Source organism: Populus euphratica, unplaced genomic scaffold (assembly GCF_000495115.2).
Source record: "Populus euphratica unplaced genomic scaffold, PopEup_1.0 scaffold12.1, whole genome shotgun sequence".
Lineage (NCBI taxonomy): Eukaryota > Viridiplantae > Streptophyta > Magnoliopsida > Malpighiales > Salicaceae > Populus > Populus euphratica.
In genome coordinates, this window is record NW_011499858.1 from 901,253 (window position 1) to 972,682 (window position 71,430).

General features: G+C 31.2%; 7 protein-coding genes across 14 annotated transcripts; 2 read left to right on the plus strand and 5 right to left on the minus strand.

Moving 5' to 3' along the window:
• Positions 1–9,206: 9,206 nt before the first annotated feature.
• Positions 9,207–12,212, minus strand: LOC105123929 (E2F-associated phosphoprotein). Its single transcript, XM_011023717.1, has 3 exons — positions 11,922–12,212; positions 11,640–11,805; positions 9,207–9,757 (listed from the first exon to the last, which is right to left on the minus strand). The coding sequence occupies exons 1-3, from the start codon at positions 11,980–11,982 to the stop codon at positions 9,505–9,507; spliced, it is 480 nt and encodes a 159-aa protein (XP_011022019.1). The 5' UTR covers positions 11,983–12,212; the 3' UTR covers positions 9,207–9,504.
• Positions 12,213–17,265: 5,053 nt separating this feature from the next.
• On the minus strand, positions 17,266–23,267 carry LOC105123930 (E3 ubiquitin-protein ligase RING1-like). Of its 4 annotated transcripts, none has more exons than XR_841973.1 (3): positions 22,282–23,267; positions 22,119–22,182; positions 17,266–17,494 (listed from the first exon to the last, which is right to left on the minus strand). XR_841973.1 is itself a non-coding variant. In XM_011023718.1 (2 exons), exon 1 carries the CDS (start codon positions 23,183–23,185, stop codon positions 22,310–22,312), a length of 876 nt encoding a protein of 291 aa, XP_011022020.1. In that variant the 5' UTR covers positions 23,186–23,267; the 3' UTR covers positions 17,266–17,494; positions 22,282–22,309. The 4 variants fall into 4 exon arrangements, 2 of the variants coding, with proteins under 2 accessions (XP_011022020.1, XP_011022021.1); XR_841972.1 differs by having other exon boundaries at positions 22,119–22,191; XM_011023718.1 differs by lacking the exon at positions 22,119–22,182.
• Positions 23,268–26,246: 2,979 nt separating this feature from the next.
• LOC105123931 (Tetratricopeptide repeat (TPR)-like superfamily protein) lies at positions 26,247–29,308 on the minus strand. Its single transcript, XM_011023721.1, has one exon. It carries the CDS (start codon positions 29,124–29,126, stop codon positions 26,622–26,624), a length of 2,505 nt encoding a protein of 834 aa, XP_011022023.1. The 5' UTR covers positions 29,127–29,308; the 3' UTR covers positions 26,247–26,621.
• A 6,150-nt stretch (positions 29,309–35,458) lies between these two features.
• On the plus strand, positions 35,459–37,408 carry LOC105123932 (sugar transport protein 10-like). Its single transcript, XM_011023722.1, has 4 exons — positions 35,459–35,649; positions 35,759–36,084; positions 36,193–36,822; positions 36,934–37,408. The coding sequence occupies exons 1-4, from the start codon at positions 35,517–35,519 to the stop codon at positions 37,381–37,383; spliced, it is 1,539 nt and encodes a 512-aa protein (XP_011022024.1). The 5' UTR covers positions 35,459–35,516; the 3' UTR covers positions 37,384–37,408.
• A 5,949-nt stretch (positions 37,409–43,357) lies between these two features.
• LOC105123933 (E3 ubiquitin ligase BIG BROTHER-related-like) lies at positions 43,358–48,089 on the plus strand. 2 transcript variants are annotated; one of them, XM_011023723.1, is made up of 7 exons: positions 43,358–43,839; positions 44,583–44,901; positions 45,086–45,138; positions 46,768–46,809; positions 46,888–47,009; positions 47,080–47,188; positions 47,682–48,089. In XM_011023723.1, the coding sequence occupies exons 1-7, from the start codon at positions 43,597–43,599 to the stop codon at positions 47,727–47,729; spliced, it is 936 nt and encodes a 311-aa protein (XP_011022025.1). In that variant the 5' UTR covers positions 43,358–43,596; the 3' UTR covers positions 47,730–48,089. The 2 variants fall into 2 exon arrangements, with proteins under 2 accessions (XP_011022025.1, XP_011022026.1); XM_011023724.1 differs by having other exon boundaries at positions 43,359–43,839; positions 45,092–45,138.
• A 3,279-nt stretch (positions 48,090–51,368) lies between these two features.
• LOC105123934 (protein TRANSPARENT TESTA 16-like) lies at positions 51,369–54,289 on the minus strand. 3 transcript variants are annotated; one of them, XM_011023726.1, is made up of 7 exons: positions 53,907–54,289; positions 52,641–52,707; positions 52,385–52,549; positions 52,214–52,255; positions 52,079–52,120; positions 51,715–51,919; positions 51,369–51,623 (listed from the first exon to the last, which is right to left on the minus strand). In XM_011023726.1, the coding sequence occupies exons 1-6, from the start codon at positions 54,092–54,094 to the stop codon at positions 51,722–51,724; spliced, it is 702 nt and encodes a 233-aa protein (XP_011022028.1). In that variant the 5' UTR covers positions 54,095–54,289; the 3' UTR covers positions 51,369–51,623; positions 51,715–51,721. The 3 variants fall into 3 exon arrangements, with proteins under 3 accessions (XP_011022028.1, XP_011022027.1, XP_011022029.1); XM_011023725.1 differs by having other exon boundaries at positions 51,369–51,626; positions 53,907–54,288; XM_011023727.1 differs by lacking the exons at positions 52,079–52,120; positions 52,214–52,255 and having other exon boundaries at positions 51,369–51,626; positions 51,715–51,928; positions 53,907–54,288.
• Positions 54,290–59,459: 5,170 nt separating this feature from the next.
• LOC105123935 (lysine-specific demethylase JMJ25-like) lies at positions 59,460–68,382 on the minus strand. Of its 2 annotated transcripts, none has more exons than XR_841974.1 (14): positions 66,962–68,382; positions 66,761–66,876; positions 66,146–66,245; positions 65,901–66,042; positions 65,296–65,359; positions 64,475–65,219; positions 63,960–64,289; positions 63,048–63,249; positions 62,757–62,956; positions 62,435–62,507; positions 62,257–62,342; positions 61,390–61,463; positions 60,497–60,558; positions 59,460–59,827 (listed from the first exon to the last, which is right to left on the minus strand). XR_841974.1 is itself a non-coding variant. In XM_011023728.1 (14 exons), exons 1-14 carry the CDS (start codon positions 68,225–68,227, stop codon positions 59,770–59,772), a joined length of 3,564 nt encoding a protein of 1,187 aa, XP_011022030.1. In that variant the 5' UTR covers positions 68,228–68,382; the 3' UTR covers positions 59,460–59,769. The 2 variants fall into 2 exon arrangements, 1 of the variants encoding a protein (XP_011022030.1); XM_011023728.1 differs by having other exon boundaries at positions 61,390–61,509.
• Positions 68,383–71,430: the final 3,048 nt, after the last annotated feature.

Below are 71,430 nucleotides of genomic sequence, written 5' to 3' on the forward strand. Positions count from 1 at the left end.
TGGACGTGCAGGGAACAAGACAATAATGTCTTCGGAGTCAATTTTTTAAATTTAGATTCTTTTTTGCCCTTTTATTTTATAAATTTGTTATTACTGTTTTTAAGAATGGCTGATGTAATATTTTTAAGCCCTTTGGCATTTAGGTCTAACGTTTTTTTAAAAAGAATTTATGAATTTTTTTAAGCTTTAAATTATTTTTTTTCAATGTTTCTTGGAATGTTTTGACATGCTATTATATAAAAATAAAAACAATTATTATTTTAATATATTTTTAAATAAAAAATAATTTGTACTATATTTCCAAACAAATATTTATTAATTAAATGAGTTTTACGTAGACCATATATTTTTTATCAAAAAAATTATATACATGGGTTTTTTTCAACGTGCTTTAGTAGAAAATAAAACAAATTATACATTTATGTAATCAAATAAATCATTAACTATTTAAGTTAATAAATAAAAAAACTGGTCATAAATGATAATTAAAAATAAAACTAGAAAAATCAAGAAAGATGCATATTAATATATTTTATCTCACAATATGAGATATTTACCCTATTATGTTTGCTAATTTATTTTTTTATTAAAATAAATTTTTTATTCAATTAAATAATAATAGAAATAGATACATATATTAAATTGATTGAGTAAAATAAAAGGACAAAAAAATATCATGCACAGTCGAACATGCTAGAAATATTATCTAAAAATAAATTAAAATTATTTGACAAAATAAAATTTATCTATACAAAAGATAAAAAAATATATAGATGAATAAGAAAAATCTCAAAAGAAATTAAATACAAAAAAGTAATAAACAAAAAAACTTTAATGTAAAAAAGGTTCTACAAACAAAATTAAAAAAGAAGTAGTATTAATTTAAATATAAATATAAAAAAAATAATTTTTTAAAAAAACATATAAAAAATACATTAATCTAAAAAAATTAAAAAATAAAATAAATAAATATTCAAGCTCTGTTGGCCTGACAAGCCAAACCAGCCCATCTAACTTGTTTTTGTTAGGGCCTACATGTTTAGGCTCTTATTTTTTTTTTGTAGCATCATGTTATTCACTCTATTTTTTTAAAAAATAAATTAAACAACATGTCGTCTAATTTTATTCAGATTATGATTATTATACTGCCTAAAAAATCAAGGCTTGAGGTTTTTGACTCAAAAACTTTTTTCTCAACCTGTTTCGACTCAAAACATCTTAAGAGACATGATAAATTTATTTATGGTTCAAAAAACCATTTTAAAAACTAAAATCAACCTGAAATAAAAAAACTTTCCAAACTTAAATCTATTTTTTCAAATCTTTAAAGGTAAAAACTATATATAATAAAACTGTTTAATACAAATATAAATCATTTTAGTGTTTGAAATCAGTGTAAGCAATGTTTTTTTTTTTTTTTATCATCAAAATCCGGTAGCCACTTTCTCTCCTCTTTAAATTTGAGACTAAAAAAAATATACATGTAATTTTATACCAAAATTTAATTGAAAAAAAATATTGAGTATCAAATACATATAATTTTTAAAATATAAGACCCAAGTTAAAATTTTTATATAAACTTTGTAATGATGATCTATTTGTGATACATTTTCTATTTTAATTCTTTTTTTTTTATTCTTGGTTAACAAATTTAATTCAACTATAATTCAATCTAATAATAATAATAATAATAATAATAATAATAATAATAATAATAATAAAAAGCAATCAAAGTAAGATCAATATTTTTTTATTTATAGCAACCCTCGAGCCTTGACAGCCCAGTACAGGCTAGTCGGGAAGGCGTACTATCTAGAACATTTGAAAGAGAGGTGCACGAATGATTGTTTAGGTTTTTGCCATTTTAGTCATTGCTTTGGACAAGGAGACAAATAGCGGAATGTTGGTCACAGAGAACCATCTTGGAATATGCTGCTCAGACAGGCACACAGGAGCGAGAAGTTGATCAAGTCTTCAGAATCATTTGACTAAAAAACTGGTAAGGCTAAAAGAGTAGCTAGCTACTCGAAACAGAAAGAAAGAAGAAGAAGCTAGCCCTGTGCTTGAGACATGTCAAGCCCATACATGCCCGGACGGACGTTGACCGACTAAAACCAATGACGCAGCCACCTCCGCTGCATGGTTAGCTGCAGGCCGTGCTTTCCTTATCTCGTAGCATGCTGGAGCTGGGATGGGAAAATGCAACCCCCGCTAGCTGCCACCAACAGGGAGGAAGAATGATCTGTATCAGCTCGCCACAGCACAATATCGGAAAAGGAAATCTCTAAACCCCAGCAATTTTTTAAACGTGCACAATGGGGGGTGGCTGTCGTCGTATATTATTTGGTTGTGACAAACAAATCATTATGGGATGTACAAAATAATCAAAAAATCTCATGGTCCTGACTCATGGGTCATGGTCTCAAGGACCTAAACCCTAAGATTAAGCCAAAGATGCTCCTTTTTAGTGGGGGTCTACCATAGGTCATACAAATAACAATGGCACATTGCAAGAAAGTGCAACATTGTCTGCAAATTAATTAGCTAATTAAGCTATATCTTCGAGTCGAAATCAATGACCCCATTGCCGCATGAGCACACCATTCTTGCAGCAGAAATCCCTTGCATTACCCTGTCTTTGTTTCGTGGACCAATTACATGGACCACCTAGCTAGCTATATCTAAGGCTGTCAAGATTAAGTCAAGATTTTACTCATTAAGTAATCTATTACCACATCTCAGTGCTTATCGCCAGTAAATTAACGTAATCGTTTTCATTAATAATTAGTGTTAGTGATTCATCAATAACCTTTTTTCTTCTTTTATATTTATATAAAATAACATTATTTTTCTATTGATATTTTTTTGACCTTGGAATGGTGGTCATTGATTATTGGGCCCACATGGGCCCATTGCATTGCGGTTTCTGTTACAAAATAATAATAAAAATTTAGGGTTTGAATAGGGTAATTTTATAGGCACACGGCGGTGCCTATATATTCCGTATCCTCAGTGCAGGTCATATGGCTCCCTTTGATTATCTTAAATTTTAAGTTGATATACTGGTACTATCATTTTCATTGTTTTAATTAAATGAAGGATTACAATACAAGGTAGTAGTATATATTAGACCTACATTATTTACAAATCTCGAACTTCAAAGAATGTGTAATACTTAACAATAAATCATTTTTGTTGCCTTGTTCATTGAGTTAATTATACAATTATTAAGAAAAGAAGAAGAAGAAAAGTGTCGGTTGTTCTTAGTGAAATTAAGGCAAGCTTAGCAAGAACTCTCGATCTTCACGAGTATTCAACACTCAATATAATCCCATTTAAACTAATACACATGAACAAATTGCTGCATAGAATTAAAATCTTAGAATCACACATCTGTACTCACCAATATTTATTTACACATGCAAGCTCATATGATCGGCATTGGAGCTAGCTTAATTTGTTCGGAAAGCTTACTAAAATGATCCTATCTAATCACATGCAAGCTCTCTTCAACTATATATATATATATATATATATATGTTTTTCCCCCTCAGAGTCGAGGGGCCATGCACACTAATTCTTTACACAAAAATGATGGAACATTCTTTCGAGAGCTCATTATAATAATCGATCATCATCTTATTATTATATATATATATACGGAAGCATGCAATTGTATTAAGATTATATATATAGTAAACAACAAGGACCCCCAAACCCCCAAACTAAGGGGTCATGGCCATTCCCGATGGTCCAGTCTGATGTTTTGCATTAGTTTGGTGTTTTTTCTCTATAATTTAATGTATTTTTTATGCACTTTCCATTGCTTGCTAAGCAAGAATCAGCAAAGTAAATGACAAGCACCGTTCAAACCATCATAGAAGCTGCAATAGATTAATTATAATAAAAAAGAAGAAGAAGGAATCCAGACGCCAACTGCCTTGAACCCTGTGATTTTGTTGTTGGAAATGTTAACTATTCCTTTTCAACTATTTATGATATCGAATCATAAAGGCATCTATATATATATATATATATATATATATACCTTGAATTAATTAATTTATCTCCACAATCTAACCTATAGGAAACGATTGTATCAACTTCAAATCCAAATTCAATTGGATATTTTAGCATTTAGATACTGAAGTATAAAGGAACACAATAAATTGCATGATCATATCAAACTCAAGGACCAATTTGAAATTGAGTTCAAGGTTTAGAACATAATTAGAATGCATTAGAATACATGAACAGTAAAGCATGTGTTCTCTTTTTTCCTTTCTCTCTCTCTTTTATTTTTTTTCTCCTTTCAATTTTATCTTCTTGTTTTTTTTAATCTTACTTTTATTTTTTCTTATCAATCATCCAGGTTATTTTTAAATTGAACAAATCAACTGAATTATATTAGGCCAACTCCCATATGATTTGATTTTAAACCTACACTAGTAAGAGATTTGGATCATAAGTTTTTTTTTTTAACTCATTTTATTATCTCAATTTTATCCTTAATTTTTTTTTACCAGTCACTCAGGTTGCTTTTTAACCGATCAAGTTGACAATGTCACCTGGAGAAAATTCCTAATTTTAAATATGGTTTAGGTAAGGAGTTGGATTGAGAGATTTTTTCCATTTAATATCACCTTTTTTTCCTTGTAGTTTTTTTTTTAGTTGGTCAAGTTTGCCTTTGAATCGATCAAGTCATCTGGGTCATATTGAGGCAACTCTTATATGATTTAACTTTAAATTTAGTCTAGATAAGGAGTTGAGCCTATAGGTTTCAAAGTTGACATGCTAAGTCAGTTTTAATGACAATGTCAAATAATTTTTATAGCCTTTATATTTTGTGTTATGTTTAAATCTTTTTAGATCAAATCCTCAGCGTAGCACGAATATGTAAACTAGTTTACTTTAATTCAAAGAATCAAATATAAAATGTACTAGATAGGTGACCTGCGCTATGTTACATGTGAATTCAATTTGTTTCTAACATAAAAAAGCTCTTAAAATGATGCAAGCATTCCTTAAAAAGCAAAAATAAAATAAAATTGAGATTGGGTCATTGACTCGAGGGTTTAACAAGATCGATAAACTTAATAACATGAATAAAAAAACATAATGAAAACAAATAAATAGAGAAAAATCAACAACTAAAAAAAGGTGAAAACAATTTCACCTGAGCTTATATAGGTTAGCACATAAAATATGCGACCTGGTCATGACATCGAGGTACCCCTATAAAAAAACAAATTGAATAAAATTATAAAACTCTATTATTAAATAAACTAATGTTGAAGGTGAAACTAAAAAAAAATAATGATAATGAATATAAAATTGAGATAACCTTATATAAAAAAAGCAAAAGAAAAGGCACAAATATCAATTCTAAGTCAATCAAATGCTGAAGGATGAATTTAAAATAAAAAATTATTTTTTTAAAATCAAATATTGAAGGTTCTTATCTAATAACAAAGATAAAATTAAACATGAACACAATAACCCTATAGAAAATAAAATGAAAAACATTTGAAGCTCAATATCTAGTAAATAAGATATTAAAAGATAAAATTGAAGAAAAAAATATAATTCAAAATAGGTTGAAAAAACCCAACTTAAACCTACCCATTTCAACATGCAAAATCTGAGACTTGATTGTGATACTGGTTAACCCCATCAAGAATAAATTAAATAAAATTACAAAGTTTAATTTTCAAATAATCTAATATTAAAAGACAAGATAACCTAGATCATTTTAAAAAACAATGCAAAAATCTAATAGAATACAAATTAAAAAATAAAAAATTTCAATATCTAATTAAATAAATATTGAATGATGAAATTGAAAAAAATAAGCTTAAAAAAACAAAGAAAATCGATATGAATTTTCTAAACCTAGATTAATCTTCAAAATTTACAACCAGTGAAATCTTAGATATGGATTTAATTAAAAAATTTAATTTTCAACTAATTTAATATAAAAAGATAAAATTAGAAAAAAATATCAATTTAAAAAAATTTTCAAAGTGAAAAATACTAAAAGAATGAAAATCAAATCTAGTAGGAATTTTTTTTAAAAAAGAATGAAATATTAAAAAAATTAATTTTAAATCATCTCAAATAAAAAAATAAAAAATAAAAAAATTAAAATCAAATTTGACAAATAAAAAAATCATTCAAGTAAGTTTAACATTTTTTGTTTTAAAGAGTAATTAAATTATTTTATTAGGTCAAAACAATATAAAAAACAAATTTATTCAAATTAATTAGATAATTACCGATAAATCATATAAAAAAAATCATATTACCTTAATAACAAATCAATCAGCTGATTTTGTTTGAGAAAATCAAAATAATCATTATATTATCTGAATCTACAGAGTAATGAGTCTAGAAGCTCAACGGTGTGTTGGCACATTTTATTTTTTTAATTGTGATTTAAATCAATAACATGAAAAACGGCTAGGAATAATATCTTATAGATGATTGTGTGTGTGGGACACCGACAAGTGGATCCAATGAGGACCCCCCAAAAAAGAAAGAAAACACCACAGCAGATAATATATAAGTTGTGATGGAATTGGAGGCTTATTTAGAGCCATAGAATTGTCAACTGGCAGAGCCCACCTCACCTGTTCCTGGAGTTATTGATGAAAGGGACTCCAATGGATATCTGTCATCCTCTGCTCTCCAATGCAAATGCCAGCAGATTTGCTTCTTTTCTATTATCATATAACAACGCGACACATCACCTGAGCCACGCCAATCTGCCTCCCTCCCTCCCTCCCTATTTTCACCGTCTCCTTAATCTATAACTGGTTGGTAACTCATGCCCCAACAATCTGGGAGTGGTAACCCATGCTTCTTCAGCAAGTGTGGATTCCTGACGATACTGCAGAGCCCCCACTGATCTTCTATGTTCTTGAGGGTCCTGAAGCATGGACCCATGCCCCCAGGACTAAGATGGATGAGATAACTTTGGTTTTGCTATTGGACCACAAGCTTACTTTTTGGTGGGAAATACAGGGCAATGAACACAGTAAATGTAAAAAAGAAATGGTGGAGTAATATCGTTTGAAAAATATTGTGTGAAATAGCATGCTATACTTTGAGCGTTTTTGAAGCGCGGTATGTGAAAACGGAGTCTTTGATAACTAAATATCCAATGGTTAGTGTGGCAACACGGTTACTACAGAAAAAAAAACAACGTCTAGATAAACTGGTTAATATAACTAGATCCAATCAGCTGCCTGATTGAGTCAGATAATTAGATTTTTACCTTGTCTCGTGGTTTAAAAATGCGACGAATGTTAAATGTCACTATTTTGAAGGCTTTAAGAAGAAAGTTTGTTATTTTACCAAATCCTTTTCAAAGAGTATTATTCAACCAATTTCTGACATTTACATAGCTAGTATGACAAAAAAAAGCCCAAATTGGTGCGAGTCAAGGCATTTCTATAATGTAAGAGTATCATACCATTAGGAGTCTTGTGAACCTGTACTAAAAAAATAATATATATGCAAACCACCAAGATCCTGATTGCAATTTCTTTCCAAACAACTTTGGTAGTTGTTCGGACAACAACTCTATTATTGCCGATCACAATAATGTAATCTACATAAATAAGAATAAAACTCTCACAGCTTGCTGATGAACAATTAAGTGTCAGTTTTGGATCCCAGAAAGCCAAATGTGCAAAGAAAATTGGAGTCTCTAAAACCAAGCTCGTGAAAGCTTGTTTAAGTCCATAAATCTTATATATAAGATTCATGGAGTTCACAGACAAAATATGTAGTAATATTATTTGTAGCAGCCGTATAGGAATGCCAAGTTGAAGGACAGATTGACATGTTTTCATTTGGCTGACTTCGAAAATCAGAATAGTGAGCAGCTGATAGATTTGGAAGTAAAGGAGCTGAATTGTTGCAGGATCTGGTTTGCCTCTTTCTGCAAGTTGCTGCTGTGTGATTGTTCCAGTTACAGATTTGACAAGGACCCCTTTTCCTATTGAACCTGCTGTTCCTGTTAGTATTCTGTCATGGTCCTTGATAGCCACCAGAGTGTTGATTACCAGAAAATACATGGCCAAAAGAGTTGACATGAGAACAGTTACCACCATAAGAGACTTGCTGATATGGACCACCGGTAATATTGGATTTCTGCACAATATCAGCAGGACTTCTGTTCTTCGAGATGTTGATCAAAATTTCGCGAGCCAACAGCTGTAAATATAAATCATAGAATGAAACTTGCTTACCTTGCATTGGGAATGCAGCATTAATATCATGGTATTCACTGCCAAGATTCAGATGGGGAGAATGCATGACCCGAAGATGCTAATCATGAATATACTTGGCCTCCTTAAAAATTGAGCAACAGTCTAGTCTTCAGCTGTGAGCTCCTGAAGTTGTCGTTGTCTATTTCCGGAAACAAAACCAAAGGCCTTTTCTAGGGACTGCCAAGCTCCAAAAGAAGTCTTTAATCCAACCACATAAGTAAATACTTCCTCAGAAATAGAAGAAAGAATCCAAGAGAGCAAATATTGATCACTTGATCCTTCCTGAACCAGTCATCATAGGGCCGATTTGACTCAAGTGTTGAGGTGCTGGAGTTTGAAATAAGAGGAGGAGCCGCACGGCTAGTTCCATCAATGAATCCTTTCAATTTATCACAGCTCAGCAATGGCTCAAACTGAGTCTTCCAGATTTTTTTGGTTTAATTTGACAGTGAAGGACAAGCTTGGTTGAGAACAATTATCGAAGAAATATGAGAAAAAAAGATGATTGTCGGAGATAATTTCTGTATTGCTTGTGTATAATTCTGTTATAGTACACTTGTATATGGATAACATACGCATTGCCTATCCACTATTGTATTTGAATTTAAATCATACTTGGCCTAAACTACCTGTAGAAACCAAGTATACTAGAAAATAGGAGTTGTTGGTTACTGCTAGAATAACTCTTAACAAGATGTGCTCAGGGAGCTCAAAAAACCTAGTAAAGGAGAAAGCATTATTATAGAAGACAAGAAAGCAACATGATTACAGCTAAGCCAAGGCTACCAAGACAGAAGCAATAGACAATTTATGCTCAAGGAACCAAAAAAAACCTAGCAACGGCTGCAAACTTCGTTTTTGATCTAGTGCTTAAATGCAAAAGATGAATGAATGCTTACCAAAGTGTTTTCTAGCAAAGGAGAGAAGGTAAGACTCAAGTTCAAATCTTGGCACATAAATACGATAATGGCTAAAATGGTTTATTTCGATCAGCCATTGAAGGCATGCTAGGCATATGGTAGACCTTGTAGGAAAAGACCAACGTAATTGAGAACACTGGGAATTTTACATGAAAAAGGCACATGTCCAAGTCATAAAGCTTTCATGTCAAAAGTTACAAAATCCCTATGTCAGTAGAGTTAACAGACTCATATCCGTCAAGATAAAACCGAACTGCAAAATTCATGTGTGTGTGAGAGAGTACACGATAGACCCAGTGTGTCAAGAATCAAGATTCACTAGGAAGAGCATTAAAGAAATGATAAACATCATCTTCATCAATGACACCAACTTCTGTTGAGCAAACCGAACAGCATACTGCCTTGAATGTTTCACCATCAGCAAGATCGGCCTCATTCTCACCAGCTTCTCTACTCCTTTTGTTTCGCTTTGGTTTTTGACGGCTATGCTGTACTTTGTTACTGTCAACTTTACAGTTCACAACAAAGATTGCTCTGTACTGGGTCACATATCTTTCATGCCTGCAACACCACAATCAAACGTATTAAGCTAAATGCAAAAACTCAACTGAAAAAAAAAACTTCTGAGTGATGCAATCAGTGCAAAACCAAGGATAAAAAACATCCATCGGCTTCATAATTAGTATTATGGGAACCAGTTTAAAAGAGTACAAAAAAGACCACCATTCCTCTGGAAAGATTAAATATCTGTGTCCTACTATTGATACAAGTATAGCTTTGTCAAAAACAATTAAACTGAAGTGTTCTCTACTATGCAGACAAGGAAGGGGCACAGAACACTCACCCAAACTTTTAACAAGACTCAGAATATCAGAAAAAGCCAATTGACATGTGGTGGTGATTAATGCAGTATCACATGCTACTCTGTACTCGTAATCAAATGCAAGAAAGAATTCACAAAACACTTTAGAACTTGGCAATCATCTTACTTGAGCAAAATTCCTGTCCTTACATCCCAAATCCCAATCCTCTTCCAAATACTTAACATTAAGTGCTGGACCAGCTTTATGTCCCAATCATACATTCATGAACCACAAACATGGTATAGACATAATATGCATCAAATTGAATCAGAATGAACACAGAACCAAATACTAGATGCATGCTTATTTTATTTTATTTTCATTTTAAGAAGCAAATATGTTAGTGCTCAAATACTACTTGTCAATGACATGGTTCATCCACATAGTTTACAGGATACATGCTCTTACTGCTATTCTCAACAGTCGAGAAAAACAGGTTTCTAATATGTTTAAGTACTTTCGCTTGCCAGCATGTTCTAGCACAAGTTTAGATCAGACTCCAAGATGGAAATTCAGAATTCAACCAGTAATTCTATCTATCTTTATTCTATGACAGATGATATTATTTCATGGGAAAACTCAGTCCAGATGGGTTTACCTCCTATGGTGCTTGGAACTTTGTCAGGTAAAAGAAAAGCAAAATGGTGTACTGGTTCAAGTTACTATGGAGACCCCTTCATATATCCAAGTTATTTCATATTCTCTTTACTTGGAAGGCTATGCTGAACATGCAAAAGTTTGTAGGAAATCGAAGCTGACGTAACAGTATTGTCTTTTGTAGTTTATTCTTGATTGCTGTTCAACTTTTTTTGTAGCATATATTCTTGGTTTGTAAGAGGCTTATTTCTGTTTTAATTGATCATCGATAAATTCATATATATAAAAAAAGAAAGATAAAAGTTACATAGTGATGTTCCTACTTTAGGCTGAACTTGCTTCTATAACTTCCACAAAAGTCCACTCTAACGCCACTTGTCTATTTCAAAAGAAAACAAACCCCTTGTTCCTTGCAATATAAAGGAACCCCATTTCAATGCAGAGAAGTTAGGCGCATCTTCATATTCAGAATCTTTTAAGATTAGAAAGATACGACACCTATAAGCTACCATATCCATGGAGTAAATTCTTAGCTGCCTTATAAAAACCAAAGGCATTGAAAGGGCACAGAAACAGCACTGAAGCAGATGTTTCAAACATCCAGACTTGCAGCAGGGTGTTATGAAACATCTGCTTTAACACTATTTGCACTTCTCAATGCCTTTGAAGGCACCCCAAAATATTGTCTCCAATGGCCGACCACTTCATCTCATGTATAGGATTCACATAGCCAACTTCAACCAAGCACCACATTCCAAGCGTCATCTATCCTGAATGGTACAATCCACCCACAAAAAAACATAGATAATTACATTGGGTATAATTAATTCATATCAACTGAAGCACATGCAAGCTAGTGAACAAGTCTTAGTCCTCATTTAGTGACAACATCAATCAAAACATCTCTCTTTACCCTCTAAATCAAGTAAACCATTCAATAAACAAAATCCCAATTCAAGTAAAGACTTAAAATACATGCATACCTTTGACAATCAAGGCAAAGAGTGGTAAAACAAGCAGGACAACTAAGAACAGCATCAGAATTACTTCCTTTCCTTTTCTTTTGAACCCATAATTCATCTTTATCATCAAGTTCTGGATCATAAAATTCTGGCTTTACAGAATAATCTATTTCATCATCATCAGAAACTGAAAGACACAAACACATACACCAAAAACAAAGCTTTTCAACATTAGAAAGACTAAGCCTTCAATTTCACATAATTTAGAAAGAAGAGAGAGAGAGAGAGAGAGAGATGCTATACTTGTCTGCTGTGAATTTGACGGGGAACCCATGTTGGTGTCTCCTTTGCCATCTACTTCCATGGTGTTAAAACTTCAAACTAAGTTGTGTTCAGCTCGGGCCGAGTCGGCGAAGCGCTTTGAGTTGAGTCGGTGCACGCGTGTTCGAAAGAAGTAGGATCCTAAACTCAAGCTGTGAAATGTGAAGCTGACACTATTTATGTCGAAAGCTAAAAAGGAAAAGAGCTAACGGAGAAAATTTTAACAAGCACTAGCAGACAGTTATTGAACTAATCATTCAATACTAGTAGTCTTTGAATTGTTTCTAGGGTTTTAAGTACATCTTTGGCTAAATAAATCTAAGTTTCAATTAATTGTTGTTAATTTTTTTCGAAGATTTATTTATTGAAAATATTAATTATATTTGCTTTAACAAAAAAAACGCCTTTTTTTTCCGATGAATAAACAATTATTCCAATCAACATTCAATAAAAACTTTGAAGGTTGATACACCAACAAAAGGATGGCATTAAGTTTTTGATTCTGTTTAGTGACTACAAATTCCCATGCTTTGCTGCTGCAGGAATGGATATTGAACCCGGATTAGGAGTTGACTCGAATAAAATATCAGGTCACGAATTATCTATATTAACCAACATTAATTTGAGAAAAAAAAAATACTATAAATCACTATAGTATCCCCTCATATCTAAGTTAAAAAAATATAAATAATGCAAATCTCTTTTATTAATCCACTTTGCTGAAAAGTATAACAAAAAAAAAAGAAAAAGATAAAAAAAATAACATGCTAACAAAAGCAATTAATTGACAAACACTTTTGAACAATGTGACAAAAGCAACTAAGCAAGCTACAAGTCTAAAAAAAAAAAGCAATTAACTAGTTACAATTTCAAATTTTAAATTTTGATAGATACTATTTCATTACAAAAAAACATTTTCATTACTAAAAAAATTCAAGATTTCATACCATTATAGTTCAAATTTGATGCAAAAGCACATTGAAAACCAATACAACACATATAGATCCAACCTTATCAACACCTTCACTTTAGTACAATGAACATATTATGCTCTTTCATGTTTAAATGAGGAAAACTTGAATCTTTATAATTTTATGATTGCACTAACATTAAAATATAATTAAGATAAATATTACATATTATATAACACTTTATTTAAAACAAGTCAATAAATAAAGCATCAATCATTCATTACCATTATTGAAAGTATCTTTAATAATCATTGATAGATCATGGTAAATGATATCTACTTCTTCAATTGCTAAGGTTAATAAATTATTTTTTACAACCTAATTTTCAGTATTATAAACTACCATAAAGTTGATTAGGTCATAATTTCATCATTTTAAATAATTTCTATATAGTCAAAATAAAAACAAACATAATATAACAATGACGCAACTTAATAAGATAAGATAAAATAATATTTAATTTCAAATCATAATGAATGTAAATAAAGTCATTAAATCGCCGATACTCCAATCTATTTTGTTTTTTAGAATGGATATGTTAAAAAAAATACTTTAATTTCTCTTATAACCTGAAGTGCTACAAATTTGACTTAAAAACTATATAGCCAACTTTTGAAGACTTGGGGTATAAGTTTTATATGTCATCTACCAATCTACTATTCATTTACATGTAAAAAAATAATAATAAAAGACTATTTCAAAGATAATATTTTAAATTATTTTGAATATGAAAATAATAATATACTTAAGGCAAATGATGTGATCATTTCTTATAGATACTCTATCAAAATCATGTTATGTGTTCTTGAACAACTTCATATCACAAGTATATCTTACAAAATTAGATTTTCATATGTAAATTTCTCAATGACATCTAAAAGTACAAATATAGTATTTATATGTTTATCCATTACATTGATATCATATTAAAACTGAGCATTTGATCAAAATCCAACCGCATAAAAATATCTATTTAGCTGTGCATCTCATCGCTTGTTGATAATATCAATGAAAAGTTGCACTCTAGTCTTTTTTATTTAAGATCTCCTTATCATTTTATCTTTTACACAATGAATACCTTCATACAAATATCACATTGAAATCTATTATCACTATCAGTTATTTGTAGAACTCGAACTAAAAGTTTAGTCATTTGCTATTATATTTAACAAATGTTATATTTATTTGATATTTTTCAAATAAAAATAACATTAACAACATAATTTAAAAAAAAATTAATAACCAATAATAAAATATTTAATGTATACAAAAACTTCATAAACCATGCTTATATAAAACACAATTAGATTTGTGACTATGCCCCTAAAATATGCCAATAAACTTAATGATTGTTAAAGTCTTAATTTTAAATATAGTTTATTCAAATACCTCATTCTCTAATAGTATACTCCCATTTAACCTTTATAATAAATAATACATGGATTAACATAAAAAACAAAACTTTTAAAACTTTTCATTTGAGCTTTCACAAAAAAAAAACTTTATATAATCTAGAATATCATATTTTTATATAACTTTTACAAGGATCACCATGTCATTTTTATTAAATACACTTAAAAACAACTCAATTTTAGAATGTTATCTGAGAACGATAATAACAAAAATAAAAAGTATGAAATTATTCCAAAACAAGATATTGTTAGATGAAATTCAAGTTAAGTACATGGTTGATCTCTATGATCTGGGTTTTTAATTTCAATGACACTTCTAGTTTTGATTTGATTATAACAGTAGTTGTATTTATAATTCTATCTTCACCTAAATCTATTTTGATATTATTTGGTATTTTGAATGATATTGATCGGACTTTACAAGACTAGAATGGAGTGGATAAATAACTATCTTGTTTTATTTTTGGTATATTTTGGATTGGACTGAACAATTTATCGTATTTTGTATTTGATAAATACTTGACAAAACATAGCTGACTCAGGACCTGGATCGGTTCAAGTTTAAGAGAAAAAAAATAAAGGAATGATTGATTTAACATGATTTGGTAAAAAACCAAGGTAGACCTAAGATAAAAAAAAAACAAGTAAAAAATTCATTGATTTTTTTTTTTGGTAAAAAAAAGGTTGCTTTAATTTTGTTTTTTTAATTTGGGTCATGGTTTGACCTTCTTGATTTATAACTCAGGCCTTGCCCTGATCAATCCTTGAATCGTATTTTAAAACTATAATAATAATTACTTTTATATTTATGTTGATTTGGGTCAGTTAACTTGATCTATAACTCGAGTTAACCTTTAAATTAAATTTTAAGATTATGATAATAATTATTTTTATCTATATATTGACCTGGATTAACTCTAGTTAATCTTTGTGTAAAGAATTAAACAAGCTTATCCTACCTCTTTTAATGAAATAACTTTTTTTTACTAGAATAACTTCTGAAATGATAAAAATTAATTTTTATACCAAAGACACACCAAACCGATTCAATTTTTTTTTTTAATCTTGTACATTGAACATAGAAATGGATAGTTAGATTGAGTACTTGTAGACAACCCAGATTTATTATAAATATTTTTCTGGAAGAAAAATCAATTTCATGGAATAAAAAAAAAAATTAAATTATGAAAAATAAATAAATTGTATAATTGGTTTGTAGATCATGGTATTGGGTTGAGACTTTTAACCCAACTCGCTTTGTTTGTCAGGAACGACCACGCAAAGTCTTCCGTATCCGAACGGTAATATTAAAAGAGAAACCAAGGTTTACTTTTATTCTTCTTTTGTTTTTGACTAATTATTACTAGAGAAAATTACATTAATCTCTTATACTTTCTATAGTTTACTTATTTTTTCATCTTAATTATTTGAAAAAAAATACATTTTACATATTTAATTTATTAAAAAATTAAATTAAATTAAATTAAATAATTAAATAATCTCACATGTAATATGTCATAAATATAAAATAAATTATAATATTCTACATGAGAACTTTTTAATTATTTAAAAAATATAATAACAATTCTATAAGTAATTTGATATTTTATTGATTATTTTTTAATAAATTTATAAGAATTTAAAGTGTTATAAATACATAAATTTTATAATATAAAATATAATTTTTTAAATAATAAAAAATAAAATATCAAATTATATAAAATTCAATGTAATTTTCCCTTATTACTATCAATCCACCTTTGCCATTTTATTAAGAGTAATATTATTCCAAAAATATTTTGTGTATTTTTTTATTTTTTTAATAACAACTGTATTAAGAATTTAAAGTGTTATAAATACATAAATTTTACAATATAAAATATCATTTTTCAAATAATAAGAATAAAATAAAATAAATATCAAACTATATAAAATTCAATGTAATTTTCCCTTATTACTATCAATCCACCTTTGCCATTTTATTAGAGTAATATTATTCCAAAAATATTGCCTATTTAATGGACCGCCCATGTCTTTTTCATATATGAATATGATTATGATTTCAAATTAAAATAATTGTGAAATAAAGGATAGAAATATTATGATACCCCTAGAGGAAACATGGACGGAAACACTAAATACTTCATCCAAAATAATTAATTAGAGCAGCTATCAAATGCATTTGTTATAGAATACCTACAAATAAAAAAATAAAAAATAATTTTTATTTGAAATTATATTAAAATAATATATTTTATTTTTTTAAAAATTATTTTTAATATTAATATATTATAATAATCTAAAAACACAAAAAAAAAAAAATTAAAGCAAAAAAAATAATAAAAAAAATATATATATTTTTTAAACTCTTCAAAAACACAAATACAAAAAAGCTCTTCTCCGATTCTCCAGTATGCTTTCTGTGCATGCAATAAAAATTTATTTGAAAGTATTATTACACTTCCTTTTCAAATAGCATTTTGTGCATGTTAATAATATATTTTTATTTTTTTAAAAATTATTTTTAATATTAGTACATCAAAATGATTTAAAAACACTAAAAATATATTAATTTAAAATTAATAAAACAATAAAATAAATTTAATTTTTTTTAAAAACACTTTTAAAACACCCCTAAATCCTTCATCAGCACGAGGCTGCTTTCTAAATTTAAAATATTCAAGACCTAAATCACAATCTGTGATTTCAATGATCAACCCCTTTTACCACCTTACTCCACTAACCAGTCTCTCCTTACTCATCCACCATCACCTTCCCCACTCAATCCTAGTGTTATTTTCTGTCTAGGCATCAATGGTCCTTCTTGTTGAATAAAGTCACCACTACAATATGCAATGAGAAGGAAGAGATAACCTGCCAGTTGCCAGAGCCTGGTTGGCTCATCCCTAGTATATTAAATTCCATTCAATGGACAAGGAAAAGAATAATAACAAGGGAAAAAAGGGCATTTCCAGGTGGAGAACCTATAAAAGTTAATATACAGCATAGAAAAACAATTATGAATATACCATGTTTAGTAACTTGCAAAATGTAGATATAAGAAAATCTTAAATACATTCATTCATGTCTCCACACAGGAACTTGCTTTCCAGTTTCCAGCTTCCATACTCACCTGAAGTGAATCCTTTTCGGAGCGAAATTCTTTCCACACCTACAAAAGCAGGTTAACAAGAGCCTGTCAAGAAGACGGAGGCAAAATATTCCAAAATGGTATTATAACCACGGGAAAAAAATCATTACTAGTAAAATATCAAAACTCGATTGGTAAAAATAAAATAAAAAATAGACTGCTTAAAAATGATTGTAGTTAACATTACCATCCAACGAATTTCACATGATGGAATTTTAAAGCAGGAAAACAACCATTACTTCATACAATGGGACTCACATGATAGAGAATAAGGCTATGTTTCAAGCAAGATATGTCACTCAAAATCCAACCATGAACCAGCATTTTGGCACGTTTGCACCTAGACACCTCAACGCAATTTTAAATGATTCCACAAAACAAGAATCGAACAACATGTACACCCCATAAACAATCCCTATCTTGGTTCCATCTCCAAAAACAAGCACCAGATGATCAGAAGTCACTTCAAAATTTTCATTAGCAAGGAGAAAGTGAAATCCATAATCTAGTAATCCGAAATCCCCAAGTTACATTCTACCAGAAATTATTTGGGAGAAGTGAAGTAACAGAGATTAGCAAAAACAAATCAAATAAAAGCTCATGCCACCACTTAAAACCAACAAGTTCTCACAAAAGTTTATTTATAGACAGGGTCTTACAAAGATACGAACTGCAAGGAGAAAGCTACTCCTGGAAATCTCAATATCAAGCTGCCAGGACTAAATTATGAGGAACAAGTACCAACCTTCAGGGGACAAAAGAACTCTCAAGTGATCACCCAGCCTAAGCAAAGTTTCCTAGATTCAACTTGTTTTGGGGTCAAATGCACAAATATGGATTTTGATTCTCAGCTACTGCCCACAGAGACTGAAAAATAAACTTACGTGGGACAATAACATTACAGATTATGCATATTATGTGCTTACTTCTGTGAGCACATAACGCAAACTGAGCACTCAAATGCACCTTCCAGAAGAAGGGTTAAACATTAGTGGAAAGTACACTTCAATATCCCCAAGATCCACAATTGTGAGACAACAAAGACAGTCGGAAAAAAAAAAAAAAACAGAAGAAAAACATTGTGACATGCACCCTCCTGTTACACATTTTCCCCTAACTTTTTTCTCAGAAGTCATCATTACGTGAGAAAATGTCTAACATCATGTTGGTTCAGTAAAAAATTTCTCCAGTAACCCAACATCCATGCAGCAGTCTCTTCACCTTGCCAAACTGCTCTAAGTTCAGAGATCGCCTTCTCATTGAATTTTCTTTCTATAACAGGTACTAGTCCAATGCAATCTACGGCATTGTATTAGTGATTATAACTCAAGAATTAAAAATGGCACATAGGATTCATGTTCTCAATTTGATGACCAAACGGTTATAAGTTCGGCTTTTACCATCCGCATTCTAACTAATTAAACTAATAAAATGAAGCACAAGGTAAGGTGGTGGTAGGCCCATACAAGTTTCAAGCCCAAATACCTTCTACTTTGGAGGATGTGTTAGAGAGTAATATAAAACCATTCTTGGAGCCTCATCAAATTGCTTAAATTTATGGGCCGGGATGGTTTTTCGACAACATATGCTATCCCTAACTGAAATCAATCAGCATTCCATAATTCACAACTAATTCACATATTACACAACATTAAACACTATTCTAATATTACAGTCCATTAATCCATCAAAAGACTTATCATTTTTTAATACAAAAATCATGCTTCCTCCAACTTATGTTTCCTAATATATCATAAAGGACCTCATTCTATAATCACAAACAAACTACCCATTGTTCTCTCTAGCCCCATACACATGTGCGTGCACACACAAAAAAAAAAAACAACAAACATGAAATCCTCTATACTTTATGAAGGAAACGACCAACTCAATTCTCCAACTTCCAAATTCTGATTTCCAAAAATATTCTTCACATAGCCCCTTGATCTCTCAATCTCAAGTTAACCAAAGCAAGAAATTGATGACAAATAAACAACTCTAAAAAACATGAACAAAAAAAAAGCAAGCAACACTTGCCAACAATTTCTCCAAGCCACAAAAAATCTTCATGCGCTGGTTTGCACAACACCAATGATGCAGTGGCTAGAATTGCAGAAGCTTTCATATAATTAAGGTTTTTTCTTTTAATAGTTTATTTAAGCTGATAGTTTGAACGACTAAATTTAATTATTTTTAATGGCAAGGATTTATTTTACTTAGGGTTTTGCTAATATTTAAAGGGTTGCTACTCCTGTAATAAGCAACTTTGATATTTTAATAATTTTATAAGTTTGTTCTCCTTTTCTGGTTGTTCATCCTAGACAACCAGCCTTTAACTATGTTAGCTATCTTTTGGTGCTTCTTTTTTTCTACACCAGTCAGCAATATAACCCAAAATCAATCCCAATTTTGGTGATGACAACCAATTGATTGAGAGATCCCAATGTTCAACCAAAACCTTGATATGTTGGAGTTGCAAAGGATGCTAGACCAGCTCAAGCAAGAAGTATTAACCATGCTTGAAATATGAGTGGAAGCCCTACAAGAGACTTTGGACATGACCACAACCCCTTACAGGATTAGTTGTAGTTGCTTTAGAAAAATAATTCATCTGCTTAAACTATGATGATCCTTTTGATTGCATGCATGATACATGTTCAAAAATAAGCTTTTACAGAGATTATATGTTGGTTGTGCAAGTTGATAGTACAAAGTTATCTATACAGCTTGTTGTCCAAGGACAAGAATTGGGAGAAAATGAATTGCAAGTACAAGTTTGTCATACTAAACATGAAATAAAACTACTATTCACTATTGATATGTATTTGAAATGAAAAAAGGTTGTGATTTTTAATTGGTCACTCTTATGATTGAAGCAAGATCAGTTCCAAGTTCCAGCTCGATGAAGAGTTTTTTCCAACCTGATGAGAATGATGCAGGAACTAGAACGGCAAAAGCTTTCTTATAATCACATTTTTCTCAATATTTTATTGATGTAAAATTTATGGTGGTAGTTTAGACAGCTAAGATTTATTTATTTTTAAGGGAAAGGATTTATTTTAATTAAGGTTTTGAGAATATTTAAAAGGATTCTACTATTATACCCTTGTTTCCCTCCAAACAACCATGGGAATCAAATAGTAAAACTTCACTTTCCACCTTACTACCTCAATTTCCATGTGCCTTGTGCACTCTATTCTTATAATAAGCATCATAGTAGGCAGCTCATACAACACACACTTCTTCTCACTAGTGCCTCTAAAGAATCCTAAAACACCTCACCTTACAAACACAAACTAACAAACCCTTCATCTCTTCGGTCCAATTCCATGAAAAGGCAGCAAAGTATGACATAAAATCAAATTACCAAAACAACAATTTGTAATTAAGCTCATTGGAATGAGCATGTACCGCAAAACAAACACCTAAATCTTCAAGAAGAAAAATTAAAAGAACTAAAGGGAGATTCTGTTCAATGGCATCGAGATAGCAAATTGGGAAACAACAAAGGTCATGAAAACAAGAAAACCCAAAAACTCATACTAAAATAAAATATCATACTTAAGAAATCAGGAAATGAGAAGCCATATTGCCTGCAAAAACTCATTTCATATCATAACATGCTACCAACATTATGTAACTATTGTAAAAGATACCATGTAACTCAATAAGTATTCTACAATCATCTAACATTCCTCAGCACTCTCTTCACCTAGCAACTGCTCTCATTTCAAAGATCAAATTCCATTGAAATTGCCTTCCACTATAATAATAAGCTAAATATGATCCTTGGCCACATATCATTGAAATAAATCAGGAACTTAGACCACCATAAAGCATTACTAGCCAAACTTAAGCAAATTGCCTAGTTAACCAACACCATATAGCTAAATCAAATTAGCCACATTCTACAAACCAAAAATGCTTATCATAACCATCTCCTACTTGATTTCATCAATCCATCAAAATGCCCCAAAACATGCCTTTTCTAACTAACTCTTCCTAAACTATCCTCAAAAAGACACCTCGCAATCATAAAGCTCAATTCCATAAAAAAAAAAAAATCAACAAAACTTACAACAAAACACCTGAACATGATAAACCATGTTAAAACCCTTCGTGCTTTTTAGAAGCAAAAAAGAAGAAGAAAACACTCATTCTTCAATTTATAAATTCTAACCTCATAACATCCCTAACTCATAACCCTTTAATTACTCAATTTAAATTCAACAAAGGAAAAATTTACAAAAGAAACAATTTACAAAACATAAACACAAACAAAACCTACAATTCATCCAATACAAGCACTCTAACTTGTGAATGGTGCTACTCCAAACAATTGCAAACAAAATAGTCCTTGAATCTCTTAATCAATATTCAAAATCAACACATCCAAAAAACAGCTCATAAAACACAAAATAAATAAACATATACAGAAAAACCTGCTCATTCTCAAGTTTATGAAATCTAATTCCTAATATAATCTTCTAAAAAATCTTCATTACTCAAATATCAATTGAATCAAAGCAAAAATATTTACAAGATACAACACACGAGATAAGCATAAAGCAGTACGCTTTTTACAACAAAATCACCTATTAAAACAGAACTACAAACAAAAATAACACCACTCACCAACACTCACCAAAAGACCATGCCAAATTCCTTGATATCCGGTCTATTCATTCTAACTCCACCAAACTACTCCTCTAACAACACTAAACCAGAAACACCTTAAGCAATCGATCCAAATTTTATAAAAGTAACAACATTTACACCAAAAACCAAAAACAAGAAAAAACACTCACCAGAAGTCTCCAATCCAAAATCCAATCTTCAAGAACTGCTTTGTCCACCTCCACCAAACGCCCAAGGAATCGAAATAGTAAACCTTCTCTCCACACTTCCACCACTACCACCACCACTCCCTTGCCCTCCAGTGGCTCTATTCTCATAATCAGGATCATCAGTAGGCAACTCATATCGACAAACAGGACATGAATTATGCATCTTTAACCAAGGCATTATACAATCCTCATGAAACACATGTTTACAAGGCATTCCCTTTACTTCTTCTCCACTCTCAAACTCATCTTTACACACAGCACATTGATTATTCATCTCTGATTTCATCATCTCCTCGGTAACTTTCATCGTGGGCAACGCCTCAATCGCCGTCTTCGACGCGGGTGGCGTCCCATACCTATTCGGATCATTTTCAGCCAACTGTTGGATCAGTTGCTCCAAACCCGACCCAATAAAATAATCACCAAAATTACCACCTGGGAATCGAAGTCCTCCCCGTTCGCCCCCATTGTTCTCAATCACGAACTGGACCCGAGCACCACCAGAATGGAGGTTTTGGAGGTGAGAACGTAGGAAATCAAATGGGTTATACGCATTCGGGTCAGATAATCCGGGTCGGTTTTGAAATTCAGGATGAGCGAAATTGCCAGAGATTTGAAAGAGGGGAGGAAAAAGAGAAGAGAAGGGGTCAAAAGGGTCGTTTAAAACCGATTCGGAGAATGGATTGGGGTTTTGGACATCGTGTTCTTCTACGAAGCTATCGTGGCAGATTGGGCAAGACGGGTCATCGGAGGGAGAGACAGTTATCCAGACTGCACGGTAGCATTGGTAGCAGAAGTATTGTTTCGGCGTGGTGGTTGTTGCGGCGGTCATGCCGGGTGGTGGCGGAGCTCCGGTGAAGGACATGAGGGATTTTTCTATAAAAGGGAAAAGCGCCCCCCGGCCTCCCTCTTTTACCTGAAGAGACAAAAGAAAGCAGTAAGAATAGTTCGAGCAAAATAAGGATTAGATATTTACTTAGCCCATTTGTTTTTGCTGGGAAAGTATTTTTTTTTTTTAATGGAAAAGTAGTTTATATGAAAAGAAATTTTTTAAAATAAAATTATTTTTAAAGTTAGATGAAAACACTTGCTATTGGTTAACTATGTTTTGAAAAATAAATGGTAACACAGTTTTTTTAAATTTTATTAAAAAAAATATAAATTAAATTTGACAAATAAAAAAGTTAAAGTAGAGTGAAGTTAAAAATAATTATTTCAGAAATTATTTTAAATAAAATAAATAGTAATTAAAATAATGAAGGATAAAACAATTGAAAGAGTATGAATTAAAACAAATTATAAATTATTTTAAATAAAATAAATAGTAATTAAAAAATAAAAAATAAAAAACAAATATAATAAAAAAATTTAGTTAACAAAAGGATAAGAGAAAAATAAATAACAATGAAAATGATGAAGATTAAAGAAAATAAAAATAAAAATAAATCAAATTCTAAGGAAAGAAATTGAAAAATTAAAATTAAAAAGGATTAAAAACAAAAAAAAATATAACAATTTAAGGATTAAATTTAATATAATAAAAAACAACAAGATATTTTTTAATTTTTTATAACTTCTACAAAGTATTTTGCATCCAAAATAAAAAGAAAAATATCTTTTAAAAATAAAGCCAAATTTTTATTTTTCTAGAAAGTGTTTTTTCTTACTAACTTTTTTAATAATAAATAAAGACATTAAAGTTTAAAAAATAATTTTTAAAAAGTTATTTTCATAAAACAAACAGGATTTTAGATGGGTGACCTGCGTTAAGTTGTGGATAATCTATTTTTTAATATAAAAAAATACTAAAGTAATGTGATTTTTTTAAAAAGAAAAAAATAAAAAGAAATAAGATTTGAATTATTGACTTGCTTGGATTTGATAAACTTGACTAATTTAAATAACATGAATAAAAAATAATACAACAATAATAAATGAAAAATTGAAAAAAATTGACAATGAAAAAGAAGAAGAGAGTTCTAGGTTATTGACTTGAATGAGTTAAATAAAATAAATAAATTTAGTTAATTTAATAATAAAATTAAAAAAAATGAAAATAGCCGAAGCAATTTTTTTTACAATAATTAGCTATAAAAAAGAGTTTCTAATATAATACCCTAGAAAATAAGAAAAAAAATACAATGGAAATTTATTATCATTTCATCATGAACATCATTTGACTAGTATAAATAACTTTCCTAGAAGATTCTAAATCTATTATAAAAGGTTGTACTTTGATATTAAAAAAGACTACATGTGCCATCATAGCAACGATCTAAGAAACAAATTAAATAAAATATTATGAAGTAAGTATCTCCTACTTGCATGTAATCATTTAATTTAATTTAATTTAAAAATAAATTTTTTTAAAAGATTAAATTTAATAAAAATGATAAATAAAAAGACTTTAGATAACTTGAGTAATTTTTAACTCTCAGCTTAAATATATATGAGACTTCTCTTAAATATGTAGTGTTTAATTTAGTTTACTACTCATTTTATTAATAATCAATTTAATTTGAAATTGCATTATAGTGTTAGAATTTTATTTTCTCAACACTCAATTCAAACTAGTTGCATTGATTGAAGTATATATAAAAATAATATATGAATTTGATGGATTTTGTTTTAACTATTTCAAGTTAATGTAAATAATATATTATGGATCGTCGTTGGCGGGTTACATATGTTGAACATATTTTGAATTTATTAGTGTTAATTATTACATTTAATCATGATGAACAATATTGTAGTTATGAATATTAACACTATACATATTGAATTATTTACTGATAACAACTTTGCAATTACAAAGTTAGCTTTTATATTGTGATTTTTCATCCAAATTTGATATAATTCATCTTTGATTTTCTTCATTTCATCTGGTATATGATCAATATCATTAATATATTTTTTTCTTTCATTATTTAATTTAATATCATTAATAGATTTATATCAATGAATAAATATATTCTCATATGATTTATCATCGTGTGTGTATCCATTTCCTCTATCTTCATAGTTAATTCTTTTTTTTTCTTTTTACATTTCATGCACTTTTTTTATTTTAATTTTAGTCCATCCAAGATGTTGGAAGTTTTTAAGCTATTAATATTTGATGAATATGAAAATATATATTCAAATATGTGTGTCGCAAATTTTAGATTGTTGTTTACTATGTGTATTATGGGGTTGTTGTTAGTTGCAGATAAATTGGATTTTGTGTTGCTGTGTGCTGGAAAGTATAATGTATTTTGTGTGTTAGAATGCACCAGTATGATGGTGCATTCTAACACACAAAATATACTGATATTTTTATACATATAAAGCCATTGGTAATGACTATTTTTCCAAAATAATTTCTAGTGGTAATTTAGTTATTTTTAAGAAATAAAAGCTCTTTAGTCATTAAATTAAATATAATTACAAACCTATAAATAATCTAATATTTTTTGTTGACTTTTTTTGTGCCAAAATTGTAAAGTATTATAAAATTATTTATTTTAGGAACTAAAATGTAATTTCCCAAATAATAAAGACAGTGAAAAAATAACTAAATTATAGAAGCCTTGATGTAATTTTCTCTTCTTTTTTTTCCTTGGACAAACATGAAAAACCTAGCAAAAAAATAAATAAATCAACCAACAATTCAGGTTTAACATAGAATTTAGTCATTGTCTTGAATAAAAGAGATAAAAACAATAGAGACAAAAAAAAATCTCCATATATTTATTGTTTTGAAAATATAAAAATTCACTAAAAAAGGATATAAAAAAATTATTTTATATATTCGACTCTGATTCTTCAATTAAACAAGTTTCTATCTCTTGAATAGTTTTCTCTTCTGTACTAAAACACTAATCAAACCAAAATGATTTCTTTAGAAGTAAACAAGAAATCTAGATTCGATGGTTCAATTACAAGTATTCACGAACAATGATACTCCAATCGATTCAATTAAACATGGATAACAAACTAGCTGCTATTGGCTACATGAATTTTCTTTGTTCAGTTCTATTCAATTCCATGGAAATACACGTGAACTATTCTTCTTATGTACAACACTGCAGACAGATTAATCAAGTTCGTATACGAGTAAAAAGAATGGCTCAAAAGTCTCAACTCCCAAAACATCTCATTGATGCAGACACCAGCATAAAACCAGATGTTTGATGGCATGAATATTGGTAGGATTCTAGCCTCATTCTGGCAAATATGATATCGCATGCAAGACGAGTTCCTCAACCCATAACTTCATTATACAAACAGCTGTTTGATTAAAGGTTATTGATCAGTTCCAATTAAATAGCAGGCTCAACTCCATCTTTAATTCCGGTGACTGAAAGGCTCGCTGATGGAATGGTGCCCTTTGCAAGGAGATTTTTAATGCTCGAAGAAGTCCTGGCATCTTCTGATAATTTGACAATTGCATTTCTCACACTAATATGGTTCTTATCATGCAGATCAGGGAATTTTCCCTTGTCAACCATCTCTTGTAATATCTCAAAAGCCAAGGGTTGATTTGAGTCCACAAGAAAAGCACTTAATAATCCTACATAAACATATGTGTCAGGTTTCATATCTCTCTCTTCCATCTCACGGAGATAAACCAGAGCCTCATTTGGCCTACCACAATTACTAAGACCATGGATGAAGGCCATGTAAGCAATACTACTAGGAGTGCACCCTTTTCTCCCCATTTCATTCCAAAGCACAAGAGCATCATCAGGTCTTCCAGCATTGCATAACCCATTTATTAGAGTAGAGTACGTGATGACATTGGGCTCCCTTTCTTTTTCAATCATCATGGAGAGAAAAAGCATAGCTTCTTCAAGATGATCAATTTTGCACAATCCATCTATAATCGTGTTGTAGGTAACAGCTGAGGGAACAAGACCCTTCTCCTCCATCTCAAGCAAAAGATTTTGAGCTTCTGCAATTCTTTGGGTCTTACAAAGCCCCTTTATCAATATGTTATAAGCAATCACATCAGGACAGTAACCCTGAGCACATATGTCCTGAAATAGCTTCAAAGCTTGATCAACTTCTTGAATCTTGATCAATCCATCTAAGCATGCAGAATAAGCAACTATATCAGGTTGGAAACCTTCTTCAGCTATATCCACAAGAAATTTGCAAGCTTCTACTTCCTTTCCATGCTTGCACAATTCTTTTACCAGGGAGGTAGAATGTTTTATCCATGGCACGTGTCCATGAATACGCATCTTCTTTAATAGACGAAGGGCTCCAGAAATGTCACGTCTTCTACATAGGCACCCAAATATACAGTTGTTAGTGAAAGAGGTTGGTTCAATCCCTGACTCTTCCATCTCTTGCAGAAGCCCACAGCTTTCCTGCAATCTATTTGAAGTGCAAAGTCCATCAATTAAATTATTATAAAGTAGCAAATCAGGTTTACAACCAATTCGAGCCATATCTCGAAATAGACCAACAGCTAAGTCCAAATCACCAGTCTTGATCAGGCCATTAATAACAATAGAAAATGTGGTAGTGTTAGGGGGGACCATTGCTTTACCGCTGAACAGCTTACCTATCTCACCATCACCAATGCAGTTACCTATCGTAATTGCCTGAAGAAGATGGTATGCTTTATGTACAGAACCGTTATCCACAAGAGAATTCAGAACAGAATTGTAAAGCAAAGTCGAAGCTTTTGGATCCATATCTTCATGCATTTCCTCAAAAAAGCACGTCAATTCTTCTTCTTCAGAAAAAGAAGATATGAGCTTAGTAACAATTTTCACATCAGGCTGGATTTTAAATCCCTTCATTTCAGAATACAAACACAAAGCTTTCTTAACATCTTTATTCACACACAGCCCTCCAATTATCACATCATAAAGTGAAATATCAGGAGCAAAACCAGATTTCTTCATCTTATCAAATAAATGCAGGGCCTTATCCACTCTAGACTCCTTCACAAATCCATAAATCAAAGAGCAAAAAGTCTTCTTATTCAATCTTACATTTTTTTCTTCCATTGTTTCAATCAACTCACATGCCTTATCCACCTTACCCCACTTGCTAAAAGCCAACACCAAGATGGAAAACACATACTCATCAACCCAACCTCGATCGTGAATCTCATTAAAAACATCTAAAGCTTTATCAAACTCGGCCATGTTACAATACACCTGCAGCACCGGTGTTAAAGTATACTTATCAAAACCCCATCCGTGATCATGCATTTCTTTCAATCTCACCTCAAGCAAATCAATACAACTGGACTTAGAAAGAACCTCCAACAAACAAGTATAACTATAGCTATTCGGCACGCAAAGACCAGTCTTTTGAACTTGATCAAACAACAAATTAGCTTCAACAACCAACCCTGCATTACCTAAACACCTAATCAAGAACCCCAAGGCTCCAGGACTCATCAAGCACCTGGAATTCACAACATCCACAGATAAAGCTCTCAGTGGGGCTTTTTGTCGAGCACGTGATAGAATTGAAGCCATGGCATTATAAGCATACACATTGTGCTTATATGGACCCTGATTTGATGCCCAAGTAAAGAAATGTAGAGCTATTTTCCAGTTCTTTAAACCATTCAAAACGGTTTCAACAACTTTAGTGTTTAGTAATGGCGCAAGACTCTCCAATTCAGGGTTGTTTGGGGAAAACGGCTGTTTTGTGAAGATGGAAATGAGGTCGTTTGTGACGTTTCTGGAGTCGAAGGGAAATTCAGACAGGTTCTTAGTGAAAATGGAAAATGGGTTGTTGGCTTTTATTGATTTGGAGAGGTTTTGGAAGGGTTTCATCGTGAGTTTTGATAAGGCCATGAGTGTTCAAGGTTTTTCAATTTTCAACGGCTAGCTTGAAAGGAGGCAACTTTCTCTATACAGGATGCTTTCAGGGTAACCTATATTTCGGACCTTAAGGATTCACCATTTTTTTATTTCAACCCGTATACTTTAAGATTTACAACATTGGAACATTTCGAAATTAAAAGGGTAGCTTTTGAAAATCTTAAACTGTAAGGGTGTACATGTAAACTTATAAATATACTCAAGGTTTTCCAAATGAAGTTTACCCATGCTTTTATACGCTGCGTGCGACTTAATTCTATTCTATTCTACTATACTTCAAAAATTTAGGGAAAAAATAATGTATATATGAACAGTAAATCATTTATTTTTTTCATTTGTGTCCTTTGAGAAAATTTTGCCACCTCAAATAATTTTTTTTATTTGCATTTTTTTATTGGATCCTTTAAACTTTTTTTTTTCATTTGAATCCTTTTCTTATTGGGCTATTTTGAATTCTCTTTAATAATTATAGTTTAGTTTTGCAAAATTAATCATTGATAAACTATAAAACAGTGTTTGTCAACAACATGTGAGACAATATGAGATTGAATAAATATTAAAAAAATGATGGAAATGCAATATATAAAAAAGACACGGTTTGTTATGGATTGTAATAATTATTTAAATTTTTTTTCTTTTTTCTTTTTATTTTTTGGTATTTGACTTTTTTTATTTCAAATTTAATTATTTTACATTAAATTAACTTGAGATAGAGTTTGATGTTTTATTTTGCTTGTCGAAGCTTTCTCGCAATGTTCAAAATAGATTTTGATGTTGAATTAATATTTAATTTGGTAAAATAATATTTAATTTTAATGATTCAAATCAAATAAAAAATTAAGGAATCCATTTTCAAACTAAAACAAATATTCAACCTCTTATTATTTTTTAAGAAATACAATATTTATCTTAGCTTTCCAACTCAATTTTTAGTTGAAATGAATAAATTTAATTTGTTATCATTTATTAGTATATATAATTCTTAATTTATTTTACTAAATATATTTATATAATTTTTAGTTTGCAACTAATTTTTTTAATGATAAAAAAACATTAACAACCCGTTCACCCTTTTTTGACATTGACAAAAAAAAAACTTCTTCCTTCTATCAGTGCAAAAGGTCAAACTAGTTTCAGGATAAAGTATTAAAGTAAATTTGGTAATGGCTTTGAGATTATTTATAACACAACTAGTATTTGTTTGGTATTACCATAGTTTTTATAATTGTAATTTGAAAAAATATATATAAAAAATATTTTTGATTAAGGTTAGTTTAATATTTATATCTGTTTAGTTAAAATTATAATTGAAATTGAGATTGAACAAAAAAATAGTTTAATGTGTTTGGTTAAGAATACTTTTCAAATTGAGGTTATAAAATAATTTTAAAAATATATATATATATATATATTAATATTAATGGTTTTTAATTTAAATATTATAGATTTAACTACTATTATTATATCATGAAATAAATAACAATTTGTATAAAATATTTTTTATTGTTTCATTAAATTATCTACAATTCCATCACGTATGAAATACATCCGAAAAGGACTATATTTTTCTTAGTTTTTTAAGCGCGCAACAACAACATGTAAAATATCATCATAAATAACATTGAGATTATGATCAAATTCTGCAAATATTACGTCACAAAATGATCACTGTCTAATTTATATAGTATCATTTAATAATGTTAAACACTAATTTTTTTGAATAAAATATAATTAAAAATAAAAAATAAATTTTTTAATTTTACTGGACTTAAGTGAACAGTGGAGAGTGAATTAAATTCACTCTCCACAAAAACAGCGAAGAGCTACTTTTTCTCGCCCTACGTTGCAAACGCAGAAAAGAAAAGGGCCCATGAACAGTAAATGACGTTTTCTTCATTACCGAACATGTTGCTCATGCGTTTTGCTTCAAACGCATATGCAACCTCGTAAACAAACACAGTCCTAGTTATCTAGTACTCAAGCTAGTTTATCATTTGAAAGTAAGTTGTAGAATATGAGAGAATTTGAATTTAAACAACATTACTAATTGAAACTAGATTATTTTTTGCACTAAATTACAGCCGGATCAACTTTTTTTAGCATAAAAAAATATTCAGATATTATTAATGTGTTTTGTATAGGAAAAATTAACTATATGGAGATTAACTTGGTGTGACCTAGTTGACTTGACAAATTCAAAAACAACCCGGATAATCAATAAAAATATAGTTTGACTAAAAAATACAAGATGACATCTTTTTTAAATATTGAAATGACAATATATTAGATTGACTTGGATCAACTTGAGTTAACCTACTAAATCTGCTAGTCAAGTCATGAGATACTAATAACTAATAAAAAATAAATTATTAAACTCAATTCTCAATTAATATAATATTAAAAATTAAAATTAAAATAAAATTCAACTATAATAATAAGCCAAGTTAACCTAGTTTAACCTGTCAAATATGGGTCATGAGACCGAGATAACACAAATAAAAAAAATCAAAATAAATTATGAAACTCAATTCTCAATCAACCCAATATTGAAGGATAAAATTTAAAAACAAAAAAACCACCCAAGTTAATCACCAAACTCATGAATCAAATCATGAGACAAGGATAACATCATATAATGCAATATGAAATAAATTATGAAGTCATAATTCTCAATCAATCTAATATTGAAAGATGAATTTAAAAAAATTAACTAAAAAAAAAACTCGAGTTAATTAGCCTAATGCGCAACCTGGGTTATAAGATAATGATAACCTTATTGAAAAGAAAATGATTTTTTTACAAAGCTCAATTCTCAATCAACCCAAGGATGAAGGATTAAATTGAAAATAAATAAATACAAAAGATAAAAAAATATTTGAGCCAACTCAAGTTAACTTGTCAAATTCGAGTCAAAAGACTAGAATAACTTCATAAAAAACAATTAAAAAAATAAAAATTTAAATTCTCAATCAACCTACTGTTAAAAGATGAAATTAAAAAGAAATATGTAATAAAAAAGGACAAAAATACTTGAGTCAACATGTTTAACTCACAAAACTTGCGAGTCAGGTCATGAGACTATGATAACTTCACAAAAACCAAATCAAAAAATAATCATGAAACCCAATTCTCAAGCAACTTAATATTGGAAGATGAAATTGAGATAAATTAATTTAAAAAATGATAAAAAAAAATAACCCAATTCCACACGATTAATTTGCAAAACTTGAGACTTGGGTTATGAAACTAGGAAACTCTATAGAAAGTAAATCAAAATAAATTATAAAATCCACTACCATGTAAACCCAATTTTAAAAGATGAAATTAAAAGAAATAAAAACTAAGTTTAAAATAAAAAAAAAAGAAAAAAAAATCTTCACAAATGTGATGGTCAAAGTGAAAAAGAGCTTTGCTTTTTATTGCTCATTTCTATAATAAAAACCCATGCCCTTTTAACATATACTAGTTTTTTTATTAGTGGTCCATTATGAATTATAAAATTTTTTATAACCTTATAAAAAATGTAAAAATGATAGGAATTCAAAAGTTTGATGTATGCAAAATGAAAATGTTATAAAATATTAAAATTGTGACATATTGGATGATATTTTTTTAAAAAATAATATTAAAATACTAATATATGAGATTGATCAAGGCTAACTATATTTAACCTATGAAACTCTTGATTTGATATACGAACACGTAACTACACTATAAAACCCAAATCAAAATAAATTAGGAACTACAATTCAAATTCAATAAAAAAAGATAAAAAAATGACTTGAGCAAACCTAAAATGATGTCTTGCACTATGACGTAGTTCAGACCAATGTTTTTAAATAAGAAAGAAAAATTCAAGAATCAAGTAATTGACCTGGCTAGATCCTTTAAGTTGGGTTAATTTAATAATATGATTAAAAAATAACAATAAATATTAAATAAAAAACCCTGAGATAACCCATGTTATTTTTTAAATTAGTGAAAAATCATATAAAAACAGTAAAAGAGAGCTCAATCTTCAGATAAATCAAATGCTAAGGGCCAAAAACAAAAAACAAAATAAAATATGAACTTAAAAAAGAGAAAAAAAAATGATTTAATACCTTACACTTCATTATGGGTTAATTTTTTTCTAACCTCAAGAAAATGTTAAAATGAATGGAGATGGTGATGTAGTGGATGATATATTTTTAAAAATAAATATTGAGAAATTAATTTAATTTAATGAAAAAACTCTTTTAAAAAATCTAAATCTAAAAAAATAATATAAAAATACCTCAAGAAAACTCAAGTTATTTTTAAAAGTAATGAAAAATCCTATAAAAAAAGTTTGAAATCAAATGTTAAATAATAAAACTGAAAGCAAAAGTTTGAAAAAAAAAACAACAACAACAAATGAACCCAAATAATTCTCCTAAACTTAAGTCAATTTCTTAAATTTACAATCCATTAAATTTTAAACTCGGGAATAAATTAAGAAGCTTGATTTATAGTTAAAGGATGAAAGATGAAGGATGAAGTTAAAAAAATAATTTTTAAAACTATCTTAGGTTAAAAATAGTAATAAAATATGAGAATAAAATATGATATGTATGCTAATAATTTTTAAATGTTTTTTAAAATAATATAGTCATTTTACTATTTTACTATTTTTTATATAAAAAATTATTTTATTTTTTCTAAATCAATAATGACGAGTAAATTTCTATGAAACTTAACATTTTTAGTGAAGAATCAAAAGGGTGATTTCACTTAGCAATCCACGGTGATGTCTAGTGGTACAGTAAAAATCCCCCACCCCATAGATTTTGTTAATCGAAAGAAAGTTTAATTAAGATTACAGAAGATTTTCAAAAACTTAGAATAATGAACAAGCATGAACCTTCAATGCCATCTTATTTTCGGGCTTCGGTAATTATATGCAAGTGACCTCATTATACAACCAAAAGAGACATTATTAATTAACTCTGGTGTTTGAAAATATTTATATATGTGTGTGTATACATCACCTTTCTTACCCGTATCAAGCTTAGAAAAGATTCAAACCAATTATTTTGAAAAGAGAAATTTTTTGCAAGGCTATCTATTCTCTTTAAAGAAAAAATTAGAAACAAAATTAAAGATACCTTTACAACAAGAATTATATTTTATAACTGGCTTTTATATATATATATATATTCTTGCGTGTGCATGTGTGTTTTTGAAGAACAAAGAGGAGCTAACCCGAGTTAGAATGATAGACTTAAACACATGCATTGCATGACATTTACAGTCAAGCCTACTTGAGTTTGGAGGCAAGCATAGTCATGAACCCCATGTAGGAATCTGTGAAGTTGGAAAAGCTTCTTCTTCTTTTAATCTCGGCCACCTTCTTAAAACTCTTAGACATTGTTGGATCCTTTTTTTTTGGTGGTCGATTCTCAATCCATACTGTCTCACCAGGATCTTCTTCAATAGTCTCAAGCTTGGATTTGAGTATTTCTTGAAGATCTTTCCAGGATTCTGTCCTCAACCTTCTTTTGCTAGAACAAAATATCACCCCCAGCACATTGCGATACCTTTTCTTCATTTTCACATGATTTCTATGATTTTCTTCGTTTTTGTGTTTTCCTGTTCTTCAAGAATTGGTTTATAGAATATAGTTATATGGCTTGGCGACGCCTTTAATCTTTGAGGGTCTATGAAAATTTGATACTTGTAGAGCTTTGACAAAGTCAAGAAGAACCTAGTTTTTAGCCTAATTTTGCACTGGTTCAAGCAAGCAATATCCAAGCTAATGAGCTGTAGAACAAGACACAAATATTTCCCCATGTAAATTGTAATGAAACTAGTGTTGGTATTATTATTCTTGCACTTTGAAATCCTTAAGTAAACAAAAAGGCTGTTCCAAGCTGGAGTTACTAACAAAAGTAAGTTTGTCTCAAAATAACAGTCTCTCTTATCACCACCAACCTCTATCCCGTAAAAGATTAAGCACCATGCGCACCAAATATAGCCCACAACAATTAATTGTTTTAAATATTGTAATTAGACGTTGTTTTTATTTTATTTTATTAGGGATTGTTGTTAGTTGTCATCCAATGGCTATAATTTTGTGCTGGTAAAGACTCTATTCCACAATTGAACCTATCATTTAACCACATGACATGACTCAAGGAAAGCCAAAATAAATGGAGGTCAACTAGAATTTATCCTGTTTCTATGACCATTACTCCGATGTCTTCTCCACCTTTTCTGCTGGCATTAAAGCACTATAAAGCTAGTTTCATTCATCATTAGGATCTCAAGCATCTGGGACAAATTATTTCTTTTGTCAAACCCAAGGGCAAAAGATCATATACATCAGACTCAGATTGCTGAGAGATGGCCGGCGGAGCTTTTGTGGCGCAAGGTTCTGGGAGGAAATATGAGGGTGGGGTCACATGCTTTGTTATCATCACCTGTTTGGTGGCTGCCATGGGTGGTCTCATTTTCGGTTATGACATTGGTATCTCAGGTAATAAATTGAAAACCTTCTATCTCATTGGAGTGACAAAGATTGGTGTATACTGTATATTATCTCTTAAGGTGCTAATAATTGGATGATTTTGCACAAAATGTTGCAGGTGTTGTTACTTCTATGGACTCGTTTCTAAAACGATTCTTCCCATCTGTGTACCGCAAAGAGCATGAAACTCGTGATGATAACAATATGTACTGCAAATTTGATAGCCATTTGTTGACATTGTTCACATCTTCCCTCTACCTTGCGGCTTTGGTAGCTTCCTTCTTTTCATCTACAGTGACAAGATTATTCGGCCGTAAAATCTCAATGTTGTTTGGAGGCCTGGTTTTCCTTGTTGGTGCCATTTTTAATGGTGCTGCGACGAATATAGCAATGCTTATCATTGGTCGCTTGTTGCTTGGTGTTGGTGTTGGCTTTGCTAATCAGGTACTTGCATTATTTGCACTCTCTTTCTCTCTCGACGTTGGCTTTGTCTCTTTGATATGGTGATGAATCCTGCTTGACATTGATTTTCATTTTCTCGGTTCTGTACAGTCTGTTCCAATTTATCTATCTGAAATGGCACCAGCCCAAATTAGAGGAGCACTTAACATTGGTTTCCAAATGGCCATTACAATTGGTATCCTGGCTGCAAATCTAATTAACTACGGAACAGCCCAAATCAAGGGGGGATATGGCTGGAGAATTTCTTTGGGTCTTGCAGCTGTCCCTGCTTTGATGATCACCATTGGATCGTTCTTCCTTCCAGACACTCCCAATTCTATACTTGAGAGAGGCCACCCCGAGCAGGCAAAGAGAATGTTGCAAAAGATTCGTGGCACAGACAGCGTTGAAGCAGAATTCCAAGACCTTATGGATGCATCCGAGGCTGCAAAGAAAGTGGAACACCCATGGAAAAACATCCTGCAGCCAAAATACAGGCCTCAACTTGTCATTTGCACAATGATCCCATTCTTCCAGCAACTCACTGGAATTAATGTCATCATGTTTTATGCACCTGTTCTCTTTAAGACCTTGGGTTTCGGCGATAATGCTTCGCTTATGTCTGCAGTTATTACAGGCGTAGTAAATCTCGTCTGTACACTTGTTTCCGTCCACTCAGCCGATAGGTTCGGGAGAAGAATTTTGTTCCTAGAAGGAGGGGTTCAAATGATTATTAGCCAGGTACATAATTACAACCTTAACCAAGTTTCTCCGCATACAAAGACTCCTGTAATTAATAGGGATGCACGTTAGATTGCTGCTGATTCTATGAATATGTACACATGATTGCAGATACTTGTTGGAATCATGATAGCCATCAACTTTGGAACACAAGGTGTAGGAGAATTGTCAAAGGGATCGGCCAACTTAGTATTGTTCTTCATCTGTACTTATGTTGCAGCATTTGCCTGGTCTTGGGGTCCATTGGGATGGCTGGTGCCTAGTGAAATCTGCCCTCTTGAGATCAGATCAGCAGGACAAGCCATCAATGTCTCAGTTAACATGTTCTTCACTTTCTTCATTGGCCAGTTCTTCCTAAGCATGCTGTGCCACATGAAGTTCGGTCTCTTCTTGTTCTTTGCTGGCTTTGTTGTTCTCATGACCATCAGCGTTTTCTTCTTCTTGCCCGAGACAAAGAATGTCCCAATTGAAGAAATGAACAGAGTGTGGAAGGCACATTGGTTCTGGGGCAAGTATATCCCTGATGATGCTGTCATTGGAAGCCAAACATATACTGCGTGAAGTGATCATCACGAGAACTATTGCCCTGCATGTACATTTGCATAAAGAGATCCAGCACGCATGCTTTGCTATATACATGTGATCTGATGTGCAATGCTTTGAACAAAACAATAAATAAAAAAAATAAAAAAATTCAAATTCAGTCACTAATGTTTATTAACTTGCAATTGTTAGTATATCTTCTTGAAGAACTGTACGCAAAATCATCAAATCAATATGGAAAAACGTCCCATACTCTATATATAGTTAACATTTCAAAATTCATAGGGTTATAATTTGCCTTATTATTTTCTTCATTTAATCTAAATTATGAAATATATATTTAACAACGAGATCTAAAACCACCATGATGATCGAGTTATATACCTTGAAAGGGTTTAAATCTGTTATTATAAATTATAAAACCCTATTTGATCATCGTATAGATGTAATCAGAGATTAAAAAAGGAAAAATGAAAGAATTGATAACAAATCACAACTTATTAAAATATATTTGAAAATATAGTTGCGGTTATTTTTTTAAATATTTTTTATTTGAAAATATATTAAAATAATATTTTTAATATCAGCGGATCAAAATAATCTAAAAATACCAAAAAAATATTAATTTGAAGTAAAGAAAAAAATAAAAATTTTAATTTTTTTTTAAAATATTTTTAAAACACAAAAACAAACAGGATTACATTTAAAACCGTGCATAGAAATTGAAACTTTCTATTTAAAAATAAAAATATCTTTAAATTAATTTGTGAATGAATAAAATTGAATTAAATTATAAGAAATAAAGTTTTATGAATTCCTTAATTTTAGAATGTTAGTTTTTCTTAGACAAACCCCAAAATGGGCTGTCTTAATATATGAAAAAAAGTAATCCAAATTAGGATATCGACTTAAAAAAAAAAGCCACCACATTATTCTAGGATTTATGGGTGACTTTTCAGACTGTTTATATTACAATATGAGCTCCCCTAAGCAAGTCAATATCTAGCAATACAAAAAAGAGGTCCAACTATTTTTTTCCCCTTTCATCTACATAATTTCTTGAAACAAATTTCATACTGACCATGAAGGAAGATATATACAATATCGAACTGAATATTGAAATTACAGAAATTAAAAATCAAGTGGTCATGATCCTATTACTCTTAATCTACTAAAATAATTGAAATTCAGTTTAATTTTATATCAATAACAAACCAAATTAACATAACTTTGTGTTGTAACTCAATTAATTAAAGCGTGTGTATTGGTTGTTAAAAGTCACGAGTTTAATTTTTACAGGTATCAATATTATTAATATTTTCTTTAATATGTCTATTATGTTTTTCAAAAAAGAAAGAGCAGATAGCCAAAAAAATATTGACCTAGATCTACGTGCATGTGCTTGGTTGTAAGAGATCAGTTTAGCTTCTTTTTTTTTGTTATTTCTTTGGGTTTTTCTCACCTTATTTTTTTTATTTTATTATTTAATGTAAATTTTTTATTTAATTTTATTCTTTAATAATAAATTGATGATAAATTGATTTTTATATTTTTTATTAAATAATAAAATAAAAAAATCAATTCGACTAAATATAGTGCATAACTTGAGTTACGAGTTTTGCATGTTAACTAAAATTAATCTAACTTATTTTTTTTTCTTTGGACCTATCCAATTAACAAGATTGTATCAAGAAAACTCCCACTTAATTTAATTTAAAATTTAAAATTAATTGAAAAATTGAGCTAATGAGAATTTTTAATTTTGAGTTGTTGTATTGAGTTTAATAATAATATCAAAAAATTTGCTATGATGTATAAATTAGTATTCTGACATTTTGAAAATTTGTAGTCCAACCTAAATGATAGTGCGAGAAAATAAATTAGTATTTGTAGTTGAACACATTATTTATATCTTTATCTTTTTGGTAAGCATTATATCTTTGATTTAGTAATTGATGAAGTTGATAAAATCTTCAATATTTATGATTAAAGTTACATGCAAAATAAAAACTTTGATACTTAAATTAATTTGAGTTTTTTGTTAAGTTGTTAAGCAAGTTAGAAAAAAAAAAGATGGTGAGTTATGTCTTTTTTTGGGGATGGGTTTCAAATCCATCAATCTTGCTATGGATCGTAGATTGCATTTACATTTTTCAATAAAATATTCAAATATAAAACGACAATTTATAGCCTGCTATATGGAAAGATTTTAAAAAAATAATAATAAACAAGTTTTATTAATTTAAAAGACCGTGTTTAATTAGCCGAGTAAAGGTGTTGGCATAGGATTTATGAGATTATATAGGGAAAAAATGAAAGAATCTATGAGATGGGATTGTTTATAGAAAAATATAAAAAAAATTGTACAGTAAAAAAAGAGCATGAGAAAATATTTATGAAAATATGTAAAATAAAATAAAACATGCAAACAAAGAATCCGAATTTTTCCGTAGCCGAGTGACGCCTGACAGCAGGCCCAAATGCCTCGGCTAACCCAGATGACGCCTGAGAGCAGGCCGAAATGCCTAGGCTGACCCAGATGAGCGAACTCCCTGCTCGCTCAGGGTAGCCCAAGCGATCGAACTAGATCAAGACTTCTGGCTTCTTTTTTTTTTTTTACTTGGCATATCAGTAATCATGCTCAGAAATATGGAGCTAGTAGAAGTCCATGCAAATTAAAGACGGTGCCCGTAGAAGGAACCTTTTCACGCCGACAATAAAGTTCTTCAAATAGCTCTCACCGCAGACTCCATAGTCCTCCCATTTCCTACACCTTTAAGTAACTTTCGCCGCCTCTAAACCCTTCTCTTGATGAAGGAGGGTCACCATCGGAAGCACAAGTTGTTGTTTATGAAAGATAGAAGTAAAAAGGCTGTGAGTTCATCTTGATTATACAGAAATAGAAATGAAGAAAATTTAGCCTAATTTCTATAGTTTTATATTTTATACGAAGAGTGCATAAATAACTATCATTGCTTAAAAGATTGAACAAGCTTATCTGTTTTTTTAAACAATATAAAAATTAATTTTTTTATTATTCAAAAATATATCAAATAATTTTATAAATCATATTCAGATCATTCCAAACATTCCTTTAATAATGTCCATTATCAATCCTATAAAGATATTCAAACTTGCTTATAATAGTGTTTTTTATTATTACTAAAAAAAAGCATTATATTTTCACTGTACACACCATATTGTTCATTCTCTCGCATTTTACTATGAATTTGCTATTCAAAATTTTGTTCTATTTTCAATTTCATATGCAAACCTTTTTTTTACTGATTGTATTTTTTCTTGCCAAATTAAATAACAATTGGATCAAAATTTTTTGACTAAGAACAAAATTGAAAGATAAGAAACCAAAATAGAAAAGTTTAGTTTTGTCTTCAAATTTTACAAATTATATATATTCAGTCCCTTAACATTTCTAAATTCAATTTTGGAATAAAAAGTTTACTTTTGTTATTTTTTTCTCAACTTTGAGAGATAAAAGAGAGAGGTCATTGAAATTAAAAAGTGTTTAGAGAAAAAAACGATATTGACATTAATTTTAGCCATCAAAATAATCAATTTTGATGTCAAAACATTTTATTTGGCGAGAGGAATTTCACTTAAGTCTTTTTATGCCTTTAAATTGCTTTAAAAACTATATATGAGCTTAGGAAAATTTTTAATTTTGAGTTGATTTTATTTTTAATTTTTAGTTTTTTTAAATTATTTATGAGTTTACCAAGCTGTTTAAGTTTTTTTATAAGAATTTTAGATTAAAAATAAATTAAGAAACAGGTTTTGAATAAAAACATGGATCTTGTTTTCCTGATCATCTTAGTAGCTGGAATTAGGGGAATACTTGATAACTTGTCATTTATCTTAATTAACAACGTATTAAATAGTTCTTTTAAAAAATAAATAATAGAATAAATGACCGCTACAATTACATCAAAAAAATTAGGGCCTACACTCAAGCCCTTTCTAGATGGGTTAGGTTTAGGGATACCTTACCTCTTTTTTTGTTATTTTACTTAAAAAAAAACATATGTATTTTTTAAATATTTTTTAATTTTATATTAAAATTAATACCATTTCTCTTTAATTTTTGTTGTTTGTATTAAGATTTTTTTAAATAGTATTTTTTTTAATTATTTTGTTTATATTTAGTTTTTAAAGAAATTATTCTAATTCATCTATATTTTTTTATGTTATACATAATTAAAATTTATTTTTAAAAATAAAAAAATTAAATGGTATTTCTAATAAGTTTAACTTTACAAGATATTTTTTTATTTTTGATATTATTCAATCAGTGTGCACGTGTTTATTTCTCATATTATTTGATTAAATAAAAAATTAATTTTTAAAAATAAAATTATTAAATATAATTAGGTATAAAAATGAACCATATTACAAGATTAAATATATTAGTATACATTTGCCTATTGGCTTTTTGAAGAAAAATTATTTATTAATATAAATAATTCTTAATTTATTTAATTAGATATCTATAAAAAATTAATTTAAAATTGATATTTTTATGTAAAAAAATTGAAAAATCTTACTAGTTTAATGTTTTAGTGAAAACATTGTTTATATATATATATAAACTAATTATTATTACTACATGAACTGTTACAATAAGTCTTGTAAAGTGTTTATTTGAAAGTATTGATTTTTAAAATGTTTTTTATCTAGAAAAGTATATTAATAATATTTTTTATTTTTTAAAAATTATTTTTTAGATTGATACATTAAAATAATTTAAAAATATTAAAAATATATTAATTAAAATAAATAAAATTTAAAATTTTTTATAAATACTTTTGAAAAGTACTTCCAGACGCTCTCCAGAACCCAGAGAACGTGGGCCTCACAAGCTGTATTCGGTCCGCAAGCAACTTGACGACGCTCTACTTGAGCGGCACGTCGATTTGTTTTTTTTTTAATTGACATGGCTGAAATATACTGGCCACCGCATCCTTTACATATTCTTTCTTTTTCAAAAAGTTTTCCATTTTGTCGTTAATAAACAGCTTTTTTTAATTATTATTATTTTAAATTGACTTCGTGAATGTGGTCCCAACAAGGCAACAATGTTACACGTAAAGAATCTAGTAGGCTGCTCCAATCATTTTTTTTTAATTTTTAATTATTTTTATTATTCTGTAGGTTAATATTAAAAATAAAAAAATATTATTTTAATATATTTTCTAATAAAAAATATTTTAAAAATAAATATACCAAATACCATTTAAACCATTTTGATATTCACATGGTTGAATCTCTGCAAGACTCTTCCTGATCTTCAAGATGCTGCCTCCTCTTCTCCTCTCTTCGAAAATGATTTTCAATATCATAACTACGGGGATTGTTGGATTCTAATATTATCTAATGCAATTTTAATTTATAATTTTATTATTGAATAAATAACTCTAATGTAGTATATTTAAATATAAGTTGAATAGCTCTATTTGTGTTAGTTGTTTATTTACTTGGAAGATGAAAAGATTCCCAATAAATAATTATATAGATATTTTAGAAATTCTTAAACTAAAAAAATTATCAAAAAAATTATCAATTTTAATATTTGATTTTCTAAACTAAATAAGAAAAAACATTATTTTTCTAAAATAAATATAAAATAATAATAACTAAGAAAAATAATTTCCTGAAAATCCTCTTTCACCTAATTCTACAACATGAATAAATTATATATTAATTTTGATATAATTTTTTTTATCTAAACCTGATTTTAAAGGGTATTTTTTTTTAAGACAAAAAGGAATGGATTGTAAAAGCTTTCTATAAATACTCTTCTTTGATATGGCTGATCTATCTAAAATTAAATTAATCCTGCAAAAGAAAAGGCCAAGACAAAAATAAATAAATAAATACCCCTACAAGTGTAAATATGTGAGGCAAGTTAATGAAGGTAAAATTGCTAGAAAATGGTAGATAGAAATTTAATTCAAAATTATAATCATAGTTGGAGGACTTTAATTTTTCAATTAGCCATTTTAATTTTGTATATTTGAGGTTGCCATGAACAATCCCACGTCAAAAAGCATCTCAAATTTCTTCTCTCTCTCTCTAACAAAAGGAAAATTTGAGAGATGAGATTCTTGAATAATTCTTGATTCCATCAAATCTACCTTTCCGTTCAAATCTCAAACTTCTGATTAACCCAAAACAACAACGACAAGGTTTTTAAATCAAACCTCGAAAACAACAATGGACGACAACAGCAGCAGCAACACAAAATTAGGTTCAGGAGAATCAAAAAACAACAACAGTGAACAACAAGAAGAGAACCCAAATTTGAGCTCTAATGGAGAACAACAAGAAGGAGATGGAGAGAGAGAGGGTGGTGGTGGTGGTGGTGGTCCTCAACGTCAGACTTCAAGAAGAACTCCATTCACTAATCTCAGTCAAGTTGATGCTGACCTTGCTCTTGCCAGGACCCTTCAAGAACAGGTCTCTTTCTTTTTCTCTATCTCTATTTTTTTATTGAAATGGATTTTTTTTTTGGCTCATTGGTTCTCTATAATTGGTGGGCTCTTGTTTTTTGATCTCACGGTCAGTTTTGGCTAAAGCGTGGAATTTAGTTTCAGTTGAGGAAATGAATTAGTTGTTTAGGTTATTGGGTTTGAGTGACTGGTGGATTTTTGTTAATTTTGGTTTCAAGCAAAGAATCGAGTGAAAGTTTGGATTTTCAATTGAGTTTTAGCTGGTGCTATAATCACTTTTGGCTCAGTTGAGGAAATGAATTTCATTTTTTAGGTTAGTGGGTCTCAATAATTGGTGGATTTTAACTGGTGTAATAATCTCTTGAATAGTATGTTTCAGTATCAACAGAAGTTGAATTTTAATGGGTTTTCAATATTTTGATAAATGAGGGGAAAATATGATTGAGAACCCCAAATGGAGTAAAAATTTACCTGAATTGGGTATGAATATAATTATTTGCCTTAGTTATGTTATTGGTTAAGCAAATACACTCAAAGCTTCAATGAGCGGAGCGTTTAGTAAAGTTTTTCTCTAATATGATTAATTGGCTCAGTTGATTCTGTTTCTCCATAGAGCATTTGTTATTATCAAATATTAACCTTGGTTTCTCTAACCAAGAGATTTGCTTGTGAAGTCTACTTGTTCTCGTATCATGTGTATCTATTTCTTTTAACCAAGAGATTTGGTATGCTTGATTGATCATGGAGTAGGAAAGGGCATACATGATGCTAAGAATGAATAATGATGGGAGTGATTATGGAAGTTGGGAAGCTGGAAGTTATTTGCACGATGATGAGGATGATTTTGGTGATCCCGATGATGAGACTGATGGAGATGATGACACAGATGTGGATGACGCGGATGCATTTGATGTTCATGCTCATGCTGATGCTGGAGATCATGATAGTACCGAAGGTGAAATTGACCCTTCTGTGTATTCCAGTGATGAGGCTTATGCCCGAGCCTTGCAGGAAGCTGAAGAAAGGGAGGTAGCTGCTAGACTGCTGGCCCTTGCTGGCTTAAATGATAGTAAGTGTTGAAAATTACTATGGAACTGTTGTTTCCGTATGTCCATTTATTGGTAGTCATCTTTTTCTTTCTTTCTTTCATTCTTTCTTTTTCCTGAATGAATGGATACTGTTTATTATGCAAGTCTGCTTCTTTCTGTATTGTTTGTTATGCAACCTTAAGATCTTTTGCTAATAGTCTGTAGTTACAGGAGAAACTGAGGAGGATACTGAAGAAGATCGCGAGGATAATTCTCAGGTATCAATCTCTGTAACTGGTTATATTGTTTTGTTCCTCCTTTTTGGCATAGCGAGGATTTTGATTTGATGATTTGGCTCTACAACGTGCCAAGCTATTACAAATTTCCATATCTATATCTTGTGCAAGTGATTTTTGGCGTTTTTTTCTGGCTAATACAAGTGATGTATAATATAAAATCCTATGTCTATGCATATTCATCTCAAGTAATTTGCCCTTAGTTTAGTGATACATGTATTGGAATGGTGAGAAGTCAGTTTCACTTATCAGTGATTATTTCAACTGAACTGCTATCCTCTTTGATTGGTCTCATTGGGCTGGCAAAACAGTTCTAACCCCAGCTGCTGTGCGTAGAACAATTATTCCAGACGTTTACATACCAAATTGACAAAGTCAAACCCGAGAAGAAGTCCGCAAAGAAACCCGGAAGCATCTAATATGAAGTCTGAAGTTATTGTTTCCAGTTTGAATTATTTTCGTAGTTAATTTTAGATTTTAATTATTTGTTTCCTACTGGCATAGGACTTTTAATTTAATTAGTATTATACTGTTTACGAATCTTATCTTAATGTTAGATGGAATCTATTAATTAGGAATCCTTTCCTATAGAAGATTTTAGTTTTAATTAGGAATCATTTCCTATAAAGGATTTTAGGACTAATATAAATAGGGGTGTCTAGTTTATTTTTTAGAGATTTCATACTATTGTTCAGATTTAATCAAAATACCAAAGAATTTTTTCTAGATTTCTCTATAGTTATTTCTGTCACTTTGGGCTTGAGAAACCCTGTTTTATCTTTTTGCTATAAGCTGCATCATGCTGCCATACATTATGTGCACCTGTAAATAATCCTTTCAAGTAACCATCAGAAGAGCCACATTAATCTTAGCCCAAACCAATAAGTCTGAAATATTATACATGATTGAAATGTAATCAAAAGCCATGCTAACAACAACATAGGTTGTTACCATAGTATAGGGGCTTGGGGCCTGCTCCAACTGGCTCTTTTGGGGATTGTTGTCAATGAAGTAAAAGGTTAGGTATAAGAAGAAGAGAAGGGTATCTACAGCGTTGTGGTGCGGAGCTACTTGATGAACTAAGAAATTTGCAACAGTCCAGCCAATGTTTGACTTGCTTGCTGCTACCAAAAGACTTGTAGTTCTGACATATTCCTTTTTGTTGAAGCAAATAACCATGGAGCTCTGTAAACGTCTTTTTGCCTGCTCTTTGGGAAGATAATATGGATCAGTAGTTTGCTTAATTTTGGTTATTGCCTTACTCTAGTTTTCATTTTAGCCATAGGCCACAAATGCTTTTATAATATCCAAGTGTCTGGCCAATCTAGAAGTATTTTATTAGCCATTTCTTTTCTAGCTAGTTAATGTACATACAAAAAAAATTTCCAGTCCATTTAGTGGTGGTCTGTAGCTCACAACTTTAATGTGAATGTTTTGCTCTCCCTGGAAGGATGCTATTGTTTTGGGTCTGTTGCTAATTTTATTTTTTCCTCCAGTTTTTATTTGTGGAGTGGTATGTGAATGCAAATGTTTGTTTTGAGTCCTAAAATTTTTCTTTTCAAATTAATTCTGTTGTCTCCTATACATCTTAATTTTCTCTTTTTTATCCAGGATACATGGGAGGAGGTTGATCCTGATGAACTCTCATATGAGGTGAGCTGGCTTGGATTGAGTGTTCCCATGATGCTTCTACTGAACTTTATTCCTTATAGTATGATTCATTAATCTCAGGAGTTGCTTGCATTGGGTGAAGTTGTTGGAACTGAAAGCAGAGGCCTGTCAGCTGATACAATTGCTTCTTTGCCTTCAATAAACTACAAGACAGGAAGCAATCAGAATGGGAGCAATGATTCGTAAGCATAAATGCCTAACCTTATCTCAACTGTGCTTATATGATGATTGAAATGTGTGCTTGTGTTTCAGCTGTGTCATATGTCGCTTGGATTATGAGGATGGTGAAACTCTGACTCTGCTTTCCTGCAAGCATTCTTACCATTCAGACTGCATAAACAATTGGTTGAAAATAAACAAGGTATAATCCATTTGCAGTATACTGATTTTTGTTTGTGTAATCTCTTAGTTTAGTTACTTGCCCTTGTCCTTGTCCATTTTCCCTTCTTGTTTTGCTTCAAGCTTTACTTCTTTCTGGTGACTTAAATTCTTACCCTCCACCCTAACAACACGGTTTTCTTGGCATTGCTCAACTGTTTTTTTTGCTTTCACCCTGTTGTTCTGGTCATTGTTAGCCACTACTAATTTCAATGTTATCATTATTGACTAAGTGGTGCATAATTTATTAGCTACAGTTAAAGAACAAATAAACCTTTTCCTTTTCAATCACACTCGTAGTGAATTGGTGAACTGGTTAAGGGGTTCCATTTTAAAGTGCTGCGGGTGCCAATCATATGTTCAAGGGATCTTGTTGCTCTCAATTCACAGTTACGTTAGACCAACAGCATATGTTTTTTATTACGGCTTGGGGGGTCATATGAAACTTTTGGTTGATATTTTCGTTATGATTGCAGGCCTGTCCTCTTTGCAGCACCGAGGTCTCCACTTCTGCACACAGCTAGCATTTGTCGGATCTTCCTCTTCTACTTGTCAAAACCACCTGGATTTAAAAAGAAAAAAAGACCGATGCATGCACTGCTTGCATGAGTTGGCTGAACAAGTGTAGCTCTTGTATTGAATGCTTTTCCCAATAGGGGAAACGCCCCGAATGTGCATCTTGTATTAATTCTTCCTTAGCATTCCATATATAAGAAACCAGCACTACAAATTGGTTTCTGGTAACTTTACTATATGTGGCCATTATAGCGAAACTTCTCCGGGATGGTGCCCGCTTTCTGTTATTTTTCTCAGAATCTTCCTTTCAAATGAATATGGTCTCACCCTACCAAATTAAATAACAGCATGTATATATAGATGCTGTTTCTTTGGGATTTTCTTTCGCTCTTATTATCATGCTTTCAGCTTCAATTTTTTTTATAAGATTTAAAGATATTTTTATGTATAGTATAAATTAGTTTGTAATAAAATATAATAATGATTTAATAATATCTGTATAATTTTTTTTTTAAAAAAAACTATGGAGTTTAATTAGTAAATTTGAGTGCAGGATGAGATGAGTATGGGTTGGAGAAATCAAAATGTCCTCCCAATTAATCTGTCTCTCACGGGCGGAGATCGGATTCTTCTGGATAGGTAGGTCCGAATAGTATCCAAAAGGTTGGCCGAAGATGCCTTTGACCAGTGGTACAAGGTACAGGCCCGTTGCTTATCATGCATGGAACATAAACTCTCTTTCCCACCGAGCTTTTGCGAGTGTTCTTACAAACTTGACATTTGAGGCCTTCACTGCCTTGTAAATCTTGATTCCATCATGTTATAAGGAAATCCTGGTCTGAATTTAAAGAAACTTAATATAATCACCTTCCTTGATATGCAAATCAAGGTAAAGGCCTTTTTCCTGTCATGTATGTTATAAACTTGGATGGGTATGTAAGAGTTGGAATCATGAGAATCCTGTGGCAGTTTTTGTGAAGATTAGAATTTCGGGTCCGAAGGCTAATGAGGTTGGTATGGTTATGTGCTTATGCAGAGTTCTCTTGTTGACATGCATGCAAAATGGGGGGCTGTTGAGGAGGCTTTCACTGTGTTAAGTATGGGTTTCATTGGGAAAGAGCGATGTGTTAATTTGGAATGGTGAAGAAATCACTTGATTTGTATTCAGAGGTGAAGATTGTTGGGATTAAACCAGAATAGATCACTTATATTGCTTGTTGAGTGCTTGTGCTCATGGTGGGTTCATAAAGCAAGCTTGGTGCTTCTTTGACTAGTGTCATGATAAAAATGGCATGGCACCGAAGAGTGAGCATTTTGCTTGCATGGTGGATGTTGTGGCTCGAGCTGGTCAAGTAGCAGCGGCATATCAGTTTTTCTGTAAATGACGGTTGAACCAACAGCTTCAATGCATGGTGCTCTACTTAATGGATGCATGAAACATCGAAGATTAGATCTTGCAGAAATGATTGGGAGGAATCTTATTGAGTTTGATCCAGATCGTGATGGTAGATACATTGGCTTATCAAACATTTATGCATGCCACTGGCAGACCCTGTCACGAGAGAATCCATGGAGTGTGGAGGATGAGGAAGACTCCTGGGTATAGTTTGCTTGGGACGTCAGGAGCTTGTCATAGATTCACTGCTCAAGATAAATCACATCCTAGCATAGATCAAATTTATACAGTGCCAAGTTTTATTATAATGCAAATGCAAGGAGGTTTACTTCATGAAGATCAAGAGCATTGTTTGTATAAAATAAAGGGTATAATTTGAGTTACTTGAATTCTTCTCGAGATATAAATCTCATTCAAGTTAATATACTTCTAATTGGGTTCGCAGAATTATTATTTTAGTTGGTTGCTTGCCATTTCAATTTTTGCTCCTTTCTGAGACCCAACACGCTCGCGTGAACTCATGAACTTATTAACAAAAACTATCATTGAATAAATTTTACGAGCATATTTTACAGATTTGTTTATGTAATGGGTCAACTTGTTTCATTTTCATACCTAAATTATATCATAAAAAAATGTTTTAGAATTTTTTTATTATCTTTTTATTTTATTTTTATTTGGTAGATTTAGTTTTCTTTTTTAGACTAGTTCAATTAGGTCAATTTAGCATTTATCTTGCCATCTCCATCATATTTCTATTTTTTCTTTCTAATACTTTAGTTTGTGCGGGAGCATATTCGATAGTAAATTGTTGCTCAATTCCTTCTTCTTTGCAGAATTTTGCAAAATCTTTTGAGGTGTATTTTCGTACCTCAATCAATAATTTTTAAATATGTGGAAAACTTATGATTTTTTTAGTATAAAGTAGACCCATGTCATTCACCTATAGTAATCAATAAAGAACATGAAGTATTTGTTTTTTTTTTTTTGATTTACGTGGGGTGTCCGGGCCAGCTTGCGCGCACCACGACTAATCCCCACGGCCCACTGAATACCCTGCAAACCTAGTAGGTATGTAAGGCGCCGCGGGGATGATAGGCGTGCACGCCAGGGCTCAAACTCATGGCAGTGGAAAGAGACAAATTCCTTCCACCACTAGACCAAGCACCTGGTTGCAACATGAAGTACTTCTTTATAGAGGAGCTTGGAGAGCCAAAAAAACTATCAGAGCTAGCATATATAGATGTTTGACTTACCACTATTTTAATTCTTCCATGGTATTCTTTAACAGTCTTAGAATCTTCATTTTAATAGTTTCCAACCCTCTTCGTAGTGTTTGGAGTCTAATGGGTGCACCTTAAAATCACTGAGAAACTCCTCCTATAACATATCCCATGCATGTTTTGTTGTTGAAGCTCCAATAATCCTTGGAAAAATTGTATTAGCTAGTGATTGTTGAATCAAATAAAGGGCACTAGCATCCTTTTGCTCTTTGCCCTTTAACTTCTTCCATTGTGCTTGTTCTGGATTAGAGATATTTCTGTGAAGATAAGTCCCTCCACAGCAATGTCCCAAAACTTTTGAGACTTGAAAAGTGTCATCATTTTTATGTTCCACAAATCATAGTTGCTCCTATGAAAATATAAGAAGTGACATAGAGATCGATTGTGATGAATTTGTGGTCATAATGACCCTAATGCCCTTTTACGATCAATTGGGCTATGATACCACTATTACAGGATGATCGTAGTTTAGAAGTTTTAGTGATTAGTGATTGAAATGAAAATAGTTTGATAATTAAGGTTTTTAGTTCTAGTAGTTTTGTAGAAGAAGAACTTTGTTTATAATATGAAAATGGTTGCAGAATATGAGATACAAAAAGCAAAAACTAATTTATCAATAGGAGATAAAATACAAGGAGTTGTAGGACAAATGTTTTAAGCTTTAGCATAGGTTTTTTGGTTTGTCTTACAAGTGATGGTTGTGTGGTTATTTATAACTATCTTAACCAGCCTAGATGGAACAATTTAGACAAACTTTTCAGAACTTGCTGGAAATTTAGTCAATGCACTGTAAAATTCTAGAGTTCTTTGAATTGTGAACAAGCATTCTTTCTTTCCTAGAACATTCCTAGAATTTTCTTAACTTTTCTTAGCACTAACCTGTAGTTTGTAATATGTTCTAGAATTGATCTCAGAATCTTATTTAAGTGCATTAGTAATTTAACAAAGCTTCAAATTGAGATAGAATGCATTCAACCCTTACTCGTTATAGGGCCATAAAAGAGTTAGATGAGAAACAGAAACACAGTACTGGTTTTTATAAAAACAAATCAAACCGTAGCTTCAACATAAAAGCATATCTTAATACGTAGAGTCATGCAAACATACATGGCAATATTTAGCTGAAATCAAGTCTGTGTTAAAAAACGAAGGAAAAATAAAAATATTATAGCCACTACGCCTAATACTTCCACGTGAGAAGCCCTTCTCCAAATCTGATAATTCTGCTGCACACGTCACAAATAACTGAGTTATAGAGAGGCAAACAGCAGCAGAGACCGATATTGCTACTCTCACTTTTCATTCTTTGCTCACCTAAGTTCTAGACGCTAGAGCCTTGAAGGCTGGGTTGAGCAAGCTGGAGATAGTATGGGTCAATTTGATGAATGATGTTTGAAAGCTGAAGCACGCTACTGGGTTCTCCACAGAATGGGAATTGATCCAAGACTAGCTGATGCTCCACCGGCTTTGCTTCTATCGCCGCCTGTTGATATCCCAGCGCGGCACGATGCTCCTGAATCTGAAATATCTTTCATCAACCAAAGGAAAAGATTATACGATCAGAAGTAAGAACATTAGATGATCTAAATTCTGTAATTCATATGGTTCCAGCCGCTAAAAATCAAGTCTCCCAATGAAATATATATATATATATATATATAAGAGGGGAAGCCCTTGCCCAGCGGTACATATTGTTGTTTTCCTCCTCCAACATACGCTCCTAACATTTACAGAAAAAGGAAAATCAGATCCTTCTGTAGAATGTGTGCATGAAAGTGGAATTTGTGTATTTGAGACTAATTAAGAGATTCACCTTCCTGCGCAGATTTTCCAGCTCCTGGTGCAAGAGCTCATTCTACGTAGATGAACAATGAAAGAAACATATATAAACGACCTCAGAAGGATACATTCAGATCACAAGAGTTGACTTAAAACAAATGTCAGCCATGCTTTGTCTATCACCATTGCTGGATTGTTGAGTTACCTTCCTATGTCGGACCTTGTTAACCGCGCGTTCTAGTTCTTGCTCTACTGCATCCAACTCCCCAAAAGGAATAGAGCTCATGTCTTCACCGGTGTAGCAGCGCATGTTTGAATGAAGACGCCGGAACTCTTTTCTCAACATAGCCAATTCTCCATATAGTTGTTCCTACAAAATAAGAAAGAAAAGATCATCAAATATAGAATTCATTCTCGGACTTCATCGCTAATTAATGATGTCTGTAGAGATTTCTTTTTACCAGGCTATCATGGTCAGGAATGCAGGTTCCAGTCATCTTCTGATACCTTTCTATGATTTGCTCCATCCTGTAACACATTACATGCTTTTTATATGACAAATGCCTGATTTCGTGATAAATGATAGCAAAACATCGCCAACATGAACAATGACAAGGGCTAAATCTATTCTTGCTTTCGTCTGACTGTAAGCAATTATATTTATTTAAAGCAAACTCTCAAGACAAATATATATAGACCAAGAAACTTCAGATTACCTTTATATTATAACTTCATTTATCATTTTCCATATTAATCACTGTAAATTAACTCTTCAATAATCTCAATTTCCAGTCAGATACCATTGTCTAATCAACAATATTGCATTGGGTTTGAAAAAAAGTTACCAAAAATGGGAAATGAAATGACTCTCAGTCGACCAAGGCAGACCCCGAGTTATTTTTTTTCCTCCTTGTATACTAATCAAGAACAAAATTAATGACCTGATCAAGGACTGCAATCATTGCCAACAAAATGATATTCTAAGACTGAGATAAAATCTAGACCACATTTTATGCCCATTCTGGACTGTACACCACTCTTTCACTGAATTATATTCAATAGAAAAGAAATTTAACTATCAGAAGCTAATATATTTTGAACTATGCATGGTCTGATAGCTAAATAAATGGTTTAATTTCTACTTTTTTAGGCTAGCGCTTGGTCATGGATTTACGTAGCAAACACAAATTTACAAAAAATAGACCCAATTATTCCATAGAATGTTAGGTCTAGTAAAGCTTTCATGGGGTAGAGATCTTCAACGAGAATTTTGACGAAGAAACTGAAATAAAAGTTAAGCTTCCCATGAAGGGAAAAAAATAAGAAAAAAGGAAAATATTTTGACTTAGCAAACCCTAGTTTGTCAAAAAAAAAAAAAGAGCATAGAGTCAAGTCACTCAAGTTGGTCAAATATTTAATTATGAACGAAGGTGATGGGGCTTTATATATCCGTCAGTTCAATCAGAATGCTGCGCACATAGAAGGACCTTCTATGAACAGATCTAAGTCAGCCAAGAATTGGAAAATCATGAAGATCCTGTACCAAAAATTTAAGATTTTCTCATAGAAAAAACATCACATAGAAAAGTACTTTCTGTATGGAACCAAAAGGGGTCCAACGTTGTAAGAAAAACCAAATAGAACAGCAAAAACAAGTGTTAAAACACAGATGAAAATCCTAGAAAAATAAATTTTGGAATGTTAGAGAATAGTGATTTAATATAGACCTCAAACCCTCAGAGCAGTATTGACACAACTTTCCAGTGCTAGAGAAGATGATGAGCCCAATTTGAGCATCACAGAGAACTGAAAGTTCATGAGTCTTCTTCAAAAGCCCAGCTCGACGCTTTGAAAAGGTGACTTGCCTTGTTGTCTGGTTCTCAATCCTCCTAATGGCTATCTTTCCACGCCCCATAATTTTTTTGCCTTATACGTAGGAAAAGAACAGAAGTAAAGTCAGTAACCATCTTTTTTTCTCACAAGCCTGATTTTCTGGTTCATTTTGCAAGAATTAACTCACAGTGATTAGTTCTAAAAACCACAAAAGGCATGAAAATTAAGGTTACAAATAATGGAAAGTGAATTTCTAATAAAGATGAGGGACTTGTAGCTAGAAGACACGGAGAAATGACCAATGTGAAGTATGTTTCTGAAGCCTAAAATAATTTACTATAACTTGGCATAATGATCACTAGCCAAGATAATGATATTCATATAAGAAAGAAAACTTTCTATTACCTTTCTTTCTTCCTTTGTTTCTTTTCCTATGAAATGGAGAGTTTGTTTTTACGGTGTTGAGAGAGAATTTATTAGTCTATAAGCAGATAGCATACTAATAACTAGCCCTTCTACCTTGGCAAAACTACCAAAATGCACCTCATGCATGAACTTCTACTACACAATCCATGACAGACAATAGTTGAAAAGGAGCTCTCTTTTTTATATGAGATTTTGGTTATGTAATTCAAACCATTGGAGATGCAATAAGTCGCTGGTGTAGATGGCCATGACCAAGGGCATATGCTGTGTGACATGGATTGTAATTTGATGAAAAAGCATTCTCTATCTTTTATTGTCCTGTGATGGGATCACGGACAAAAGGTTGCTGTGACATTTACCACTCTCTGAGTCTGATCTGCCAAGCCACCTGAACTTTCCCAATTTGGGATTGTTTTTTAGAAGAGGATGGAAAACTAGGTTTACTAAGAAAAGAAGGGCAAAAGGGGATGGCCAAAGCCTAGGACCTTAAAGGATAACAATCCCTTGAGAGAGTCTTTCTTGCATGGTAATTCGTATTCATGGCTGTAGATGGTGAAGTGAAACTGATTTTTTACACTTTATAAGCCTTAGCTGGCCAGGTGATTATGTGTATGATCGTGAGTTTAAATCATATTAAACAAAATATATTGGGTGTGGCTATTTAGTTGTAATAGCGGGGCATAAATTATTATGTATTGTTACTGATTAAGTTTCTCTTGAATAGAAAAAAATAGAAGGTTCTGTTGTAGGGTGCTTTTCATTTATCGTTATTAAAAGATTGTTAAAGGATATCTAAGTTTTTTCTAATTTTTTACACAGTAAAAATATATTTTTATCTCTGATATCATTAAAAATTAGAATGGTTGACTAAAGATTCTTTTTATTTTTTATAAATTTTTAAACTATAAAAATATTTTTTTACTCAAGGATTAAAAAACATTGGGTTTGTATACAAGTTTTTTTTCCCTCTCGTCATGTATAGTTAAAATATATATTTCTGGCCTTATAAAAGATAAAAAAAAAATTTGTATTTAAAAATATTTTTATACTTTTACATGAGTTATTTGGGTAATTATCAAGGTCATTAGAGATATTTTAGTATTTTTCATGTTGACTTTTTAGAGTTTTTATAAAAAAAATTATTAATGCATACTAAGCACTACTTTTACATGAGTTATTTGGGTAATTATTAAGGTCATTAGAGATATTTTAGTATTTTTTATGTTGATTTTTTAGAGTTTTTATAAAAAAAAATTATTGATGCATACTAAGCATTAGCCAACGAGTGAATAGTGTTTGCACTATTTAGGCAACATGCTCAACACTATCCAATAGCCAAACTTAATATTTTATCGTCTCTTTAGATATTTCATCATATTCTTTTCAACATGATGTGATGCGTGATGATGGTCAAATTTTGTAGTTTTTTTTTGTTTTTTTTTTCTCTCTTTACTAGATAAAGTGCATGATTATCCTCTTTGCTTTTAGTTTTTCAATTTCAGTCTCTATTCTGTTAATTTTTTATTTTATTTTTATTTTTTTAGTAAAATTTGTGTTTTTTTCAATTTAATCGTTTAATTAAAATTTTTTATTTTTTTCATTTCAGTCCTTATTTTTTATTACTTGCCCGTCTTGTTAAAGTTTTTTTGGCTTTTAGTTTTATTATTCAATTAAAGTTTTTGTTATTTTATTTGACCCATATTCTTTTGATTTGTTTTTCTTCTTGTTAAAGCTATTTTTTAATTCAATTTAATTGTCTAATTAAAATTTTTTGTTTTCCCTCTATTTAATTTTTTTTATTTTCACCCTCATTCTTTTAATTAAAACACTTTGTTTATTTATTTTTATTTTTTTCTACTCTTTTGATTTCTTATTTCATTCTTATTTTTTTATAAAAGTTTTATTTCTCAATTTATTCCTTCAATTGCAATTTCTTATATGTTTGTTTTCTTTCATTTATGTCCTTATTCTTTTTCTTTTTAATTTTTTTTCTTGTCCCTTTTGTTAAACTTTTTTGGCTTTTAATTTCATCATTCAAACAAAGCTTTTGTTGTTTTATTTTTTTTCTAATTTGACCCTCATTCTTTTGATTTATTTTTCCTTTTATTAAAGCTATTTTTCTATTCAATTTAATCCCTAGTTGAAATTTTTTGTTAGCCCTCTAATTAATTTTTTATTTTCATCCTAATTATGTTAATTAAAGTTGTTTAGATCCTTTTGTGTAATTGATTTTTTTTTTCTAGTTTTGTCTTTTGATATTTTATTTGTTGAGGATTCAATTTTGTACGATCTTATCATTCTTCATTATTATTTTTTGTAAATATTGGTTATATAATTATCTTCAATTTCTTTTCTATAAATTTATTTTGATCTCATGAATTAGATCATGAATTTCACATGTTTTTTTAATATATATATATATATATATATATATTATTTGTGTTTGATCTTTCGAGATATTATTCTCACTCATTTATATTTTTTATGCACAAAAGAAGTTTATTTTTCAAAATAAAAATATTTATTTTTAAATAATATTTTTAATATGTTCGAACTTGCACAATATTTTTTTAAAGTGTGAATTTATTCAATCAATTTTATTTCTGTTTTTATTTCTATTATTTTTTATTAATTTAAATAAAAAAATTTCGTATACACAATTTGATACATATCATGTAAATGAATATCTTAATTTATATTTATTTTTTTAATTTTTTATTATTAATTTTTTATTTATATATATAATTTTTTATTTATTTAATTAGATGTTTTCATTGGCTTTTCAAGAATTTTTTTTTATAAAAAAAATGAAATAGTCTATACATGAAATGTTTTTTTTTTTTTAGAAAAAAATTTACAACACGCGGGGAGTGTCAAGTGGATCGCTAGTATTTCAGTATAATTACTAATCTCCACCAAAGGTCATTTTCCTGTGGTTAAGAAAACCTATCTTTCAACATTTTGACTTGAAACTACCTCTCTGATCTATGTGGCAGCAATCGGTCAAATATATGCTTGGGTACGTATATATTGGGCTCCATGCCACTGAGCCACAATGGAGAGCAGGACACGTTTCACCAATCAAGCTGAAGAAAATGCTGTTATTCAAACGATGTGTTGTGGACTTGAATTATTTATTTTTTTATGCTCAAAATTTATTTGGACAGATACTTGTATCATCTTTTTTGCCATATGATGTCATGACCTTGATCTCGATTAGCTAATGAACAATTAAGTGAAATTATGAATGGAATAAAGTGGATTTAAATTTAAGTACCTTAAAAATCTTAAAAAACCACCCAAAAATCTAAACATATTTATATAAATTTTGATAATTATGCTCACAAATTTAATTTTTATTAAGATATATAGGCTCAAACATGGTAGCCTAAGCCCATCTTAAGTATACATGTAAGTCAAGATTTATTTTTTATCTCTAACAAGTTTAAGTACCGTATAAAATCCTGAAAAATAATTCTCAATAAAATGTTATTATGGTAAAAATACAATTTAAAATATCAAAAAAATAAAATTATGCTCCAGCCTTTCATCTTTATAAAAGGATAAAATTCATGAATTTAAAACACAACATGAATCTTTTGAGTTCAATATTTATAATTATCACAGCCTGAATCTAAAGTTCCTGACTAGCTATCAATTATGTGAATTTTTCGTATTAAGCCATTAAATACCTTAACTAAAAAGAATAAATTAAATTATATGAATTAAAAGATTAACCAATTATTCAACATATCAATCTTATTTCTAATCATCTTAAATTTTATAACTTACTAGAAAATTAGTATAAATTAGAGAGAATGGATTAAATTATTTGAACTAAAAATTAACTGCTTATTCAATATATCAATCTTATTTCTAATCACCTTGAATTTTATAACTCATTAGAAAATTAATATAAATTACCTGAACCAATTAAAAAATTAAAAGAATTAACCTTGCTTGCAATTGCAATTTTTAGCTTCATGATATTGATCATTTCAATTTTGTTGTACTTTTAGATTTCTTTTCAAGTTTCGAGTAATGAACAGGTAATAAAATCATAATTAGGAATTTGTGTATATAAGTAGCATTTTTTCTTGTATAATCTCGATGAGGCTAATGAAGAAGAAGAAAATATTCCTAACAGTCCTAGTTATTAGAGATATGTAAATGATAATTATTACCATGTAAAACCCCATCAAATATATTAATCTGCTGCAAAACATGCAAACAATAAACATGTAATATAGAATACTTCCAAAGAGTAAATGTGAGCTCTTAATACACGTTAATTCTAATTAGTGCTGTTCTCCTTGCTTGGTCTGCTTTCTGTGTAAAGAAAAAGAAAAGCTACTGTAACCAACGAGGGTTGAGCCCAGCAGCGAGGAGCTAGTTCCACCCCACGAGACGAACACAGTTCGAATCCTTGCTGGTAATGAAACCTGTGCCAGACGATGCTATAAAGCAGAGATTAATCTCCTGCGCCGGTAGGGGCCGGAGAATACCCTGATAAGAAAAAATGGATTGGTTTTCTGGTTGCTGTGGCCATCCATAGTCAGAAAACACAAGTCTGAGGGTGAGCTACTAGCTGGTCCCCTCCTATGCTTGTCTTTCTTGTGTTGATATCCATAATATCCCACTTGACCTATATCTACCACGCTATTAATGCTTAGCCTATCAAGTCATTGATTCCCATCTTGTTAGCCATATTTATCAAAGTCTATTATTATTATTTGACTTCACTGAGACCTCAAAATTATTCTTTAGTATCATTAAAATAAATAAAAGTTGCCATTTTTATGAAGACAAATCTTATCATTCCACTTCAAAAATTGTTCTGTTCTGCCAAGAGTTTGGACAAACGTATCAGGCACTTCATATCAGCCACATCCAGAATTAAACCCTCGAAGTACAGGCTCATCTTATTGTAAATTACCAAGCATTGAATATTATGAAGATATTATGAGATTTTTGAAGCGTTTCAAGATGAAAATGGCAGAGAAACAAGACTCGTGGTCAGATTACTAGTGATTATATCTAAACATTTATAATTAATTACAAACATGCACAATAAATACTGTGCTAGCCAAAAAGATTCTGCAGCATTGAAGCTTGTGCATCTTCCTGTGTACCAATCTCATTCAGGAACAGTTTCAACAATACTCATGTTTGATTAGCAGCTAGCTAAGCCAAATGAAAGTTTACATCTGCTTATGAACAGGGGAAATTTTTACAGTGGCTACCATATGTGCCCGAAGCATGAGTAAAACGTTAACCAAAAACTCCTGCTTTAAGGTGTTCACTATGATGCAGGACTGGAGATGGCCCTGCCTATGACCTCTTCTTGCTCCTAGCTTGCTCTTTCTTGACCTTCTCAGGTTCGTCCATTCTGAAATCAAAAAACAAAAGCACTTGATTGCTCTGAACAAATTAACAAAGAAATGCATATTAAATTCACAATACTGCAAAAAAGTAATCTTCCCCTTGGGCATGAGCATCCGTAAGCAAAAGAAACAAACGCATTTCACATTTAAATATGCATTGAAGAGTAATTTCAATTTCCTTCATTCACAGCCAAGCCTGGCTTAAAACTGTGTCATGACACAGGCACAAGAATGTTTTATGCACTGCAGCAGCACAAAATTATAACAAATAGAATTGTTTAACATGTCCTTCATGAAGTTCAACAGAAAATGTTCAATAAATTTCCTATGTTCATAACCTGGTTTTACCAGTGTCCCACTTATCAATTAAAATCAAACATATCATTTCACTGTTACCTTCAGTGGAAATGTGTATAGCAGCTGAAATACAGCAAATTCTTTTATGGACAGAATAAATTCATTTTCCATTCATCATACATCATGCCCTATCATAGAAATATCAAAATGCTCCATATATACAGGAATGCATCATGCCAAACTGATAAAATGAGCATATTTTGCAAAAACATTTTGGCAATGATTTGATGGCAAAGAGGAAAACAGAATTAAAGCGGGGCATGGATATTGCTACAAATACTAGTTTATAAATGAAATATGAATGAATAGTTACTCACTCTCCACCATTTGTTAAAACATTAAGAGCCCATCTAGCAGCATGAAGATACATTTTCTTTATCTGCATCAAATACCCACCCAGGTTAGATTTAGCCAATGAATGATAAACAAGTAAATTTGGAGTAAATGCTACTAAAAATAAAACATGTCATGTCAGTTATTGGGATTCATGATGCTACAAAGTGAAGATAAAGTTTCCATCATGATGCAAGGAATCAAGAGTTATATTGACTAGTGACAATAACACGGGCAACTTTGATGCAATTACAGTTCAAACGATGTTTGGTACAGGACAGTTTTAAGATATTACAATGTAATTCATTATTTTGATGGGCTTGATACTATATATACAAGCAGAACTTATACTAAAAAGCACTAGAGATTATTCTATTGTGAAACATGCAATAGCCTAGCAGTACTCAATGAAACTCCAAGGGTTTGACATACTATAGCAATTAAAACTCTTCCTAGCATTCACAGGGCAAGACTGCACAGATCATTTCAAGTCCAGATCAACCCTTTCTACCACTTAATTCGAATTTGAATTCAATTTCTCTTATGACATGATCCTATAATTTTTTAGCATTAACCAAAATAAGACCATGGAATAAATCTAAAAATGGATGCAAGAATGTCCTACTTAATACATGTTCTATAATATTGATCTAGATCTAGAAACCCACTGGACCTTTAAGAAAAGTGATATGCAGAAAAAAGAAACATCTACAACAAACAAAACCTGGCCAGCTTATTGTTGAAAGATTCCATTCTCTATGCACAAAACAATTTCTCAAGGAAAACATTCTTATTACCAAAGACCCGTTCCTTTTAGATAATGTATGTTTCAGCACCTTCCATTATTATATAGACATGAAAGTAAAATTAGAAATACCTCCAACTTGTCTTCTTTAGCCCGATGATTTGGAGGAAGCAAACGGAATTCCTCTGTCAGACGTATGCACTCACCTACATTTTCAGGTGAGACAAAGTCCATTGCTACCTTAATGCAAGACTGTAAAAGATAGAAGCTAGTTACCACAGAGATTCAGCCTACGTTACTTTTCATATTTGCATATGCCCCTGGGGCAAATGAACAGATTTAAATACCAAAGCTCCCATCTTAATAGAAGAATTTAAAATCTAAGATATAAGGTTCAGCTTTTTAAAATAAGAACTGTAAAATAGAAGCATATTGCATGATAATTCTAGTACAAACCTTGTCAATTATACAGCTAAATCATCACAATCTCACACATCGTAATAAAGACAGAAAATGCATCCATATCAGATCTAAAGAAATCTGAATTGTTTGTTAATGCAGTGCCCTAAAATTTTAGGACCTGGACCATTGTGCACCAGGAACACCATCAGGCCATGAATGTACTGAAAAGGCATGAGGATTTGGATTAAGGCTGCCTAGAGAACCCAGAGTCCATAAACATAATCAACTTATGCTGTTCTGAAATGCACTACCCCCAAAAAAGAAAGAAAAAAACCTTCCAGAGGTCGCCTGTTAAGATTATTGCCATAATAGCAGCCACGGGCAACCATAGAAAGTGATTGATAAATTAGCAATATATTTATGAAGACAGTTAAGAAATGAGGAAAACAGGACATGTTAATTTCAGATATTGCCTAATCCTTGATAAATGCCACTGCCATCAATTTCAACATCCAAAGAATAACCAACAGCAATTACCAGGCAAACCACTTTTTTGAAGTCTTAAACAAGTTTCTTCAAAACACAGATATATTTTACCTTCAAGTTTCTCACTTGATGAGGACAGCCTGCAGGAATGAAGACAGCATCTCCAAGTTTCTGGACAAATGTCCATGGTTCAATTCCTTCATGATGGTGTCAAAAACATGTTTATAAATGTTAAAAATTGAGAGGAAAATAATTAATCCAAACCAATTAAATAGATCACAGGACTAACCATATTCCTCTTTTAGCTTCCTCTTGTGCTCTAGAGTCAAAAAAAATGTCTGGTCATGAATGGGGTGAACCACCTGCAACACCAGAAATAACCCTAGTTTATTGAGAGATAATTTCAGGATGTAAGCACTTCAGCTAAAAATTCAGACAAGCCACAATGAACCCAATTTATTTGGTCCACCTTGGTCAGATTTGAAATGACAGTTTCCTTCTAATATGGGACCTAGACTCTTTCTACCAAGTCAGAAATACCATTTTGTAAAGAGTAACCACAGGGAAAAGGTAGATAGGAGAGCTGGATTTTTTAAGCAATACACAATTACCTTTGGTAATGGGCTACAGTGGATATGCCTAAATTCCTTGAAGTGCTTGTTGAGATACTCCTGCAACTTAGGAACATCTTCTCTCCGGAAAATGTCCCAAACAGCACCTCCATCCAAAGCATCCATCCATTCTGACTCATTTCCACACTTTATAGGTCCATCCCCGCTACTTCTGCTTTGAACCTCCTCATTACATTTCCCTAGATTATGAAGCAGAAACATTAAACAGAGAATTTTCATTCTGGTCATCAGCTTCACTAGATAATCCATTATCATCAGTAAAAGACCTACCAGAATCAACACCATGCATGTTATCAATTTCATCCGCATTCTGACTATTCCCAAAAAGCTCTCTTTTATCAACTCCATCCATATTCTGATTTTTTCCAAAAAGCTCTCTTTGGTCTTGTTCAAAGTGCTTTAGCTTCAACTTTTGTATTTCAGTATAATGAGTTTTATTGGACACATCAGCAGTATGCGTCAAGACGTTTACCTGAAACAGCCAGATTTAATATGCACAAATTAATCATTATTAAAAGTATGAGATTTAGCAATGATGTCAGATTCTGATCCTGATAGTCACAGCACATATAGATACTAAAGATTCACTGCTCAGATTCTGATCCTGATAGCCACAGCACATATAGTATTTTAACACTTTGCATATCATAACATCTGACAGTTGATTATTATCAGAACAGCCGTTATCAAGAACACATTGGCTCATCCCAGTAGAGTCCTCGCAAGGGAATGCTTAATAGAAATCTTCTTTCAACAGTCTTCTCACTAACTGAAGAAAAAATCTTACCATTGCACAGGACAGTTACCCTTTGAATGTCAACAAAAGTTATTAAAAACAACACTCATACAACAGAGAAACATTCAATTTCACTTAAATTTTTATGCAATATTTGGAAGAAGATACCATACAAATCCCTGGAAAAAGTTTAGGAAGATAACCAACCTATGCATGTGGTATCAGCAGAATAGAAGCAATTAAAGCATCATTCTATAAGCCAACTACAAAATGCGACCCTGTAACACTTTGAGTTTGGAAAACCAAGTTGTCTCGACTTCTATTTTAGAGTTCAATTTTCACCTTTTCTAGACAGTTGCTTTATTGATTTCTAACCTTCCATTCTCTTTCTATCACCATATATCTTATTTTATCTGAACAAGAAAAGAAAAGGAAACTAAACATACCGCATCAGACATGTCACAGTGAAGCTTAGTTACCGAATCTCCACGCCCAAGCTCTTCAGGATATCCATAGGCAATATATGTCTTTGGCCCCATATCAGGCTTCAAAGAATTCTTAGGCAATCTGATAGCAAGGTTTAAAGGTCCACTGCGTGGATGTGTATACTCCTTAAAGGGCAAACAACAGATAAATTCAGCATCATGTCGTGGAAGACTTTCACCAAATGTTTTAGATGGGGGCCAGTCTTTCAGCTTCAGTATCTGAGGCCAATTTTTACCATCAAACCTTCCCCCTGTGTAACCAATGAAGAATTGATGGACATTAATATCGACCTGCATTCATCAAGAGTTGAGCATCACATTAAACATCACAACAGATGATAGCATATCAATAGGATTGAAACCATCATTATCATGAAAAATGGAGAATATAACAAGAATGATTATCATAAAATAGCAGTAAAAGCCAGCAACACTTCATCTTCAATGCACGCAAAAAAAAAGGTGAATATACTGACCTCACAGTAATCCAGACACTCAATTGCCTTTACATCCAAAAGTGTGTCATGTTTCTCATTTTTGATCTGGCGGAAGGCACGCCACATGACCATTGGCTCCCAACTCAAACCAGATGCAGTTTCAAGCACATTGCGAACAATCACAGGCTCGGCTCTCTTCCAATGAAACTGAAAATGCTTCAAATCATCCTCTGTGATATCTTTGGCTATTGGATAGAATAAATAGTTATCATCAGAATCTTCTCGGCATGCTGCTTTTAATAACCTGTTACCATTACTGATATCAAGATCACCAATGGAATTAAAACAAGCACATTGTTCATCAGGAGCATTAGCAGAGTCAGTTTCCCATTTTTTGGACATTTCTTCAACTTTCTTTACCAACTCTGACACTGAAACCGCAAAATTGACTTTTTTGTTTGGGAACAAACATTTTAGTTCTAAATTGCCACTATCACAAGCACAATGAATGCTTCCATCTTCATTTGCTTTCCATCCGGACTTTGGCCCCATAAAATCCTCAGATTCATTCTTTTGAGGTAACTTAACTTGTGATTCAACCTGTGGTTTGCCTTTCCCTCCATGCAAATATTCAAATCCTCTGTTAATATATTCCATAAGCACATCCGGCCCACCACCTTGCAAGTGTCCAGCACGGATCTCTCGACAACAGGCAAGACAAAGGTCAGAAGAGCAATTTGAGCAACTTCTGTGATAATCAAAAATAGAAGTTCTGCAATTATCACTGAAAAACAATTATGGATTATTATCAAAACTAAGAAAATGAAAAGGTGGGAAACTCCAATAACTATATAACTCACCAGAACATGCGCTCATCTGCAGGGCATTTAGCATTCTCTATTTGTAAGTCCGCAAGTGGTACACCTGCAGAAATAAACTATTAGTGATCTGACAGATAGCAAAGCCAACTCTCTTCAGACATATGCACAAGCACTCGTTGGCCACCCCCTCGTACTCACAATGTGTGCACATTGTAAAACATAGATAAGCAGACATTTACCTGCACCAATAAAATACATGCTTCCAGATAATTTATTAATCAAAATATGTGAGAAAACCTTTTATTGATAAGACCATTACTTGGAAGTAACAGCAAGTACAGCTAAAAGAAAGGCCTTTGATGTCCAAACAAGAAGGGAAACACAAAACATAAGAAATAAAGAGAAGATTTGTTGTTAGAATACAAATCATTGCAAAAAATGGAGGACTTGGAAATTTGTCCTTTAAACCAACAGAAAACCATTTCATCCTATAAAAGCAACACCTTTTGTGTCTACAAAATTCCTTTTTTCTCAATCTCAAACATGCCTAAAGCAGAATGTTTAGCAATTAGATAAAAAAACAAGGCAAAACTTAGTTTTTTATCAAATAAATTCCATATATTTGGGGTAAAAGAAGTGCTTACCTTTTCTCTTGGCCTCAATCTCTCTCTCCATCATTTGTTCTTCATCTAACTGCTTCAGAAACGGAAGAAGCGCACAAAGTAAAAACTCAGAGTATCGCACTTGTTCTTCTTTGCTTACTTCCAGTTTTAAATTTTTCAGTTCCTGTAGTACATAACAAGAGGTAAAATTATTACATCTCACACGTGCATTTAAAACAATTAACAAATACACGTTAAAGTACAAGTTGCAAGGTTGGATTACATACCTTCATCGGCGCATCCAGGCGCAAACAAGATTTACAGTTGCAATTTCCAAGACAGACAGGACAAGCATTGGCAATTTCATCCTCTGTCATCTTAGGATACCTACAACATGAACAAAGAATTCCTTAGTAACAAAATCAATCTTGGAGAAATTAAACTATAGGAATTTATAAGATGATTCAAAAAACCACTAAAACATGTCTAAGCTATGCCATTGTCTTGTAAATGATAAAAGCCAGTCCTAAAAATCCAAAACAGTATATCATGTGCTAAATTAACTTATATTAACAATATAATGTTGCTCATGATTTGCAATAAAATTGAGACCAAAATTATTGGTACATTATCATGCATGATATCACCTGTTCCAGCAGTTAACTCTATAGCATTTATATTTAGAAACAAGATATATCTTTGTTAAAACAAAACCATCATACTAATTACACATAAGTTCATGAAATTCACAACAAATTATATAATAGATAACAGAATCAGTATAATTCACAAAAGGGATAAATTAAAGATAATTTAGATTCCATAATGCCAATTCCAACAGAAAAAAATACGGTGAGAAAACAAGAATTGAATGGTATAATGCAAATAATCCTACAGTATACCATTTCGTCAAGCATGGTATGCAATAGCGCTTCCTTTTACATTTCAGACACCGAACAACACGGCCCTTATCATTTCTCTGGCATTGATGACACATTAAACACACATTCTCAATAAACTGCAAAAAAAAAAAATCAGGAACATAAACAACCATCAATAACCGAACAGACAATATCAATAACAAATCAAAGATATTTAGTTACCTCATTATCACGCCTGGATTTGCTTCCCTGATCCACTTGCTCTTTCCGAGTCCTGAGCCCATAACCTGTTTCAGAGCTCATCATCAAACAATCTCCTTCGCCACTTTCTTCCTTCTCTTCTTCTCCCTCGATATTCTCCTCCTCCTGATTCTTTTTTCCTTTTCGACTAACTTTCTTTTTTCCACGATTGGCATCACCATTTTTACTATTTTGCACACTTTCCAATCCATCACTCTCTGAGACTCCATTCTTCTTCCTCTTCCTGCGCTTCTCCCCAAGCACTGCCTCATCTAATGCAGCATCAAGCTCAGCATAGTTTACCTTTTTATCAGTTCTCCTCGGCCTCTTCTTTAATGAACCGCCATTCTCTTCCACATCACCACCATTGTCCTTACCTACCTCGCTCTCCACCTCCTCATTACCCGATTCACTTTCCTTCTTCCCGCCCTTATTCTCTCTAGCAACAGCCCCTTCACTTTCCTTAACCCCCTCGCTGTCCTCCTCATTCTTAACAAATCTCACCTTCTCCTTTCCTCCAACACCCAGTTCTCCAATCTCTTTCCTTTCCTCGTTATCCACACTGAATTTACCTCCCTCCCGCCCCCTCTTCTCTGCCCCTTTTTCTTCCCTTCTCCCGTCCAATTTTCCTTCTTTACCATTTTCAACCTCTTTCTCTCCTTCCTCGGCATCCACCTCCTGTTGTACCTTCCTAGACTTCCCATACATCTTTCCATCAACCCCTCTCTCTTCCTTCTTGACGAAATCCACTTCAATTTTCTCACCTAATTCATCTTCGTCCCCACTCTCCACCTCTTTCTCTCCTTCATTCCCAACAAAGTCCACCCTTTGCTTCCTCTCAACAGCTGAAGAAAACCCCTTTTCGTCATTCTCCACATTCTCTTCTTCCACCTTCTCCTCCTCACGATCACTCTCTTTCTTCTTTCCCTTCCTTTTTTTCCTACCCCTTCTCACAGCCTCCTTCAAATCACCTTCTTCCTCTTTCTCCACACCACTACCTTCCCTTTCCTCTTCAACAGCTCCAATCTCCCTCTTCTTTACCTTCCTCTTCCTATTTCCCATCTTTGAGGCCCCGTTTCCTTTATCAATATCACGACGTTCCTCTACTTTCCCTTCACCAATTTCACTACTTTGATCTAACCCCACATTCCCCTTAACCCCCTCCTCTGACCCACCATTCTCCACCGCTTCCTCCACCAACCCCGCCTCCGATTGCGCCGGTTTCTGCCGCTTCCTCACTCTCGCCATCACAAAAGATTGAAGCTTTTATTAGCAGAGGATAAAAGGAGACTTTTTCGGTTTTATTTTTACAGTGGATGGACACAGGGTCTGTTTTCCTTTTATAAGGAGAAACTGGGATTTTTTTTAAGCATTTTTGTTTTTCTTGTTTTTAAGAAAAAGAAGGTAGGGTTTTCTTCTTAAGGCAGGGAAGGGGTATTTTTATTTCTGTTTCTGTGGGTGAAATAAAATATGATAATATTATTCATTATTATCATCAATTAATTAATAATAATTTAGTGCTGAATTGGGTTTTTGAAATTTCTTGGCGCCAAATTTATGGATGCAAGATAAAAAAAAAAAAAACTCAAGTGTGGATTTCTAGGGTTTCGAAATAATTTTGGGAGGAAAGATAATCCGTCTATTTTCTGGAGATAATCTAGGGAAGTGGAGCTAAAGTTGGTGGAAATATGGAAATGGAATAGCTATGGAGTATGTAGGGATCATGTTACTTGTAACTCTTGGCTCAACCCTCTGTAATTTTAGGTTTTTTTGCATTTTCTACATGCAACTTTCATAAATGTTAAATATTTATTTTGATATCTTTTTGTATTATTTTATTTTTATTTTAAGTAAAATATTACTAGATAAATCGCTCGTATTTTTCTACTAATCATATATATCGTAATAAATAAATAAAAGTTGGATACTAGAAAATATAGAGAGCATTAAATTTTGAACTAAGAGATCATATCTGCACACGCTTGCATTGAAAGCAACTCAGCCAACTAGTTATTAATATTCATGATTTAGCGAGCAAAACAAACATGTTATTATGATTAAATTGAAGGATTCTCAGGACAGGCTAAATAGAAGTTGCTTTTAGCGAGTAGAGTATCTGTTTGTTTTGTATTTTAAAATTATTTTTTTAAAATTAAAAAAATATCTGTTTCTTGGTATTTTTTTATATTTTTTATCAAAAATAATTTTTAAAAAATAATTATAACTACATTATGCTAAAAAAACAACAAAGACAATGAGTGTTGATACAAAAGGACTTCTTTACTAGGTTGTTGTTAATGGATGATCAACACGAGCCCAACAGCTTAATAAATTCTTGAGATGAAATTCATGTTGTATTCAATCTAGATCAAACCTGGTTTTTAGAAATGGAAGTCATTAACAAATTATTTAATTTGTTTTAAAAATATTACATATGTGAGTATCCTCTAGAAATAAATATGTTGACCTAGCATTGTTAAAAATCAAGTTTAATTAACATATGATTCGTTTTATTTATTAACTTAATAAAAATTTATCGGCTGTCCTAAGATTAAAAATGTCGTGTAAGTTTACATTAGTCTTGAAAAAGCAGAAAACACATTTGAGCTAATTATTAAAATTAAAATTTTATCAAAACATGATACTAACTTGATAAAAAATTATTATGTTATTATTATTTTTTTCATCAATGAATATTTACACGTTCATACACATGCATACATATAAAAAATGAAAGCTCAATTTATAAAATAAAATAAAGAATACATAAGTGAATAGTAATCTGTTTTCAAAATAAATATTTACGAAACAAGGCCAAGTCAATAAAAATGCACGAATGAATAATAAATATGCATAGACAGGCATTTTGCATAAAAACTTATTTCCAAATATGAACTTTTACACATATGTATAATTGAAAATACAAAAAGAAGCTAATGTAAAAGCAAAGCCAATAAAATATAAAATTAAAAGGTATGGAACGAATAGCGTCCATGAATATTGCAATAGCAATAGCTATGATTTTGCATATTTGACACGTATGCAAGTGTTATCAGGGCCTCGGTTTACTGGGACGAATTCTAGCTCCAATGTCACCTTTTTCTTAGAAAATTTATAGTTAAATGCTCTTTTTTTATTTTAAAATAATATAAATTATTTTTTAAAATCTTATCTCACTATTTAAAATTTTAAATTAAAATAATATTTTGACAATTTTAATTTTTTTGTTTTATGAAGTTTCAAGGGGGTTTTTAGCACGGGATAGGCGGTGGTGAGAAAGGGAATGTGCAGGGAAGGTGGTGTTTTTAAAGCCTATTTGATATTTGATAATATGATTGTGGGTATTTTTTAAATAATTTTTCATATTAAAATATATATTAATAATTTTTTAATTATTTAAAAATTATTTTTAATATCAATATATAAAAACAATTCAAAATATATAAAATTTTAACGAACAAAAAAAATTAATTTTTTTTAAAATATAGTTTATATCTCATCTCCAAACATAATCTTAATGGTTTTTCAGCAGGGAGTATTTTGGAGGTGCTGCAACAGAAAAAGGTTAAAGATGGTACTGTGCATGACTATATCGGTGTTTTTTCAGGCGAAACAGTGTTGTTTTCACTTAATGAGGGAAGGTTTTGGTTTTTTAAATCGATCATCCAAGTTTATCAGCTTTTCCAATTTACCCTTGGATTTTTAATTTTAATTTTCTTCATCAATCGCAACTTTTTCTTACAATTTCTTTTAGTTTTGCTCATAATTGCACTTTTTTTTTCATTTTCCCGCTTCTTCCAGTCTAGTCATTGATTTTTTTAATTTCTTTTATTTTTGGCTAGTTATCCCTTTTTTTCCTAAGGAAAACTTACACCTAACTTCCTATAATTTAGTTAAAATTGCACTTTGTTTATTGTATTTAAAAAAATTACAGTTTATATATATATGAAAAAGGTAATCAGCAAAGTGAAAGGTACAGTAGCAGGAAAACATTGGCTTTAACATTTGATGTGGTCTGATGCAATGAGAATTGGGTTAGGTGGAAACTACTGTACTAAGCTTGATGGTTCTGCATAAAGAATAAATGCTTAAAAAGAAGCCTTTGACTAGATTTGAAAAGCAATGGGAAAAAAATTTCATAAATGATTGTCAAAAACTACCCCGCCGTATGTAAAGAAAAAAGTTTTTTATTTGGTTTTGTAATGGAAGGAGCTTGTCTTCTTTCACTGTACTTGAATTCGAGTTCTAATATGCACGTTTATTATTCCCGTGGTGCTTTACATGCCTACTAGGTTTGTAGGGTATTCAGTGGGCCGTGGGGATTAATCGTGGTACGCGCAAGTTGAACCGGACACCCATGTAAATAAAAAAAAAAGATTTTTGTACTTGAGATTATAGTATAGTGAGGAAAGAGATTTTTTTTTTTACATTTAAATTTAATTTTATTAGTA

Excerpts from the sequence above, each read along its gene's own strand:
- LOC105123929 (XM_011023717.1), bottom strand. The coding sequence starts at position 11,982 with ATGGAAGTAGATGGCAAAGGAGACACCAACATGGGTTCCCCGTCAAAT. Across the intron at positions 11,806-11,921 it reads GTCAAATTCACAGCAGACAA|TTTCTGATGATGATGAAATA; the intron begins GTATAGCATCTC and ends TGTGTCTTTCAG. Across the intron at positions 9,758-11,639 it reads CTTTGCCTTGATTGTCAAAG|GCATGAAAGATATGTGACCC; the intron begins GTATGCATGTAT and ends GTGGTGTTGCAG.
- LOC105123930 (XM_011023718.1), bottom strand. The coding sequence starts at position 23,185 with ATGTCCTTCACCGGAGCTCCGCCACCACCCGGCATGACCGCCGCAACA.
- LOC105123931 (XM_011023721.1), bottom strand. The coding sequence starts at position 29,126 with ATGGCCTTATCAAAACTCACGATGAAACCCTTCCAAAACCTCTCCAAA.
- LOC105123932 (XM_011023722.1), top strand. The coding sequence starts at position 35,517 with ATGGCCGGCGGAGCTTTTGTGGCGCAAGGTTCTGGGAGGAAATATGAG. Across the intron at positions 35,650-35,758 it reads TTATGACATTGGTATCTCAG|GTGTTGTTACTTCTATGGAC; the intron begins GTAATAAATTGA and ends AAAATGTTGCAG. Across the intron at positions 36,085-36,192 it reads GTGTTGGCTTTGCTAATCAG|TCTGTTCCAATTTATCTATC; the intron begins GTACTTGCATTA and ends GGTTCTGTACAG.
- LOC105123933 (XM_011023723.1), top strand. The coding sequence starts at position 43,597 with ATGGACGACAACAGCAGCAGCAACACAAAATTAGGTTCAGGAGAATCA. Across the intron at positions 44,902-45,085 it reads CCTTGCTGGCTTAAATGATA|TTACAGGAGAAACTGAGGAG; the intron begins GTAAGTGTTGAA and ends AATAGTCTGTAG. Across the intron at positions 45,139-46,767 it reads ATCGCGAGGATAATTCTCAG|GATACATGGGAGGAGGTTGA; the intron begins GTATCAATCTCT and ends TTTTTTATCCAG.
- LOC105123934 (XM_011023726.1), bottom strand. The coding sequence starts at position 54,094 with ATGGGGCGTGGAAAGATAGCCATTAGGAGGATTGAGAACCAGACAACA. Across the intron at positions 52,256-52,384 it reads ACAAGGTCCGACATAGGAAG|AATGAGCTCTTGCACCAGGA; the intron begins GTAACTCAACAA and ends TCATCTACGTAG. Across the intron at positions 51,920-52,078 it reads ACAACAATATGTACCGCTGG|ATTCAGGAGCATCGTGCCGC; the intron begins GCAAGGGCTTCC and ends AAGATATTTCAG.
- LOC105123935 (XM_011023728.1), bottom strand. The coding sequence starts at position 68,227 with ATGGCGAGAGTGAGGAAGCGGCAGAAACCGGCGCAATCGGAGGCGGGG. Across the intron at positions 66,043-66,145 it reads GCCTGGATGCGCCGATGAAG|GAACTGAAAAATTTAAAACT; the intron begins GTATGTAATCCA and ends TATGTACTACAG. Across the intron at positions 61,510-62,256 it reads ATCAAGTGAGAAACTTGAAG|TCTTGCATTAAGGTAGCAAT; the intron begins GTAAAATATATC and ends TATCTTTTACAG.